The following is a 72,089-nucleotide window of genomic DNA, read 5'->3' as shown; positions in this document are numbered from 1 at the left end:
CCTCAGAATGTGGCCTCTGGTCACCCAGCCTCATGTAAATGCACTATCGATTTTTCCAGAGAGAGCAATTCAAAGAAAAGGAAAAATACATTTTTACTGTTATGAATAACATAATGCAACTTCATTTAACACAGTAACTGAATACTTACAATTTTTTTAAATTGTATATTCAGTATTGAAATATAGTGAGTCTATGAGGGAAGGGATAGAAAAGGGTAGCAGGAGAGTACTTAATGCCTAGAAAAAGACTTACAATGCAAAATAATAGTCATCACAACTCTAATATTAATAATAGTAACAGTAGCTACCATATATTGAGCTACAGCATCAAAGGGATTGAGCACTTTATAATTTTCACCTCTGCTTACAAAATCGCCATGAGGATGATTACTCCATTTTGAAGGTAATGGGAAACTCAGGTTCATGGAGGCTGTCTCTTGCCTAAGGATTCAGAGTGAAGGATGAGCAAGGTCAGGAATCACAGATTTCTCTGGAGGACAGTACAGCGGTTAAGCGTATGGCCTTTGGAGTCTACAGAAGAGACATCCTGGGAAACATGCCTTCTCTAATCTTTTTGTGTTTCTTTTCTAAATTGTGAAGGTGTTGAATTCCATCATCTCCACAGCCCTTTCTAGCTCAATGCTCCAAATTGTTACAATCCAGCCCAAAGAAGGACCACACGACTGTGTCTTTCCTTCCTGTTCTGATCCTCCTACATCAGCTCCTGGCTCCTCCTCCTAACCCTCTAGGCAGAATAAAGCCCAAAAGTAAATTCGAGGAGACAGCTTATTCCTATATTCTATTACTGACAGGAAAGACTGAGAAAAAATGCACTTACTCGATGGCTCCAGCACTAACAGCAGTGCTTTCTAAGTCACCAAAAGGACTCTTGAAATAAAGAATTAATGGATGCCAGAACCAGCATCAGGCCTATCGGTGCCAATGGGGTTCTGCATGCATAATTTAGTGTTATACTGTCAACTACGAAATATCTTTGGGCAACAGCCTACATTTCCTTTGAACAATATGAATCTTCAGAAGAAATAGGAACAGGAGAAGGGAGAACAGTGTCAAAAGCACTATAGGAAAGAAGATATCAAAAATGCATCTGAAGAATTTGAATGAAATTGTCTCAGAAAACATAAAAGTGGGAAAAAGCAGTATTTCTAAATTAATATATTACCTCTTGAAGTATGTATGTGTAATGAACTAAATAAATACTATTTGTAAATCGGCAACTATAGTATTTCGTCTACAGACTTAGAAGTACATATGTTCAATTGAACCAAAACTTTTTTTAAAAAATCTTATTCTTTTTGGAGAAAGTGCAGGATCACCTAATTCAAGATTGCCTTATATTGGGACATATGAGGTAAAATAGCAGGTGCTAGCCTCAATCTTACTGCTTAGGTTACAAAACAGTTCTTGAATGCCTTCCTTATGTCAGGCATCAAGCTAGTCTCTGGAAATAGAAAAAGGTACAAAACACTCTAGAATAGTGATTTCCAACAAATGTTTGAGTAAAAGCATTGCCTGCCTTAACTTTGACTTTCATATATGTATACAAGGCCTGCTTTTCCTTACATTTCAGTAAGCATACGGTCTCTTTTGGCACCAGCTTAATGGTATGCTATGTATCTTTTATTTGCGCCAAGTCTTACTCAACTCTGTGCAGCATTGCATGACCCACTTAACTATAAATTAGAACAGATGTGACTTTACCCACATGAAGCCTCAGTTACAGCAAAAATCAGTTCACACATTATTATTAATCATTTGACAGCTCACTTCTGCTAGGGATGCTGGTTGAGATCCACTGCCTGGAAGTATTCAAATAGAAGAATGGCCCCTGTCACTGTATGATTCAGTGAAAACCTCTAAACCAAAGGTACTTCCTCCACTGGCCTGTCACAATGCCTGAGATTCACACCATGGACATGATTCCACGATGTTAAAAACAAACAAGCCATTTAAAAAAAAAGCATGTTATGCTTGCAAGTGCCATTTAGAAGAGAAAATACATTAGCCGCCTGAGAATAAGTTATTCTAAACAGCATGTAGTCAACAAGCTAAGAGAAAAGGTTCTGCAAGAATGTGACCCAGAATGCTGCTGGGTGAGTTAGAATTGAGGAGATAATATAAAAAAATAGATTATATTTTCTCAAGAAAAGAGGGCCCTGCCCTGGAGATAATAAACATCTCAGAACAGTGTAAAGAATAAACAGAGCATGGCCAAAGGAGACATGAACAGTGCCTGAATTGGCACTCTGCTTACTGCATAGTTTTGTCAAGAAATGCCTAAGCTAGATGAATATACAGGATTCTGTTTCCAAATCATTTTTCCCCAGCTATAATTTAGTATCTCTGGGTCCAATGCAGACACTTGTCTAGATCAATAGCCCACTGTGAACAGATCTTGACGGCTGCTGTTTTTCACCCTAACATGATGCTGGTGAAATCTCAAGCAGAGACCATGGACCAACCATTCCTAGCTATCAGCCATCCGTTCTTTGGCAACAAGTAATGAAATCATAGAGAAAACCAGAGAGACATGAGATCAAAGGAGCAAAATGATTGACTAAGACTGGATTCGCATATGAGAAAAACTATCTCCCAAATATTATTGTGGAAGCTCATTTTGGCCAAACGCATTGCTTTACTGATCCATTCCATTTCTTGGCTTCTCTCCCACATCCTTAAGTCTCCTGTGCAGTACTTGCTGGATTACAGTGTAGGGAGAAAGAAAAGGGCAATGCTCTTTGGTAAGCAGCTATTTTGTCTTTGTTATAGCTTGAATGCCCCCTTCAAAACTCATGTTGAAACTTCAACCTCAATGTGGCAGTATTGAGAGGTAGGGTGTGAAGAGGCAATTGGATCATGAGGGCTTTGTCCTCATTAATGGATTAATTCACTCATGGATTAATGGGTTAATGGATTAATGGGTTGTCATAGGAGGGGAATTGGTGGCTTTATGAGAAGAGGAAGAGAAATCTGAGCTAGCATGTAAACAGGCTCGGCCCCCTTGTCTGTAATTCTCTGAGTCACCTTGGGACTCTACAGAGAGTCACCACCAGCAAAAAGGCTCTTACCAGATGCGGCCCCTCACCCTTTGACTTCTCAGCCTCCATAACTTAAGAAATAAATTTCCTTTTCTTTATAAATTACCCAGTTTCAGGTATTCTGTGATAAGCAACAGAAAACAGACCAAGACAGTCTTCAAACCAGAAGAACAGATTCTACACCTTTAATCGACAGTGAAAATATAATGGCTTCTCATTCTTTTTTATGTTTTCTAAATTATTATTATTCACAGAAGACTCACTGAATGGCTTCTGATTCTCATGGAATTTCAGAAAAGGTCTTCAAAAGAAATGAGAGAATCAGTGAATCTATAGATAGGTGACATGCTGAGGGAAGTGCAGTGTATGAAGAAGCCATGGATCATTTTCCCAAAGAGTTACCTTCTAGCTAGAGAACCAAGATGCAAGAATGACAAATGTGCAGCACACAGGCCTCTTCTCACTTCACCTGCCCCATGACAGACATTACTATTGATCACGGTGTCCTTTCCTACTAAGCTCATGTGCAACCTCAAATTCCTTTCCAGCACAGCACTTCAATAGCTGCTATCCATCTTTCAAAGTTAGAACATGATTTGAGATATATTTGCCATCTCTGCTCACGACTGAAGAGAAACAATAACTGCATATTACCACCAGATATTCATGTAAAAAGCCCAGTTTTGTGGTACAAACAGTAAGGCAGTAGGAATTCAGAGGGAAGCTTCATGGAGGAAGGGACTTATAATGGCTGTGGACATTCATGTAGAATTTAAAAGTGAAATAGTGAATTTGGTAGTGAAACAACTACTTTTAAAAAGTATTTGTTTATACACCCCCTAAAATAATCTAATGTGTGTCCATTAATAAGTCTTTATTAATATGTGCCACGCCAGCATTAGTGATTAGGAGGATGGGTCTTGAAAGCAAGGTAGATCTGAATCCTAACCCCAACTTCATCACTGAATGTCTGGGAGACCTTGGGCCAGTTAACCAGCATCTCTAAATTTCCTCATCTGTAAAATTGGCAAGTAACAGAACCCAATGCATAGTGTTAGTCTGAGGATTAATTGAAGAGATTCCTATAATGTGCTCAGCAGTGCACTCATTATCATTATTTTTAGAGATTTTTTAGGTCATTCTATTTTATTCTGGCTAGGGACATCTGTTCCTCAAGGCATTTTCTATACCAGAATATATCAAGGTAGAATGAGACAACAATAGTCTAGAAATTAGATAGATGTGTCATTGAATCCAGGCCTCATCATTTGCTAGATGTGTAAGCTGAGTAAGTTCCTTCTGTAAACTCTACTACTTCATTTGTAAAATGAAGGAAATATTGAAGAATGTAAATAAGTCACATAGAGGAAGTGCTGGTAAATTGTTGTTCCTTGGTAGATGGTAATTCTTTTTATATACACTATTGTGTCCAGGTTTTCTTCTCTGAATTTTTGAAAACAGATATTGACAGGCTTTTGAAATTTGAAATCCTCAATTGTTTCTCTGCTTTAGATCTACTTTTATTTGTTGTAAAACCTTGGATTCTAAAAAATAATTGTGCATCCTCCTTTCCATTCGAGCAAGCAAGAACAAGACTATACTAAGAAGCAGAATGAAGAAGGCCATCAGAACCTTAGCACCCAAGAACTAGGTTTCTTTCTTCTTGGCTCCTGCTGCCCTCCAAATGAGGAATATCTCTTCTTGAATTGAAATGCAAATTGTATATGACTCTAAAGATCCTTTATCTGACAGATCTGAGGAATACAGCTCCTCTCTGCTATCTGTGGGGTGGGCCACTTCTCTTAACTCTAAAGTTCCTGCCTTTTTAATCTAACTCTTTGAGCCAGCAAAGGAATGCACCCCCCCACTGCCCAACATTGTCCCTTCTCCAGAGAAAGCTCTCACTGTAGCCTTTAACCCAGTGGGCTTCAAGGTGGCTCTAGCAAAACCACTTTGACAGATGGATAGAGTAGCTCTGTCTCCATTTATACCTTTTCCTTTCAGTTTAGCACTCCCTCTCCAGCAGTAACTCCAGCACGGCTTTGCTGAGGTGGACTCCTGCTACAAGGAATGGTCCTGAGATCCATATCTCATTCACAGCAGCTGCCAAGGAGCTGTCAGAAGGTGGTTCTTATGGCCACAGGTCAGATTTAAAGCTGTGACCTCAAGGAAATGCACATGCTTCCTATCCCATTAAAAGTAGCTTGAGCTAGACACTGGCCCCCATGGAGTCCATCAACTTTGTTTTGGTTGCTGGATTAGGGCTGTTGCTTGCATTGAGAGAAGAAGGAAAGTTGCAGTCTCTCTTAGAGACTGAGATTTCACTCAAAATATTTTTTTTCTGCTCAGCAAACACTCACCTATTTACTTCTACAAGTTAAAAAAAGAAGAGTTTTAACTCTACAATACAACCCAAGAATCTAAAGCAAGAGTCAACGCAAGAGAGTTTCAGTCCCATTATGGCATCCATATCAACTACTTACTGAATGGTCTGGAAGAGCAGGTAGATTTCAATGTGAGTAGCAGAATTGACAAATCATTGGCAATCGCTGTCTGGAACACTGGGCTGAGAATGCTTAATTGGAAATGGGGGTGGTCAATTAGCAGTCTGCCTTAGATCCAGGATTGGGAAAAGACAGCATTTATGCCATATATTTACTGACTTTACTCAATGCCATAGCCTCTAAGTCAACTTTTCTGCTTACACATCTCCATACTTCAACCCATTCCCCATTCTGCCACCATAGTCAGTAATTTAACACTCACATCTAATCACATCATTTCTTCTATGACTCACATTGCTCTTATGTGTATGTTCCCTAGCATGGTACATAATGCCTAGTATGATGTACAATGTATAACTGAGCTCTAGCCCATCTCTCCAGCCATTCCTCTTATCACTCCCCACCATAACACTATGCCCTGGTCACTCCAAATTTCTCATATTCCCTGAAATGTTGATTCTTTCTGCACATGCTGTTCTTCTCTGAAGTGGCTTTGCCTACCTTACTCCACTTGTGAAATTCTATACAACCTTCAAAGCTCAATTCGAAAGGCGCTCCTTAGTCTCTCCATCCTGGATGCCAAGACTTTTTGTTCATATGACTATTATGGCACCTTTTATATCATAGTCATATTAATGAGAAACTTTTTTTTGTAAGTCATAGAAACCAATTCAAACTGCCTTAAGAAAAAAATAGCAAACTTTAAAAAAAAAAAAAAACAAACAAGAAAGTACTATTTATTCTCTTATGTTAACAAAAAGTTTGGAGATAGAGTCTTCAGACATAACTGGATCAAGATGCTCAAATTGTGTCTTCACAGCTGGCTCCTTCCTCTCCAGGTATTTCTCTCCTTTATGTTGACTTAATTCTAAATAGTTGGTTTCTACTTAGAGAACATTCCAGCTGCAGGTCTGCAAAAAGAGACATTTCTTTCCTAATTGTTTCAATAGAAGTTCCAGATTTGAGTCTTATTTGTCTGTCTTGGATTATTTGCCCACCCTTGAAACAATCACTGTGACCAAGAGAAGTGAATTTCCTGATTCTCAAGATATGGGTCAGCTTCCACCTCTGAAGCAGGAAGGTAAATCAACTACTCCACCCAAACCATACAGAGCTACAATGGGAAAGACTAGCTTCACCAAAGGAGGACTGGGAGTGTTCTTTTCAGAAAAGTGAGGCATCTATTCCAGGCAGGTAAAATATAACAACTGTACATACACACAAAATTGTGAGTTTTAAGTTTATATGCGTCTTTTCCACACCAAACTGAGCCCATCTCACTCATTCATAGTACCCTGTGGCACGGCCCTCAAGGACAATATAAGGACAAGCACTTTTCCTTAGCTTTTTGGGAACGTATAGTAGCTCCATTTAGTCCCTTGAGAACATGGTTATTAATTATCTGTGTTTACTGAATATTTCCTCATTCTGCGAAGCAATTTATGAGTCTTGGTGCAGCTTGCAGAGACAAGCATTTCTCGAGTCCTTGCTTGACAAACACAGAAGGAAATTTATGTGTTGTACTGTGATATGTATTATGTTTACTTGCTAATGAAATTTATCCCAGTTTTTGCATTTATTTATAGCACACCAATTCAGAACTGATGCAGTCATTAGAGAATGGCTTATACGTGACCAATTTAAGATATTTAAAACCTCTTATTGTAGTGACAAAAGATGAGAGAGTTAAAATGAATAAGGAAAGAGAAGTTTTTGTTACTGGCAAAACAGGGAATGAGAGGTCTCTAGTGAATACAGATATATTTGCATTTTATCTGAACATTTATTTGAAATCATATTTGATTTTTAAGTCTCAGTATACAGAGAAAAATCCTAGTCACTCATGGCTAATCCGGAAAAGTCTAAGAAGATTGTATGAATATTAGCCTTTGAGTGGGTTATAATACCTTTAGTGGGTTTTTTTTTTTCCTCTGTAACTCCCCAAAGTCTCCCATTCTGTACTTGATATAGTAGGAAACGCACTGGCTTTATAGTTTTAAAGACCTGCATTCAAGTTTCTGCCTGCAATATTCTGGCTCTATTGTCAAAATACACAGTTGTATATTTTGATAACTAAGTAAAGGAAACCAAGACAAATTCAAATGCATTGTTCTATGTGCTTTATATATATTTACTCATTTAATCCTTACAACAAGTTTTTGATGCATGTACTTCCCATTATACAGGTGAAGACACTGAGGCACAAGGCAGTTAAGTAACTTGCCTAGGATTGCACGCTCAGTGAGTGACAGAGTCATCAATTTGACACAGGCACTTGACGCTGCAGTTCAGGCTTTTGATCATGCAGTATGCTGCTATTTACTATGTTGAATGGCTTCTCCAGTATGGCTTAGGAGTAAGACAGGTCTAGGATCAAACTCCATCTCTACTACCTGCTAACCAGTGACTTAGGCAAGTTATTTCAACTCTCTAATCCTAGGTCTGCATCTGTTAAATGAAGATAATAATATAAACCCACTAGCACCAAACCTTGCATTCAAATGTTAGCTTTCTTCCTGCAGACACACATGCTAATTGTAGACCAACTTGGTGTCTAACCTCAGCCACTGGGTGTATGTGGCTTTAGTAGAATATTCAAAAGAAAGCACAATTCTAGAAGTCACCCAGTGAGTTCGGGTAGAGACAAAAAGAAAAAAACAAGTATTTCAGGCTTGATGCGCAAAAGCAAGTTTTGGCTTTGAATCATCCAATTCATTTTGGGAGTGTCAACCTAACTTGTGAAATGTTGTCAGTGGTCCAAAAGTCACATTAGAATTTCAGGAAAGAAGAACTAGGCTATTGATCTGCACATTCAAGAAATATCAAAGATTTAGTGTTCCCCTGTGACAGAATAAGTGCATGTGTACTGCCAAAACAATCCCTACACAGTGGTGTCATATGTGTGAAATCCTTCAACAAAAGACAGGGAGGCCACAGCCAAAGAGAAGATTCTTCTCCAGTAACCACCCAGCTGGGGTTTTCTGACAACCTAATGACCAAATTGAATCATCTGCATAACCAATCTAATTGATTATATTGAAATGGATTACAAAGGTGGTCAAAAAAAAAAAAAAGATATCCAGGCAGTCTAGGGGTACATTTGCATATCCCTATAGATACCCAATATAAATCTAGATTTTTTAAAAAAGGCAGTAGGGCTGTTTATTTGCTTCCAAACAGTTGGCTAGTATATGACCTGTAGACACATAGCCATATGTAATCACAGTCCATCGTCACTGATATAAAATATGAGAAAGAGTTATTATTCATCTACATAGCAACAATTTATTGAACAACTCTTTGTTGGGCACTGGGCTAAGCATATAAGGTATATTATATAATACAATCCTCACAATCCTATTTCAATGCAACAAGAAAAACTATTACCTACATTACAGATAAGGAAAGTGGCTCAAAGACTGTAATCAGCTTTCCCAGGTCCACACAGCTGGTTTATTGGTTTCAATACTATCATCTGCAAATCATAAAAACCTAAGTTCAAACTAAAAGCTTTATTATCCCATGTAACAGGAAGGTTATTAGAGGCAGAGTGAGCCCTGGAGATGATTGATTTACTTGACTAATAGCTTAATTGTCCTGTTAAGGTCAGGTCCAAAGTTCTTTTCTATTTCTCAGCTCCCCCTTTCACAGGCTGCAGTGGTTTCAGATATCATATCTAGAGTCACTTCCTGTGGATTTCTTTTATGAGACAGAAACTTTCCTCAGACACACATCCCCGTGCTCCCCAGCTTCCCTTCATGTCTTCTGGACTCAGAATATGTCACAGCCGTTCCTAAACCAATTACTTAGGAAAAGATATAGAATTATCGTTAAACTAATTGGGCTACATGGAGGCAGGATGATGCTGAAAAAATACTGGTTTCAGATTATTGGATAGGAAACAATATTGGATGGGAAAACAAATAGCAGATTGGCTCTTTGTTTTCCTCTGGTTGTTGGCTATAAATGAACAGTAATCGTCATTGCAACCAAGATATCAATAAAAGGCAAATACAGGTGTGTCCAAAGTAGGTGTTCTTAATTAGTGAATTCTACCATATGGTTGGTTTATATTCCACTGTCCAGATAAACCAGGGGTCTTTATCCCAGTGCTATCAACCCAGAGATACTGCAAAACTCCTGTTAACTGGTCATCTTGGGAGGCAATCAGTGCTTCTAGACATAGATCCGACTGTGTCAGCCTTCAAACTGAACTATTTGCTTCTGTTCTTGCCACCTTCCAGTCTGTTTCTCATCATGGCTCAAGGGATCTGATTCAAATTTAAACCAAGTCATGCCATTTTATGTTTAAAATCCTCAGCAGATATCTACAGTTATTGGGATGATGGCCAACACCTTGAATGTGGCCCACAACCATGCATGTTTGCCTCCTGCCTATCTCTCCAGTAGCCTCTCTCTATGTTCTGGACACATTGGCTTCTTTCACACCATCCTCTCATGATTTTCACATGCTAGTCACTTTCTTGGGAATTCTTCTCCTACTCTCTTTACCAAATCGACTCATTCTTCTGATCTGGGATAAACCATCTCTTCCTCAGAGAAGTCTTTCCTGACCCTTGACAATATCAAATTGCTATCTTAGAGCCTCTCATAGCACCATGTTCACCTGCAGCGAACTTACTACATTCAGCGTGAACTGTTATGCTCACTTACCAGTTTCATTTTCTATTTATTTGAGAGGTTAATTGATTAATCATGTGTTCATTAGTCTATAAGCCCACTGTCTTAGTCCATTTTGTGTCACTATAAAGAAATATCTGAGGGTGGGTAATTTCTAAACAAAAGAGGTTTATTTGGCTTGCACTTCTGCCAGCTGTCCAAGAAACATGGCATTAGCATCTGCTTCTGGTGAGGGCCTTAGGAAACTTCCAATCACAGCAGAAGGCCAAGAGAGAGCAGGTGTGTCACGTGGCAAGAAAGGGAACAAGACAGCGAGGGGAGGAGAGTGCCAGGCTCCTTTTAACAGTCAGATTTCACAAAGAGTGAGAACTCACCCAATCTTTTGAGAATGGCACCAAATCATTCATGAGGGATCCATCCCCATGACACAAACACCTCCCCACTTGGCCCCACCTTTAACATTGGGGATCACATTTCCACATGAGATTTGGAAGGCACAAACATCAAACCATATCATCCATGAAGGCAGGGATGGATTCTGTGTTTGCTCATTTGTATCCCTGGTTTTTAGCACATTGCCTGGCACACAGTGAGTGCTCAAGACATACTGGTTAAACTAAAAACAAACTAGAGAACCTAACAGTCCCACTCTCTATTGCCTTAGCCTCTTCACTACTGTAATTCATCTCCATTCATTCTCCCTCTCCACCTCCACCTAAGCAGATTCACATCTTGACCCCAACCTCCTCACTCCCAATCACTCTCTGTCTTTTTTGGCTCTGCAAACTCTAAGGAGTTGGACTCGCCTCCAGGATCTTTATAACTGATGCATCGTGTAGCCTGATCTCAGTAGCTGGATCTAGAAAACAACTAAAATGTTCTCAAGTTCTTAAAATGTATTATAAATAATGAATAAGCAAACAAGTAAATAAATTAGCAGTACAGTGTATGATTAAAAGCCCAAGCTTTGCAACTTACAACAGTGAGAGATCTTAATATACTAAATGTATACCCAGGTTAGCTACATAACCTCTCTGAGCATCAATTGTTTCAGCATAAAATGGGGATAATGATATTGATTTCACAAGATTTTCATAGGTATTCAATAAGCTAATGTATGCAAACATTTAGCCCAGAAATGGCAGCTATTATTAACAAACCAAATTTCCTATAATGACAAAAATGTTCCTCTCAGAACATTTGTCTTTATAAAGAGCCAAACTCTTTAATAAAACGATGGAATGAATTAAGGAAAAGGGGGTTAAAAACTATCGCTATACAGATTTCAGGCAATGGATATAGTTAATATAAATTATTCACAAGGCAAAGTGTTTGACTTTTTGAACCCAGTTAGTCCATGCTGTGCTCAGAATCCCAACAAAACTTTTAGGTCCAATAGAGTGCTGAAATCCAGGTCAATCATTCTGTTTCCCACAGTCCAGTCCCAGATTAGATTCTCTGAATTAAAAATTTTTCTGTATTAATTAACTCACTCCCTTCTGCTCTGTTAAACTTGGTATTATTCTGCCACTTAGTTTTGACAACAAAGAGCAGTTGTCAACAGCAGTTTTGGATGTTTGCATATTCTAGCTGTCTTCTCTGTCACTTTAGCTGTATGTCAAAAGAAAAGGCAAGAAGAATGTTTCCCAGCAGCTGTGGCAGAGTCTATGGCATATAAACCATTCACCAGCTTTCAACACCCACAGCAGACATCATTAATCAATTAGAATGTTCTTTCCCACTAAAACCCACATGGAGTTTCTTATTCCTTTTTAATGCCAAACTACAGAAGCTGCACCGCTTAATTAGAGTTGATATGTAAGATATAACCTATTCTCCATGCTGGACTTAGGAAAATGTTCTACAAGAAATCAGAAATCTAGTTATCATACCAAGAAACACAAGTGTAACCTTATAAAGGTATCACCCATGAGGACTAGCTTTGGAATGTTATCGCAATCAAAGAACTACAGTGCAGAAATAAAAAAGAACTGCAATCCAGAAACAAAAAAATTCTAATAATGGTAAAATTACCCAAGTGCTATACTTTATTTTCAAATGCCTTGAATGGAATACCAATGAGCTCAGACATACTCTATTTTAAATTTTCACTTTTCTTTCTTCTCTTTCATACACTTCTTCCATGGCTTACTTGTCAAAATCCTCAAAATATTTGTCACCAAGCCCTATAACATCCCCTCTTGCCCTTGTTCTGCTCCCAATTTTCTCTAAATTTGTATCACTGAAGCACAAAAAGCTAGTCTGGAATGATACAGAAGGGGGAAATACTGAAAAGGGTGATATCAGCATCATCTTTCACAGCAGGGTTAAAGAGAGGATTCAGAATTCTCACACATTAGAAATGTCTGGATAGACCTAGGCTGTAATTTGGGGGCCATTACTTCACCCTTCCTCCATCTTGGGAATCAACAGTCCCCATTATCAGTGCTGGCATTCGCAAAAAGGATCTCAACAAGCCAAATCTAAGTGCAGCTTTGACATAAGGAATGGCTTTTTTGAAGCTAATGCTCAGAATTCCCCACGGAGCTTGTGAAAAAAAAAAAAAAAACAGCCACTTCAAATGATGAGAGCCTATTTCCTCCTGTATAGCCACCTTCTGTCTCTCTCATCTCTTCATCATGTAACAGAAAATGTGAAATGAGAGGAGACTGCTAAGAAGGAGACAGCCTTGATTTCATTCATTAAAAGAACCAAAAATTAGAAACAAGTAACAACTTCACTGGCTTCTACCTCATCTCAAAACATAAAGGCCCTGAGCAATAAAAGATCCAATAAAAACACAAAAAAGGACTCACAGAAAATGCGACCCATCACCATCAATTCCCTAACTTTAAAGGAATCTTGATCTTTCCACTGAATGCAGAATTTTTCTTCTAGCTTTGAGTCATATAAATTTTCATTACTGACATCCAATTTTATTTGAATTCTAAAACTTTTTCAGAATATGTACCTTACACAGCTATGAAACCCAGGATAGCACAGCTTTCCCTAGGGCGCTCTGTAGTTCAGGACAACCAAGCACCTATGTTCTGATTCTACGAGGGATGAATAAGACAAAAGTTTGGAGGAAATAGAGTGCCAGAAAAGCTCACAGAAGGTCAGAAGAAAGTCTTTAGAGAGAGAGAACCATCTGAATCAGAGATTCTGAAGTCCACCAGGCCTACTTAGAAAAGACATATATTCAAATCAGCAAAGTGCCCAATATGCCTCTTCCAACCCAGGGTTGAAGGCAGCCAACCAAAAGCCCCTATGGCTACACTCCAGCACCTCAGGAGATGGCTTTTAGGTATTAACTGCAGCAAAATGATATCACATCAGCATCAAATTACATTAGATGCTCTGAGAGAGAGGAGGGAAAGGAAAGAAGGGATTGCTGGCCAACTTCAATAAGTGTATGGAAGTATCAGACACTATCCAAAACAGATAAATGTTTTGTATAAAGGTATAATAAGGGTAACCATTGGACAGAGCATCCAGATCTTCCTAAATGCTGATATATCAAGAAGAAAAAGGAAAGAAAAAAAGAAAGCAATAAAATAAACCCATAGTGAAATATTATTTATGTACACACACCCCACATCACATAAAATAAAACAACATAATACAACTGAGATCAAAGCTCTCAATAATATCAATAAATATAAATGGGCATAACAAAACTATAAAAAAATTTTAGATTTGCTAGCAAACCAAAATTCAACACATCTGAGAGACACATGCAAAACAAACAAATTATGAAAGATTAAAAGTAAAAAATGGATCTATAAATAAGCAAAATCCAATTCAAAGGCATCATTAGAAGGGGAAAAGCCTGTTTACAAGGACAATAACTATTATTATTATTACAGTAATAATAACACCTAAGTAAAATCCACGTGAGAAAAAGTATAAAATATTTCTGAAAAACACAGAAGCAGACTTGAACAAATAAGAAGGCTTTCTTTCCATATTCTAGACAAGGAAGCACCAACATCATAAAGTTGGAAGTGCACACAAATAACTTTCATACTTAGTGAGTGCCTATAAAATGTCATCAGGTTTTTATTTTCCTAAATATAAAGTTGATTATACCATTAATTTGGAAAAATACCAAAAAATATAAGAAATAGGAAGGGGAATCCTAGCCCTGCTTGGTATTAAGATGGTTTTTCAAACCTATAAAACTTTTAAAATGTGGTTTTGACATTTTTTTATTATACTTTAAGTTCTAGGGTACATGTGCACAACATGCAGGTTTGTTACATATGTATACATGTGCCATGTTGGCGTGCTGTACCCATTAACTTGTTATTTACGTCAGGTATATCTCCTAATGCTATCCCTCCCCCCTCCCTCCACCCCATGACAGGCCCCGGTGTGTGATGTTCCCCACCGTGTGTCCAAGTGTAAAATGTGGTATTGGTATTTGAACAGACAGAAGGACAAATGGAACAAATAGAAAATCCAGAAATAGATCTGATCACATATGAAAATTTAGCATTTAATAACTGAAATGTGTAAAATTAATATTGTTTATTAATTCAGATTCAGCATCTGAAATTAGTTGGGAAAAGATGAATGTCTTAATAAGTGGTGTTGAGATACCTGGTAAGTCATATGGAAAATGATAAAAGTGGATCTATTCCTCACTCCATATACCAATATAAATTCCAAATGTGTCAGATTTAAATGTAAGGCTATGGCCAGGCACAGTGGCTCATGCCTGTAATCCCATAACTTTGGGAGGCAGATGCAGGCAGATCGCTTGAGGCTAGGAATTTGAGACCAAAAGCCTGGCCAACATGCTGAAACCCTGTCTCTACTAAAAATACACAAATTAGCCAGGTGTGGTGGTGCACACCGGTAGTCCCAGCTGAAGCAGGAGGATCACTTGAACCCAGGAGGTGGGGGTTTCAGTGAATCATGATTTCACCACTGCACTCCATCCTGGACAATAGAGGGAGATTCAGTATCAAAAAAAAAAAAAAAAAAAGATACAATAAATGTAAGACTACCACTATATCAGTACTATTAAAAAATGTTTGAACTTGGGAGTAGGAAACACTTTCCTATGACTCAAAATCTAGATGCAATAAGAGAAAAGTTAGATAAACTTGACATACAAATTAAAATTATAAAAACTATACAGCAAAAAATTCTTAATTTAAAATTTTTTAAACCCAGAGAAAAACACTTGCCACTTTTTGCAGGAATAATTAGTTAATATTATAAAAATAGAGGAAAAACTAAATCAATTAATTATAGTAAATTGGGCAAGAGCTATAAAGAGATATTTCACCAAAAAGTAATGTAAATGGCTCTTACTCCATATGAAAAGAGACTTCATCTTACTAAAAATAAAATAAATGCAAATTAAGATTATATAAGCTATTCACTGAGAATGACAAAAAGTCTTAAAGTTCAATAATCCACTCTTTTGGCAAGGTAGGAGGAAACATTCTCATACATCGCTGGTACAAAACAGAACAAACTCATTGAGAAGAGATTGACACTATCCAGCAAAACTAATAAGCATTTACCCTTTGATTCAGTAATCTCACTTCTAGGAGTCCATCCCAGTGGCAAAAATAGAAAAAGATGTATGCAGACAATTATCTGTTACAGCACAATTTATTACAGTAAAAGTCTGCAAACACACCAAATAGCGATCAGTAGAGAACTGGTTTAGTGGTCTGCAAACCACAGTGCACAGGCCAAATCTCCAGGCCTGTTTCTGTACAGCCTGGAAGTTGAGAGTGGTTTTACATTTTTAAAGGATTATAGAAAAAAAATGTGACAAATATGTTATTATATGGTTCTTTACAGAAAATGTTTGCTGAACTCGGCTATGAACCAGCAAGGTAACATCCGCACAATGAAGAACTACACAATCGTAAAGAAAAATAAGAACTAAAAATAACAACTGCAATAGATTGAAACACAACAAATATGTGACAGGAGGCTGAGGCAGGAGAATCACTTGAACCCAGGAGGTGGAGGTTGCTGTGAGCCGAGGCCACACCACTGCACTCCAGCCTGGGCGACAGAGGGAGACTCTGTCTCAAAACAACAACAACACAACACAACTCATTGCTCACTTTTGGAGGATGCCAAGAAACAGGCAAATAAAATGAAAGAATTGAGCATTTAACCCACTTTTCCTGAGAAACCAGTTGCTACTATCATGACAGAAAGAGAGACAATAAGGGATATGGCTCCTTGATATAAATAAACACCACCATCCATGAAATAATGTGGAAAACAAATCAAATCTTAGTCTGAGTAAGCTCTTAAATCTGATTATCAATTTATAGAATATACACAGGACAGAAAAAAATACTTTTAATAACCCCAAAGGAATAAAATTAGCAAAATTTAGACTACAAGAAACTCTACTGACAAAGTGACCAGATTTTTCAACAAATAAGTTGCAAAGAAAGAAAGAAAACCTTAGATCGAAGGAGGCTTAAGAGACCTATTAAACAATTAAAATACATGAGTCTTATTTTCATCATAGGTCAAACTAATTTTGAAAACAAATTGTGAGAAAGCATTGCTGTAGCAGCTGAGAAAATTTTAACACGGTGTAATATTTGAAAAAATTAAGAAATTATTAATTATTTTAGTATAATGATTGTATTGAGATTTTTTGGTTTGGGCTTTTTTTTTTTTTTTTTTTTTTTTTTGAGACAGAGTCTCGCTCTGTCATCCAGGCTGGAGTACAGTGGTGCAATCTTGGCTCACTGCAACCTCTGCCTCCTGGGTTCAAGCAATTCTCATGCCTCAGCCTCCTGAGTCGCTGAGACTACTGCCGTGTGCCACCACGCCCAGCTAATTTTTGTATTTTTAGTAGAGACAGGGTTTCACCATGTTGGCCAGGCTGATCTCCAACTATGGACCTCAAGTGATCCACCCACCTCGGCCTCCCAAAGTGTTGGGATTATAGGCCTGAGCCACCGTGCCTGGCTGAGATTATGTTTTTTAGGAATTGTTATTTTTCAGATTGAAATATTAATGGAAGAAATGGTATCAAGTCTTGGATTTTCTTCAAAATAATCTAGAGGTAGGGGGGTTAGCAAGTACGGCACAGGCGGAGTCGGCCAAGAATTGACCATTACTGAAGCTGAGTGACACATTCATCTAAACAGGCACAGGGGTTCATTGTGCTTTCTTCGTATATAATTGAACTTTTTCATAATAAAAGTATTATGTTTAAATAAAACCAGAGAAAAAGGAAATAAAAAACTGAAGCACCACCACTCACCTCAAGCACTGGGGATAAAGTGTGAATTATGAATTTTGGGGTCAGCAACTGTCTGTGGTTTCATTAAAAATTCACCACTGAGGCCGGGCGCAGTGGCTCACGCCTGTAATCCCAGCACTTTGGGAGGCCGAGGTGGGTGGGATGCATTTTACAGAAAAGGAGAAGTTGTGGGACAGGCATTCACATAGGTAACCACATATTTGTAAATCAATGCTGTGACGTGGTTTTATCTTTTGAGAGTCAGTGCAACATGCTAACTATCTATATGAGGGCAATGTCTGTAGAAGTTCATTCTTGCTTCTTGGAACAAGTGGAATTCACTTGTGTTGTGTAAAGAGGACTAATGAAACTATCCATATAATCCAGGCAAAAACTTGATGCTGAGGGTAAAGAGGCTTGGGTTGTTCTGAACTAATTAGGCCAGCTAATATTGTTCAAATACACAAGATTAATCACTTAGGCATCCTCGTGAATGTATGAGTAAGATTTGGGTGGTTCTCACTGGCATTGAGAACCTAAAACTACCTCCCTGTCCCATGCCTTTACTGCACAGATGCCTCTTTGGTATCCCAAGGCAGAAGTGATCTTTCCCTCCTACAAACATCCAAAGAAATGCTTTGTACTTCTCTTCTAGTTTATTGAACTTCCTTATATTTGTTTGCATGCTTTTATCTACTGGTAGATTGTTGCTTGCACAGGACAGTATCTGTCTTATTTTATTGCTCCTAAGACTGATTATAGTGCTTTCCTTATACACAGTAAATTCCTAAATCATAACGCCAAATAAGTAAGTTATTCAGTGACCCATAGTAAACCAGACCAACTTATTATGAGTTCAAAACTCTTTAAGCCAGAGGTTTTTCAACTGGCCAATTAATAAATAAAATAAATATACTAGCACTGTCAATATACCTAGCACAGTGTTTAGTGCCACTAGGTAAATGGTTTTAAAATTCATTTGCTAAGACCTTGGGAAACCTTACACCGAGCCTCAATGTCCTATCTGCAAACTGGGGGGTCGAGGAGGAGTAATAATACTTCCTTTGTAAGATGATTGTAGGAGTTAGAAATTATATGTAGAAAAGAGCGAGTACAGAGTAATCGTTTCTGTTTAATTGTAGTTATTATTCATTGTGGTAGGTATGAATTTTCAGGCATAACTCTCAAGTGTGAGAAAACTCACATTTCTTTATTGCTCATGACATTCATGTTGTCCTCGCTGATCTCTCCACTTTCCTTGGACAGAAATTGAATTTCAGTTGTATTCTAGAGATCTCTAAACAGTCCGAAGATGTGGGAAGTCTCCATGTGTTTTATGCAGTCCTCTGCATTTGGAAAGGCTCTCTGGACTTCAGTCTACCTGCTTATCACTAATACACTCTTCCAAGCCCTTCTTGGCCCCTTGGGATTGAAACTCTCTATCTTTGGTTCCCAGGACCATAATTGCTATGTTCCCTATTCCCCTTGGGCTGAGGAATCTTCCACTCCCTTAGTTTGAACTTTTCTGCCCCCACTCCCTAATTATAGAAGCCTGAGGCCAGGTGGGAGGGTTGTCGTGTAGGAATCTGGAAACTTCTGCTTTAGTCTCTGAAACTCAAAAGTTGAGATGTCATTGAGTCTTAGCTCAAATGTTATCTCTTTGTAGAGATCTTTCTAGAATATCCCTTCTAAAGTAGAGTCCACACTCAATCCCAGCCAATTACATCACCCTATTTTATTATTTTCATAGAGTTCATCACTATCTTGACTTATCGTAATCATTAACTGTCTTTGCATGCTAGGATATAGTCTTCCAAGGGGCGGAAATCTTATTCACCATTGTATCCTTAGCACTATGTCTGGCACATATCAGATGCTCAGTAAATACTTCTTAAATAAAATAATTAATTATCCTGCCAAATTGTGAAGCTAATGGTGATGAAGTTGATGAAAGAAATATAACATAGTACTTATTTTAAGGTTGCTTAAACTATTTTGGGTTCATAACCAAGAAATAATTTGAAGGCTGACCCAAGGCTTGAGTGGAGAGTTTGGAGAGGTGAGGTAGTTAGAATAAATATATATATATTTATATATTTATTTATATGAATTCATAATACATTTATACAAATAATATATAAAATATGTAAAATGTATACAGTACACATTACATATAAATATATATAAAATAGAAGCTTTCTACATAGAAAAATTTCTTAAAGTTCCAATGTTTGTATTAATAATATGAAAGGTAGATATAATATATTTATGTTTAGCAAAAGGTGACACGGATTATAAAAGCTTGAGCAATATTGGTTTACATTTTAGTGCCACAGTGGGTCGTGAGCTAACTCCACCTGAATCACTGGAGCATTTAAAAAATATAGAATCGAGGTCACTACCCATAGAGGTTCTGGTTCTGTAGAACTGGGATGAGGCTCAGAAATCTGTGTTTTGAAAAAAGAATCTCTAGATGATTCTGCTTCTTAACCAAACTTGGGAGCCAGTGATTTATGTGAAAAGTCTATGGAAAGGAAAGAAAAGGAAAGTGAATTTAAAGAGGGATATCTTTGTGGATGATGTAGAACTTCAGCTCAAACACTGTGCTCCCTAGGGGCTGGGGAAAGAATAAGGGCCTTTCTCTACTACCTGATGCCTTCCACAACCACAGCTGATTGGACCCAGCCTAGAATAAATCAGGCTTCTCTCTCCCAGCAGTAGAATTGGGATCCAGTGTGAATTTCTTTTGTTAGCTCAAACTGAGAAGATGGGCATTTGGAGGCTATGGAAAGCCATGTTCTGGCATCAATCTATGAGAAGAGACAATTTGTTAATAGGGAAAAGTAGACAGAGATGCAAAAACAATCAGAAACACAAGTCCACGTAATTAAGAGAGAGAATTGCCAAGAGGGTAATTAATTGCCTTGGCTTCTGATGTTTTTGGTTCCTGGGTGTGGCCCCTGAGATTCTTAAAATAAATTCCCTTTTATTTGCTTAAGATAGTTTTAGTGCTTCTGCTACCTGCAACCAAAATACATTTTCAGGAGGCCAGAAGGGGAAAAAAAAAAAAAAAAAAAAAAAAAAAGCGTATAACAAGACTGGGTATGGGAGAAAGTACTTTGTTCCATCACCGAGGAAGGCTATGGTTCATGAGATGTCATGTTCCGACACTCAGCAGAAGGCCCTGTGCTGTTTTTATGAGGAGTTCTGACAGCCTGTATCCAGCCAGGGCTGGGAAGGTGCTGTGACTTTCACACCCTCACGACCATGGCAATTTGACAGCAGAGGATAATGAGCCCCACAGCTGGGGCTGGGATGCTTCTGTCTGCTTCAGCAATGGCCTCTTCACTCCAGTACTGGAAAAAAGTACTCAGGGGGAAGCTGCTTCCCAGGTCAAAAATGATCCTTGAAAAATGCTATCCAGTGGCCACTTTCAAAATCATAATGTCCACAGTAGGCAGGAAACAGGGAGGCACGAGCAAAAATGGAAACCAGTGCTCCTCTGAGGATAAAATTTTCTCTCTACTGAGATGGAAATTTTTCTCCCTTTCCGTTGCTTCTGCTACCATGGAATGGCCCTCTATTTTTCTTTTTTCTGAATTCTCTTGGCTACATGATATGGTTGTTTGTCTTCTCTCTCTTCTACAGGAAGATAAACACTCTGAGAGTAAAATCCAGGTCAACTTCATTTCTAGACTTACACAGTGCCTCACACAGAAAACGTGCTCCAGGATAAATGTTTATGAAGGCTCTGCCACTTACTACCTGTGTGATCTTGGGAAACTTTCTTAAACTCTTCAAGTCTTATTTTCTTTACTTATAAAATAGTAATAATATTCCTTTGCTTTCTGGATTATGAAGATTAAGACATCCGTAAAGTGTCTTGCATGGGATACGCACACCATAAACGGTAGCTATTATTTGTAAGCTCTGGGCATGAGCAGTGGCAAAACCAAACTGCACCCCCTTCTCTCCTGCCTTGACTATCCTATCTGGCTTCTGTTTCAACCCCAGTGTGCCCAGGAGCAATAGTGCATCCATTCGTCCAGCAGAGGGAGCTAGGCTGGAAAGTAACTACACTAAGTGAACCATAATACACAATAAATAGCTGCATCATACCCAGCTTTGAAATGTGCAAAAAAATTATACCTGCTCATGCCAAATTAGAAATGGCTTTCAAGTGCCTGATGCTACATTCATCACCATGTCCCAGAAAGATGCTGACTGAAGGTTTTCAAAAACTTCAAAAGACTCTTGCAATAATTGCATATTCATTAGACAAATTAGTTCTAGATTATTTTTAAAACCATAACTTGGAGAAAAAAAAAGACCAACAAAGAGTTGAATAAAATTATGCAGGAGTGGTGTTTAGAATATAAAAATGTAGAATACTATTCATTCTGTATGAAATCATTAAATGGAAAAAAGTGGGGAGAGGGAGGAGGAAACCTAAAAATAAAAAGCCACAAAGAGAAAAATAATCTGTCTTTACAAAATTCAGTCCTTGGGAAGTAGATAGAATTTTTCTACTAGTTTTGGTTGGGAGGAAAATGTACAGTTTCCACCTCTGATGGGGGAACCTCATTGGGAAAATAATAACCACCATCATCATAATACTACATTGGCTGAAGTAGGTGATTAGCATGGTGTGACATCTACAATAAGTATCTGCTGGGATCTTGTTCTTTGGGGAGTCACAATATGGTATAATAGACCTGGCTTCATTTTTTGTAGGCTCCATTATATCCAAAATAAGCTGCTGCCACTTCGCCCAGATGTATTAACAGGGTAGAAGGTCAGGAAAAGCAGAGAAAAGCCACCAAGGGTGCACCCAGTGGCTCGCAGCTTCCTGCCTTGAAGTACATTTCTAAATGGAAAAACAAGTCCGAGAACACCAGACCAGGCAGGGCTCTTCATGACAGCAGCCGTGAGGAGGGAAATGCTGGTGTTCGCCATGTGGGGAAGGTTAGGTGACACGCTCCCTTCCTGAGGCCACACGTGTACAATATCAAGGTATAAATTAAAGAGCCCAGCAGCAGTTCCTGTTACCTGCCAATGACCATCAAGGTTGATCATTTCACCATATGCAAAGGGCATAAAAATCAAGAAGCTTTTCAACACCGCTGGTTCCAAAACTAACATCATCTTCATGATTATAAGCACAGTGCTATATCATGGGACTAGCAGGGGAGGAAGGCATTGAGAAAATAATCACATAATTAATTTATGATTGTAAATCGTAGCTCATGCTCCAAAGGGGAAAAAAGACCAGAGAGCCATAGAGAAAAATACAGAGCATTATTTATATTGGGTGAAAGCAGTCAGAGAAGACCAGTATTTCTAGGCAGTACAGAACAGTTAAGAACCTAGGTACTGGTGTCAGAAAGATTTAGATTTGAGCCTGAATTTGTCCTTTACTAGCTCTGTGACTTTGATTTTAGGTAAGTCATTTTCTTCTTCAAGCCTGAGTTCTCCCATTTGCAAAATGAGGATAACACCTAGATAGTAACTAAAGATGTAATGATGTGTTCTATACTACCCCTAGAATAGACTCAGCAATCAACAAAACTGTTATTATTGAACTTGATAGTCCAAAAAATATCACAACCAGTATATTAGTGTGCTAGGACTACTGTACCAAATACCACAAACTGGATGGCTTAAATAATAAAACTTTATCTTCTCATAGTTCTGAAGGCTAGAAGTCCAAAACCGAGATGTCAGGATGTTTGGTTTCTTCTGAGGACTCTCTCCTAGACTTTCAGATGGCCACCTTCTTGCTATGTCCTAGTATCTCTCTGCATATCTACATTTCCTCTTGTTAAAACCACACTAATCACATTGGATTAGGGCCCATCCTAATGCCCTTATTTCACCTTTATCACTCTTAAAAGGCCTTATCTCCAAATGCAGTCACACTCTCAGATACTGGAGTTTTATTAGCACTGCCTCTACTCAGGGATATACCAGGTTTGCAAGCAGAGTGACACAAAGTTTTCTAGAGGGGAGATTCCAGGAAGCAAAACAGTCTCCAACAAATGTTAACTTCTACACCCTGCCGTGCCTGGAACTGGACAAATACAGAGATGCTTTAGAGCTACCTTGTGAAAAGAGACAAAAGGGGAAGAGCAGGAGGGGGACGGATAAGAGAGTTAATGGTGAATGAGATTTGAACAAAGACAATGAGGAAGAACGTGTAAGTAGAGGAGAAAAATGACATGAAAAGAATCAAGAGTCCCAGGGTGAAAGAAGCCTCGATGGGCCAGGCCCTAGCTTTGGTTCTAGTCCAGGCTCGACAAACCAATCTGAACTTTTACGTGATCAAAATAAACTCTTCTTAGCAGACCTCCTTCATGAAATCCTGCTAAAAGAGATTCCTTTTCTTCCTCTCTATCCAAATGGACGCTTTTGTTATCCTGTGTTGTTTCAGACTGTAAGTCATGGGAGGGAAAGGAAAAAAAACCCACTAAAACCTATCACTCTCTTCTGTATTGTTTCCTTGTTCTTCTCTTTGGTTAGCTTTCATTTTGTGCTTGCTCATGTGCAGGCACTGTGCTTCACATTCATGCTTTCATTTAATCCTCATAGTTGTTCTGTTACTATTTCACAGATGAGAAAATGTGAGGTTCAGAAACGTTTAGTGACTTGCCAAAGGTCAAACTAAGTGTAAGTGAAAAGCTGGGACTTGAACTTAAATCCATCCCACTTAAAGTCCCTGCTCTTAACCACCATTATCATCCTGTGGCTGTACATTCAGGAAGCAAACACATGGATGAACCAATCCTGGGGGCAGGTAATGACCAGCACAAGCATTTGGAGTACAGATTGTAGCCATGGGTGCTGTTGGCACCACCAAGGCAATAACAGTCATCATGGGGTCTAAGGTCAATGCCAGGATTTGAGGTCACAGCTTTAGGAAAAACTGAAGATGCAGGGAGGCTTCAAAATCCAAGACCAAGGTTGGAGTATAAGACAGATATGAAGAAAGTTGGGCTATTGGTCTCTGATTTCTCTTCCTCCCTCACTGTCCACATCCAATTAATCATCAAGTCTTGTTGCTTCTACTTCCAAAATATTTCTGCCATTCTTCTGCCTCCACCCATTCTGACTGCCACTATCCTAATACATTGAGAGAACCAGTTGATCTCTCTGTTTTCAGCTTTGCCCCTAAACATTTTATTCCACTGCAGCCAGAATGCTTACTCTGAAATATAAATCTAATCCTACCACTTCCCCACTTACGTGGCTTCAGTAGCTTCCCATGGCCTCAAAGGCTTCCAAAGCTTTCAATTAACAAACCCACTTCTCACTTCCCTGGTTTTCACTCTTCCATTAGCCATACTGAACAACTTTCAGTTTCTCTGATGTAATATGCCATGTTCTCTCTAGTCTCTAGGTCTTTGCAAATGTTATTCTTGCTCTCTAGAGCCCAGTTTCTACCTTAATGTTTTCAAGTCTCAGCTTGGACATTGCTTCTTTGCAGAAGCCTTCTCTGGCATGATAAGAATTTGGAGGACAAACATAAACTTCATCACACTGAAGTTCCTCCATGACTATTTTTTTTCTATCCTCAACACTCATTACAAAAGCAACTATAATCCTTCATTATAATCCCACATCTGTTTCAGGAGTGCTATAAAACATTGTTTATGAGTGTAGAGAGGGAAGTTCTATATATTAATCAGAGAGAGAGAGAGAGAGACCAGAAAACAATTGCCTGTAGTAAATATTAAGTCAGTACCACTGTAAAAAGCAGGAGTCCCAGTGTCTAGAGAAAAGAGGTAGAAAGCCACTGACCCACAGGAGAAAGTAGCCCTCCTCTGCAGAGGGTCACCTAGAAGAGAAGGTAAACAACCTTCAAACTCCTCAGCTTGCCTATCCTGGACAGTTTCTGTCTCTGAGTTCTGTGAGGAATCTCCTCCAAGATTTTCTGAGGAAGGATCCAAAAATGCTGCTTGACTTCTCTGTTCACCCTGGTCCCTGATATCACCATTCTTTGAAAAGCCCTTTGTCATGGGTTTCCCATGTTACATGGGAAGGAACAGCATGGTGATGTATAACTTCTTCACCAAATCAAGCTCTTCTCTTCTGCCTTTGTTCTTCATAATAGGTAAAAGTGTCTGTTACAGAAGAAATTACACATGTAAACCCACTCACTTTACCTCCCTCCCAAGTCTGTTACATGCCTTCCTGTAGCATCCTGTGCTCAGCCAATAGAATTGCCTCACCCAAACCCTACATACACAAGATTATATACTCCCTGTAGGTAGGGACCAAATCTGAGTTATTCATTTTAAATCCACCACCTAGCACAGTGCCTGGCTTATAACGGGGATTTTCAATAACTAAATTCGAATGAATATTTATAATATAAATAAACAGTCTACCCATATGTATGCCTTTTCATTAATAAGATGCATAATAGGTGAAATTTCCCCTCACCACCCAGCCCCACCATGCCCTGTAGCAACAAGATCTAAACGGGGGAAGGGTCTTCCCCCAGCCCCACCTAAAAATGTCTTCTAATCCCAGTTTTGGAAGAGCAGAAGAAACATTCAACCAGAAATAAGAAAGCTATGAAACGGCAGAGTCCATTTAGGGTTAGTTTGAAGACTTTTTGTGTGTGTGTTTTTTTTTAAAACAACATCTGGACAAATTTTAAAATACTTGTGATCCCATTCATGAAACGGGAAGCAGACCATGGGCTCAGAGCACCAATTACTTGCCCTTTTGTTTCCCCTATTTCTTGGAGAAAATTTAGTGAGCTAACTTGCAGCATGTCAATATAATAAAGTACCCAAAATTTGGGTAAATTATAGATTAGCTGCAGTAATTGTTCAGCTTTTAAAAAGAATTTTCCAAATAAAAAAATTTTTTTCTTTAATTTTAATGCATTTTGTTCAATGTCCTACAGTTTTGAAAAATGCGTCATAATAGAACTGAAATGATCTTATGGCATTTTACCCACATTTGATCTAATTTCCCTAATGATTTTTCCAGCTCTTTTATTAAAGCAGGACAAACTGTCATCTAGAGAGATGATGACAACAAAGTAAGAAAATAGTTACAGTTTTTTTTTAATTTGTCAGACCTGGAGATGCTAAATGATGACCAAGAGGATCACCAGGTTAACCTGGAAGAAGGTGTGCTCTCTGGTTATTACCATGTCAATACTGCTGTTATTTAACAACCTGGCAGTGTTAATGGGACTGTTCTTCTGGGGATGAAGCCATGGGGGGTCTTCTGACCTCCAAGACTCTTGGCAGCTTTTAAGAGAAAAATGCACAAGACATGGGGTCAGCAAAGCCGGGTCCCAGTCTTAGCTCTCCCATTTGCTTCCTGCATGGCCTTAAAAAGCACATCGTCGAAAGACAATCAGACAAACCCAGGCTGAGATTCAATCTACAAGATAACTGGCCTGGACTCTTCAAAAATATCAATGTCATGAAAGTCAAGGAAAGGCCTAGGAACTTATTCTTGAATAAAGACAAATAAAGAATATGACTGCTAAAATGCAACATGTGATCCTGGACTGGATCCTGGATCAGGAAATAAAAGTGCTATAAAGAATATGATTAAATCAACCAACAAAATTGTCATTCTTTTGTTTATCGATGCGTTACCTTTCAGATTGTCTCTTTCCAGTAGAAACTCCATGACAGCATGGACATTTTCTAATGTATTTGCTTATGTATCACTAGCATTTAGGGGATGCTCAATGATTTTTTTAATGACTAAATGAATAAATGAGTAGAATCAGATCTGTCAATCCAATCATTGTCCACAAACTACCAGTATTTCCTAACTTTAAATCAATTAAATATTTAGATGCTCTAAATCAATTATCTCATTTAAATAAATAAAGTCAGTGCTATTAGTCCCATTTTGCAGATTAATAAACTAAGAATCTTATGAAGGTTTCTATCTCCCAGTGAAACTAGAGGCAAAGCCAAGATTTAAATCAAGTTCAGACTCCCAAGTCTTTGTTTCTTCATTGCACGGTGCAGCCTCAGAAAAGCAGTCACATTCACAGTCTTCTCCTCTGATCCAATGCCTCTCACTGGCATCCTGAAATCATATATGCAAGGGCTTGACAAGGTTTCATTTTATTCTGCCACTTGTCTTTGACACGATGCCTTCAGCTGCTGTGGGTGATGGGAAGGCTTTTAACCTGGTGAATCAGTAGTTGATCCCTGTCCACCTTCATCAGTGGTGTGACACATGGCAGCCTCAGAGACATCTCAGGTCTTTAAGGCATCTTGTTTGTTGCCCTCTAGTCTGACTTTGGCAATTTTTGTAACATTAACTTGTCCTTTGGATGAAAGATAAAACCCTCAGTAGTCATTTAGGGCATGACTTGCATCAGCAGTAATGGTAGCTGGAGTTTTGTCCTTACTTCATAAAAGTAAAAAGAAAGAATGGAAATTTTCTAAGGAAGTCCTCGTCAAATATTTATTCAGCTACCTATTGAGTTCTAGGCATTGCTCTCAAGCAGCTTTCAGTCCAGTGACAGAAACAGATAATTAAACAATATATGCCATCAGAAAGCAAGTACAGCATACCACAGGAAAGGGGGAGAAGCCAAAAAAGGTTTGGGACATGACGTCTCTGCTGATGCATGAATAATACATAGAGTTACCCAGTTAAAAGGGTAGAAGATGTCAATGTTCTTAGCAAAAGGAACTGCACATTTAACGGCCTGGTCATGACAGAGCATCACACATTGGAAGAACTTAAGACCCATGTAACAAGAACATAAGGTGCAAAGTTGCAAACGATGCAACTATAAAATCAGGCAGGAGGAAAAGGCATGGACCTTCTTCTAAAGGCAATGGGAAGCCAATATTAATTTTCTATCAGAATGATCTTCAGGCTTCATTGGAATAATGGCAAGACAATTCAGGTAGACTGAGACTGTTTCAATCAGTCTAGTCAAGAAATAAAAACCGTACCAGTTATTTTAACAAAAATAATTTAATGTAAAGAATGGTTAGCCAGGTATTGGACAATTGGGAGATCCAAAAGGAGACACTGAGATATCATAAGCATAGTAACTACAGGAAGCAGCTACTACTTCAACAGCTGGGAAAACAAAGAGAAGAGGTTGGTATTATTAAAAAGTACAAATTTGGAAAAGGGCTGCTGGAGAGATTGAGCCCAAACCTCTGAGGAGAGGAAGCTGCCTGGCTGGTGCTCATTTCCCAGGAGTTCAGAGGGTCCAGCAAAGCTGGGATTTAGGCTTCCCAGGAGAGGCCAGTTGGCAGAAGCTGATGTCTCCAAGAGACCTCCGTGAGGCAGGTCCTTAGAGTGTTAAAAAAAAAAAAAACTGCAAATAGGAATCAACTGCTGCTTCTAGAAGCAAGTGACTGCCAAGGAGAAGAAGCATTGCTGAGTTACAGAAACAGAAAGGAACAAGGCCCCTGTTCCTCCTCTAGTTTCACATCTTCCAGCTTCCTCTCTCTCATTGGCAAAGCCTACCGGGGAGCCAACCAGCAAAGGAGAAATGTGGTTTGCAGAGTTCCAGGCCCAGTATCAAAAAGCTAAGTAACAAAGATGACTTTGAGCTGAGAAACAATAGCTTAGTATTCATCACATCAGAGGTCTGCAGGCTTCTGTCTCCATAAATACCTTCCTGACAGCTCTGAGGATAGGATCAAACTGAGAACCATGGATTTAAGCAAGCTCTAGGGAGAGGGGAGCAAAAAAAAGGAGATGAAGCCCACCCTGAGAGTCAGAATAAGAAGGAGGAATCTAAGCATTCAGAAGATCATGGCAGCCCTATTTCTACTGCCCACTGGAAGGGCACAGCCCAATCGGGGCTGAGGCCACGTAGAGCAAAGGACAATTTATCCTCAGGGCCTTGCATCTCCACTTACAACTCCCAGTGTGGGGCCCCTTACCAAATTCCAGCTTTTCTAAACAATGTCTTTTTGGTAATCCTGTAATACTTTAAGTGCCATTCACCTTACTTCCAGTTTCCTTCTGGGGGGTCTTTTTTTTTTTTTTTTGAGACAAAGTCTCACTTCATGGCCCAGGCTGGAGTGCAATGGTGCAATCTCCACTCACTGCAACCTCCACCTCCCAGGCTCAAGCGATTTTCGTGCCTCAGCCTCTTGAGTAGCTGAAATTACAGGTGCACACAACCAGGCCCAGCTATTTTTTGTATTTTTAGTAGAGATGGGATTTCACCATGTTGCCCAGGCTGGTCTTGAACTCCTGAGCTCAAGCGATCCACCCGCCTTGGCTTCCCAAAGTGCTGGGATTACAGGCTAGAGCCACTGCACCCAGCGAGGGGATCCTCTTACCTAACCCTTCGTGCTTAGGGTGAAGTTCCAATTCAGTTTAGCAGTGGAATATATGACAGCCTCAAGCCAATCAGAATGCCACGTGTTTCTGGCCACCGTGATTGGCTCAGGGTGTTTAGGTGATCCAATGAGACCCAATGAGACTAAGAAAGGGACTGTTCTCCATCTGAAACTTAAACTGGCATTAGAGAGTAGGGAAACTCCTGCAGCTACATGACAACTGCAAGAGGCAAGCTTGTTTGAATACAGGGATGCTACATCAACATGGAGAGCACAAAATCCAGAAATGGGTCCTGGTGCCATCATTTGAGCTCTGAGCTGTAACTGAAGCCAAACCTACTGTCAGGCCTTTTCAGTAGGGTGATTACTGCATTTCCTTTTTTATTTAAGCCACGTGAAGTGAGATTTTCTTTCACTAGCTACGAAAAGATGCAGTCCAAAAAGATATTGCACCTGTTTCTTGCACTTGTCTCTCTGCTCTTTCCCTAAATGCAAGATAACCTCTTCTTCCCCTGCTTTTAGATCACAGTGCTAGCAGGAATGTGACTTCATGCAATAGGAAATAACAATATTAAGCAAATGAAAATTGTTCAGCCTCGCTAGCAATCAAAGAAATGCAAATTACAATGATCTCACCCTGATTAGATTGTCTAAAAAAATTTTTTTTAATTATAATAGCCAACTCCAACAAAGTTATGATGAAATAAGTACACTTATGCACTGCATGTGATAGTGTAAATTGTGACACCTATTTTGGAAATTGTTTATAATAATCTTGTCAACACTCTTTTGCCTGTAACTGTTACTTATATCTTGCACTGTGAGTTCTTTACATGTTTTTAGCTCATCTCCCCAAAAAGACAGGAAGTTCCTGGAAGCTCTCATTTTTATAACCATTCAACGTTTCAGTCAACAAATATTTACTACCAACTAGAAACTGGAAACTGTGCATAGTAACTAACATAGGACCAAGCACAGTTGGTGGTGGTCTTCCTGGGAATATATACACTTAAAGGAATGAAAAGTAGAGCAAAGGCTAGCCACAAATGAATCAATCAAGCCTAACTGTAGAATCCCAGACAGCTTCAGTAATTATCTAAGACTCGGCCAGGCGCGGTGGCTTATGCCTGTAATCCCAGCACTTTGGGAGGCCGAGGCAGGGGGATCACGAGGTCAGGAGATCGAGACCATCCTGGGTAACACGGTGAAACCCCATCTCTACTAAAAATACAAAAAAAAAAAAAAAAAAATTCCAGGCGTGGTGGCACGTGCCTGTAGTTCCAGCTACTCGGGAGGCTGAGGCAGGAGAATTGCTTAAACCTGGGAAGCGGAGCTTGCAGTGAGCCGAGATCAGGCCACTGCACTCCAGCCTGGGTGACAGAGTGAGACTCCATCTCAAAAAAAAAAATTATCTAAGACTCCTGAGTTTTCACAAAGTTCAAAAATCTTAATCAAAAGACTGCCAGTGGTTGCTGTGGCCTCAGTTGTCCCTTCATGGAGCCCAAGATTGACCAGAAGAAGGGCTACTTCTCTAGCACTTCAGGATCCTGTCTCCAGCAGCACAGAACACCCTACTGAATACCCTGAATACTCCATGCTGTTTCACGCCTCTGTGCCTTTGACCACTTTCTTCCTTTTGTCTGGAATACTACCCTGGCCACCTGATGAATGCATCCTTCAAGACCTATCACAAGCGAGTCCTCCTCTCTGATGCTTGCTTGAATCCCCTCCCTCCCCGATCGCGGTTGATGCTGTTACCTGCTCTTATCGTTATCTGTGACACTATCCCACGGATTCCAAATACTTATTTACCTGGCTCGTATTTTCACAATGCCACACACTCCTTGAGGTTCTCATTCATCTTTCTATGCCGGCATTTAGAACAGTGCTGAGCACATAGTATGCTCAATAAATGCTTATTGAGTTAATTAGTAAATAGATTTTAAACTGATTGTAGTTGAATGTTTTTGAGAGTTGCAGTCGATGGGACAGGAAAGGTTTATATGAATTTTTGTCCAGCCAATTCTACAAGCTTGTGTGTACATGGAGGTACATACACACACAAACACACACCCACACACACACATACACACCCCTAGGCCTCTGGTGTAACCATGCTGTGTGTTTCTGAATATTAGCAAAGGGAATACTTGACCAGCTGGAGACTTTCTCCAGGAATAGCTCCATGCATCAATCAGAAGAGTCTGGGTTGACACCAAGAGGTTAAAATGCTCAGTGTTTTCACCCAAAGGGTGACATTTTGTCTAATGATGTTAATTTTGCACCATAAACACTTTTTATACTACAAAAAAAAATCAAAGTAAATGCCTGTCAGGTCGACAATTACAAATGGCAAAGGAGAGACAGATTAATTCCTCCAAGAGTGAACTTGAATTATACTAAAAGACAAGTATTTAAAAAACAATTTGACATAGATTAATTAGCTCTGTGTCTTCATAAAGCAAGATCTTTGTTTGGCTTTAAATGCACTCCAGTTTCCTTAATGTTAAGTATACAGATTTGCTTTATTTTACTTGCTCAGTTTTTGCCTGAATTTTTATCCTGAATTTTCCATTATTATTTATAGCTCCTCCCACAGTCAAAATGCCTCAGTTTAGGAACATATTTTCACTCATACATGGTTACCAAGTGAATTTCTAGCAGAAGCAACCATTTGAAAATAAGAAGAGAAGATACAGGTGGATGTCACCTAAAGAAATTCATGAAGGTACTGCCTCAAACTACAGCTGTAGAGAACTAAAAAATTATGCACTTTTAAAAAATGTTTCTCATAAATTCCTTAAATTACCTACTTTTGTTGAACTTTGTTTCCAGGGGAAAAAAAAAAAAAGAATTCTTTTTTTTTTTTTTTTTTGAGACAGAGTCTGGTTCTTTTGCCCAGTCTGGAGTCCAGTGGTGTGATCTCAGCTCACTGCACCCTCTACCTCCTGGGCTCAAGTGGTCCTTCCATCTCAGCCTCTCCAGTAGCTAAGATCACAGATGTGTGCCACCACACCCAGCTAATTTTTTGTATTTTTGGTAGAGATGGGATTTCACCATATTGCCCAGGCTGGTCTCAAAATCCCGAGCTCAAGCAATCCACCTGCCTGGGCCTCCCAAAGTGCTGGGATTGCAGGCATGAGCCGCTGCACCCAACCAGAAATAATTCCTAATTTTTTTTAAAAAAAGAATTAGCCAGGTGCAGTGGCTCATACCTATAATCCCAACACTTTTGTAGGTCAAAGCTAAAGGATCACTTGAGGCCAGGAGTTTGAAACCAGCCTGGACAACATAGCAAGATCCTGTCTCCAAAATAAAAAATTTTAAAAATTAGCCAGGCCATGGTGGTGTGCACCTGTACTCCTAGCTACTCAGAGGCTGAGGTGAGAGAATGGCTTGAGCCTAGGAGTTTGGGGCTGGAGAGAGCTCTGATCACACCACTTCACTCCAGCCCAGGTGAAAGAGTGAGATTCTATCTCCAAAGAACTTAAAATTATAAAAATTGAAAAATTAGAGTATCTATGTATTGAAACACTATATAGACTTTAAAAATGATGTTGGAGAAGAATACATAACAGTTGGGAAGATGGTCTTGATATAGTGATAGGGAGGGAGCAAATCACAAGCAATATTTTGAGGCAGAAAAAATAGTGATTATGAGCATGGATTCTCAAGCCACACTGCCTTGGTTCAAATCGCAGCCCTATCACTCACTAGCTGTATGATGTCAGTCAAGGTAGTTAAACTTCTAGTGCCTCTGTTTCCTCCTCTGTAAAATGAGGGCAAATACTAGGACCTAGAGCATAAATTTGTTGTGAGAATTAAATCAATATAAATAAATACACACAAATAAAGCACTTAGTACCCGAAACATAGTAAGTGTAACATAACTTTGGCTCTTGTTAACATTTACAGTATGTTTCTGTTTTTAAACACAGTGTATGAATATATTGTACATAAGAAAAATATCTTGGAAGTATGTGCCTCAAAATATTAGCCAAGATTGTCTCAATAGGATTAAGGGTAATTTGGGGGAGGGGGCGGTCTTTATGTTTATTTTTTACTTTTCTAAAATAAAGATGCATGATTTTTTAAATATTTTAGTGTTGATAATTTTTAATGAAATTTATTTTTCTTATGTGCTTTTGCTTTTAAAATATTTTATTAATAAAACACCATGTTTAAAAAGATGTGTAATGTATTACAATAAAATATAATGTACAGCTTCAGACTTTGCTTGAAATTAAGTACAAATTTATAGTATTTGAAGAATTTGAAGTCCATGGTATAAAGTAAGGTATGACTGTAGTTTTTGACTGTTGTTTTGTTTTGTTTTTTAATAATTTATTTCATGGATTCAACTTTCCTTTATGACATTCGGAAATGTCATTCATTTGTTCACTTCACAAATATTTTTAGTGACTACTGTGTGAATAGAATGCACAAAAATCATGCTTTCATATTATTTAACATACTAAGAGACAATAATTGGGTCCAAAGGAAAAAAAAAAAAGCAAACAGTGGCAGGAATTGGGCAGACGGACAAAGGGGAACAGAGAAGAGCCAGCTACGATGTTTAAAGGGTAGTCATGCTAACCCTCAGTGAGCACTCACTAATGCCAGAACTGATGAAAAGCCCTTTGAGAAACACAAAGACAAGTATTCCATCACTCCCCACATAGTTATTGGACACTTAGAACGTGTCAGGTCCTCAGCTGGTTACTATGGATTCAGTAGTGTCCCAAAAAGTCATGGGTCATGACTTACTTTGCAAAGTATAAAATATTATGGTCAAACAACGCTAACAAGTAAAGAAAAAGATACAAATAATTACAGATTATCCTAAGTGTGCTGAAGGAAACAAACAGGTACAGGGAGGGAAGCTACCCCTTTAGAGCAGTTGGAGATGCTCTCTCTGTAGAGGTGATATGAATGCCAAGACCTGAAAGATGAGAATAAGTCAGCCCTGTCAAGAGCCAGAAGAATAGCTGCTTAAGTACAGCAAAGAGCATATGCAAAAGCCCTGAGGCAGAAAAGAGCTTGGTGTATTCAAAGCCCCGAAGGAGGCCTGAATGACTAAAGGCTAGTGGACTAGGAAGCAAGTGGTAGGGACGGGGGAATAAGGTAGAGAGGAGACAGCTAATGCACAAAATCAGACTATATCACTTTTTTAGAAGAGAAATGTGGTCTTGGTCAATTTCCAGTGCCACCACCAACCTGCTCTTCTTTCTTGAGTTGTCCCATGACATCACCCTTGCCCAGGAGAATTCAGGTTCTGGCTCAGAGTCTCTTGTGGAATTGCAGTGAAGCTTGCAGGTAGGCTGCAATCATCTGAAGGCTTCACCGGGCCTTGGGCATCTCTTGCAAAATGGCTCGTTTACACAGCTGGGGGCACAAAGTCTCAGTCCTGCTTAGGTGGGCCATTCCACAGGACCCTCACAACATGACAGCTGGCTTCTCCCCAAAATGAATGACCCAGAGTGAGCAAGGAGGAAGCTGCAATGTGTTTTATAACGTAGCCTCAGGAGTAACATATCATCACTTCTACCATAGTCAACTGATCACATAGACTGACTCCGATATAATATGGGAGAGGACCACACAAAAGCATAAATATCAGAGGGGGGGATCACTGGGGTCCATTTTAGACCGTGGCTAGCTAATTAACTATGTTAACATATGTGAAAGTTTAATCTTCAAGCTTATATGTGTGTGTGTGTGTGTATATATATATATCTCTCAATATAACTCTTCCTAAATATGCATATATAAATATAACTCTATATATATCTAAAACTTGAAAATCATGTATATATGGCTTAGTACAGTTTCTGGCACATAGTGAGCAATAAATAATAGCTTTTTTTTTTTTTTACCAGTGTTGCTCATAAAATAGCCATTTGCCAGTTTAGCGGCCACTTCTGTGCCTGTCCCTTCTCAAAGTATTTCACCTCTTTAAGAGGGCTCCTGAGACAGGCACTGCTTGACACAAAAATATCACACATCTAATGGTGAAAATTTCATAATTCCAAGATTCAGGAATTATGGTCCCTTCCAAGCACATATACCTCAGAGACACCTTTCATTCATTCATTCATTCATTCATTCATTCATTTATTCACCAATATGTCTTTGACCTACCTAAACATTCCAGAATTACTTCCTTATCTCTAAAATATCTCTTTGAGATAGGGTCTCACTCTGTCACCCAGGCTGTAGTGCAGTGATCTCTGCTTACTGAACCCTCGATCTCCCAGGCTCAAGTTATCTTTCCACCTCAGCCTCTCAAGTAGCTGGGACCACAGGTGTCTGCCACCACACCCGGCTAATTTTTTTGTATTTTTTGTAGAGACGGAGTTGCACCATTTTGCCCAGGCTGGTCTGGAACTCTTGAGCTCAAGTGATCTGCCCACCTCAGCCTCCCAAAGTGCTGGAATTACAGGTGTGAACCACCACACCCAGCCATCTCTAAAATATTTGAAAAAATCATTACAGTTCTTAACATTCCCAGCAATTTGTTGAGAACTCCAAGACTCACCAATAAAAGAATTCTTTAATTTTAAAAATAGAATGCATACAGTATGTACTAAAAAATAGTATATATTCAGACCACTTTTGGTAATAAAGGCTGGAAGAAGCCAAGACATGAAGAATAAATCAGAGTAAGCAAATGGTGGAGGCAGGGGGTACTGATCAAGCAACAAAGTGGACATAGGAAAGAGAGGAAAATTATATATATATACACACATATACATAGGTACACATACAATATAAATAAATACCTGATATATAAGACATATATTTGTCTGGTATGGTATACATATGTGTGATATATGTAGATAGATAGAGACATAGATATAGGCATCCCTGTGTGCAAGTCTTGCCTGGAGTGCTATTCCTGCTTCTCCTCATTTAATCTCACAGCAACCCTAGGAGTCAGTGCATTCACAGGTGAGCAAACTCAGTGAGGCTAAGAAACTTGCTGAAGGTCTTACAGCTTCTCAATGATACAGCCAGGATTTGAACCCATATATGTCTGGCTCCAAAGCCTATGTGTACAAGCAGGGGTCAGCAAACTAACCACCTATGGGCCAATTCTCTCTGCTGCCCACTTTTATAAATAAAGTTCAGTTGCAACAAGCCAACACCATTTCTCTATGCAGTGTTTATGCTGCTTTTATGCTAGCAGAATAGAGGTCAGTAGTGGCAACAGAGACTATGGCCTGCAAAGCCTAAAACACTTACTTTCTGCTTTATTACAGGAAAAGTTTCCTGACCCTCTACTCTTTATCATTATCTTATCTGAAAAACTAATTTGAAGATTTGGGGGAAATTGTCATAAATGCAGTCCATTTCGATAAGAAAAGTCTCTTGGGTGTGGTTGTGTCTCCTTAGACAGTTTAAATCTACAGTGAGTTGGGAAATGGAGACTGTGCCTTTAAGGTTTAAAGCATTTAATGCTTGAGAATTACAAGAAGACATTTTGTGACATTTGAAGCTGTTTCGATTTCATCTGCCTGTTATCTGACACTCCAAAATAAAATCACTAAAAATTTGCAGCCTACTTACTTCAAAGCTTACATATGAGAACTGTGATTGTCCTAATGTCCCTCAAAAAAAAAAAAAAATATATATATATATATATGAAGTTATGGTTTGCAAGGCAATTCAAAACATAAATGCTAGATCTTTGGTATTATTATTAACTAAAAATATCATTCAGTCCTCTTTGCAAGCTCCAAAATATGAATTTCTATTATAAAGCTATAGAAAGTTTAGATTTCAATTCCAATTCATAAAAACTCATATATTTATTCATTCGGAAAATTTTGACTGAGGACCTACTGTATATCAGGCAATGCTATTGTTTACAGAATGGTTATTTGTCAGGTACCAGTTGCCTTACCTGTAGTATACATTCATCACCAATGATATTTTAACTTTTAAATGAGATTTAAGAACAGCTATGTCCCTATTATCTTGGAGCTTATAGTCTACAGGAGAAGACAGAACTCAAATAAACACAAGTAACTAAATATATCATTATAAAATTGTCTTTGTTTGGGCTGCTATAACAAGTACTAGAGATGACTGGGTGGCTTACAAGCAACGGAATCTTATTTCTCACAGTGCTGGAGGCTGGGAAGTCCAAGATCAAGGTGCCAGCCAATTTGTGTCTGTTAAGGGCCCACTTCCTGGCTCATAGAACAGTGCCTTTTCACTGTGTCCTCACCTGGTAGAAGGGGCAATGCAGCTGTCTGAGCCTTCTTTTACGATGGCATTTATCCCATTCAAAGGAGTTTCATTCTAATGATCTAATCACCTCCCAAAGGCCCTACCTGTTTGTTTGTTTGTTTGTTTGTTTGTTTTTTGAGATGGAGTTTCACACTTGTTGCCCAGGCTGGAGTGCAATGGTGTGATCTCAGCTCACTGTAACCTCTGCCTCCTGAGTTCAAGCAATTCTCCTGCCTCAGCCTTCCAAGTAGCTGGGATTACAGGCATGCGCCACCAAACCCGGCTAATTTTTATATTTTTAGTAGAGACGAGGTTTCGCTATGTTGGCCAGGCTGGTCTCAAACTCCTGACCTCAGGTGATCCGCCCGCCTCAGCCTCCCAAAGTGCTGGGATTACAGGCGTGAGCCACTGCACCTGGCCAGCCCACCTCTTTATACCATCATCACCTTGGGGTTTAGCAATTCAACGTAAGAATCTTGGAAGAAACACAAACATTCAGTCCATACCTGCAGAATGTGTGAAGAATAGAGTTCTAAGAAAGATAGTAGGCCGGGCGCGGTGGCTCACGCCTGTAATCCCAGCACTTTGGGAGGCCGAGGCGGGCGGATCACGAGGTCAGGAGATCGAGACCATCCTGGCTAACATGGTGAAACCCCGTCTCTATTAAAAATACAAAAAATTAGCCAGGTGAGGTGGCGGGTGCCTGTAGTCCCAGCTACGCGGGAGGCTGAGGCAGGAGAATGGCGTGAACCCCAGGGGGCGGAGCCTGCAGTGAGCTGAGATCGCGCCACTGCACTCCAGCCTGGGTGAGAGAGCAAGACTCCTTCTCAAAAAAAAAAAAAAAAAAAAGAAAGAAAGATAGTAACAGCATACCTAGTTCCTTTTGGAAGACTGGGAATGCTTCTTGGGGTAAGAGACATCTGAGGTGGGACCCAGAAATGGAGCAGGGCAAAGCTATGTGAATTATTTGAGGAATAGGAGCCTTGCTGCAATGTTCACATGTCGGAATGCTGAGGATTTGGGAAAACTGGGACCGGTATATAGTACCGAACATTTGCAAGTTGGATATTAGTATTATTATTACACTTCTGTACACATACACATCACACATGCACACACATCCCAATTTACAAATGGGCAAACTAAGGGTAGGAGAACTGCAGAGTCATCCATTTGCCAGGTAAATGACAAATCTGAGGGTCATACCTAGGCTGACTCCAGGGGCCAGAGCTTTCCACTGACCCATGATTTGCATCTCTTCCCTGCTCATTGACATTGATGAAATATGAAAACCCTTGCACCACAGCCTTCTTCCCATTTCAATTTGTGTGACACTGGGGTATTTTTAAAAGAAACTGATTTCAGAGCCATATGATTTTGCTTTAAGATTTCCAAATTCAAAGAGAAGAAATGTCAAAAGCTGTCATTTAAACTAAGCATGGCCCCAGACTCTCCGGCTCTCCAGCAACCCACTCACCCTACCCTTAATAGCACAGCTGCTGCACAAATTTCTTTTCTGGAAAGAAAACATCCCCATCAATTCTTTGTATTCTTGGGGACTCCAAAAACAGACCCTGGTGTTTGGTGTTTGTCCCTTCTTTTGGTTTCCTGGTCCCAAAGGGATCACTAACTTCCTGGGGATGTAACACCAAGTTCAGAAAGCTGAATATAAGTTCTGCAACTTCCTGAAATTTCCCAACTGAAAAACAATTTTCCTTTTAGAGCAACCACAGACATGGATAAGCACAGTCACATATCTCTCTGTGGTCACTTAATTCCCTCTTAATAGGTGAGGAAAAATGGTTGGAGTGCAGTGATGTAACCTCTGCAAGCCTAATAGACATTTAGACTATATTCCCAAAGTGCCATCAGAACCCAGTGGTTTTTCTGGTCATCAACAGCATCCCCAACTTTCTATCTCCTCTAGAGATCAATCTGTAAGGATTTTAGGACCCACAGACCAAGATTCAAATCCCCAATCCTCAACACATGAACTGCATGACCTTGGGCAACTTCAATGACATATGTGAACCTCAGTTTACCAAATCCACATACTCAAAAAAATATTAACTTACTTTCCTAAATCCCTTCCCCCACCCCCGCTCTCAACATGGAAGATTGATATGCTGCTGGTTTTCACCAGCAAGGTAGAAGCATTTATAAAAATATTAAATATTATCTGTAGTTTTCATAAATAGCCACTTCCAATATCACCAGAATCTCTCCATAATCTAGCAACAAAAGGGTTAATAACTGGCACATCTGGGACCTCTAGGATCCGCAGCTGGTATCGTTTTTTACTGGTAGATGCCCAAGACAGTCAAAGTACCCAAAAGTGTCTGTTCTTGCTGCCCACCACAGGTTCTCCCAGGGGTCCCCAAGGACCAGCCACGCTCCCTCTATGTATTCCTCTCAGCCCTGCGGATCCCTGGGTGAACACTACCAGACTATATGGGAGCATCCAATTCACTGTAGCTCACAAACACCAATATCTGTTCTACCCGCCAGAGTGTGTCCTAGTCTGGCAAAAGCAGTGTGGGGAATACCTTTGGCTGCGCATCTAACACCCAGGTGAGCAAGCCCCTCCATGGCCATATGGACCACGAAGACTATGGCTGTCCATCTCAGGCCAGCATGCCATGGAATTATCTTTGTGTGACCACTTGTGCTAATTACAGCCACTGGGAGCTAGGCTCTGAGAGGACTGGAGAAAGATGAGGACAGCAGATGGTCAAGTCAGGAGATATTAGGTGCCACTGCAGGCTTAGGCCAGTGGCTGAAGGCTTCAACTCCATGGATGGCAATTCCAAGAGAGAAGAGTACTTTTTGAGAGTCCTATAATTACTGTGATTCTCCCCATTTCACAGATTAAGAAACTGAGGAACAAAGAGATTATTTAAAATGTAGGCGACAGAGTCTGAATCCAAACCCAGGCACCTTGGCAACAGAGGAAGCATACTTAACCTTCACACTGACTGCACTGCCTCTCATTTAACCTGAAGTATACTTTCAACTTAATTAAAAATGGCATTCCAGTAAATGATTTTCACGACATAGTTGATAAAAGGGAATTTGACCATATAAAAATTTTAGGCAACGTTATAAAATCTAGAAAAAAATTAATGTAATTGCTTAGTTCAGCAGAAGCTGAGAAAGGTCTCAGGATCCTGAACAATAGTATTGATTTTAAAAAGAAATTCTCTATTTTTTGAGAATGCAAGTCTCCTAATGACCATCGACCAACTCAATGAGCAAAGAGGTTGGTGGAGGAGTTTGATGTAATTCCCTGTGTCAAACCACAAGGTGTCACTAAGCATGTAACAGCCATGCCATCAACAAATCACAGCAACAATTTCTAAAAATCAATAAATGACCTGTAAATCATTATCTTTTTAATGAACTATGTGCATTTCAACTTATATCACTCGGTAAGAAGTTTAATAATTTAGATTAGGGAATTATAAAATATATATTGAAGGCCGGGTGCAGTGGCTCACCCCTGTAATCCCAGCACTTTGGGAGGCCAAGGTGGGCAGATCACCTGAGGTCGGGAGTTCAAGACTAGCCTGACCAATGTACTGAAACCCCATCTCTACTAAAAACACAAAATTAGCCGGGTGTGGTGGCACATTCCTGTAATCCCAGGTACTCGGGAGGCTGAAACAGGAGAATCGCTTCAACCCCGGAGGGGGAGGTTTCGGTGAGCTGAGATCATGCCACTGCGCTCCAGCCTGGGCAACAAGAGCAAAACCCAGTCTCAAAAAAAAAAAAAAAAAAAAAATACACACACACACACACACACACACACACGCATTTAGTGTTTTTATTAATAGCTTGATTTATACATTAACATATTACTGTAACGCTTATTAAGTATTTTTAATGCCACCCCTGTAAATACTTATAAAAAGGATATTTTCATAAGTATGTATGAGAGTGAGCTAGCAAATTTATGATCATCTGGGTATGGTGTTCAAGCACCACTACTTTGCATAAAACAGCCCTTCAAATCTACTAATCACACAGACCACTCCTTGTCTCATCTGTGTCTGAAGGTAGAATCATGCACAGAGAAACAGGACATCAAGATAAAAGTAAAGGAACTATAATAGATGGGTTGAGATGTGTTTTTCTTTTCTGTTTCTTTTTTCTTATTTTGGCTCTCGGATGCCTCCTCGGGGGAATCATAGATTCCCTACTTCATGTGGTCCTAGCAAAATGCATCAGGATGCTTTCTTTGACATAAATTAGAAGAAAGAAAAAAACTCTGACAACCAGCTTAAAATCTCACACAAGAAGGCAAGAGGTAAAGCAATTCAGTGACATTCGGGTCTCCTGTTCTCTAACTAGTTATGAAACTTGCCTGAAGCACCCCTATGCCCAGCAGACTTCCAATTCATGCTTCGTATCAATTGGCCAAAATTAGGTCACAAAAATTTGGCCACTTCTAAGCCAAGGAGCACATAGGGAAAGGAATTATCCTAAATGATACAGACTAATCAAGACTCCCTACCTACCAGGGCCCCCCTAATAAAACTTCAGCAGCCAAAAGTCAGAGAAGATACCGCTTCTCTGTGGGCTTGAGTTCCACAACCACTAGAAAAAAATGTTAAATGTAGATCTTAAGGAGGAAAGAAAGTCATTTAGCAGATTGATACATAATTATTTCCCTTTCTATTAAAACACAGCAAATACTGTCAAATAAAGCAATCACTCAACTCTCAACCCTGACAAAAATGTACACTAGACATGCAAACAGAAAGCTGGGTCCAAGTTGGGAGCTAGATTCACCAGTTATTGGTCTGTGCCGCACCCGTTGGCCACCAAGTGTCAAGTATACCAAGTCTTTGGAAGAAGCCAGACAGATTACCAAGCAAACATCATCTATTCAGAGCAGAGAGTTAGTAATATTAGTTGTATCAGATAGGAATTTTTATGCAAATTGTTTAAAACTCAGCTGAAATGCCTTAAGCAATTGATTCAGAGTCAGAGTGGGCTTTAAATGAACTTTGTGGATTCAGCAGTTTAGACATTATTACCAAAGACCCTTGATGTCTGATCTTCCTTCTGTCTCTTAGCTCTCCCTTCCATAGGGATTCTTCCATCATCAGATTCCATGTGGCAGACATGCCCCCAAATACACACAGTAGCTTCAGCTTTACTCTTATGACAACCAAATAGCTGCCTCAGTTTCAAGCCACACATGCTAACCCTACATGCTCCAGGGAAAAGAAAATGTCAGTTCCAATAGCACATAGCCAGGTCTTGGGATCCCTTTCATTGTCCTGAAATGGGACATTTGACTAAACCCAAACTAATAACTGCAGCTGGGGAAAGAAGATATAAATTGGCTTACGTCCATTACAGTCTAATCCTTGAACTTTGTGACAGATCAACTCCACACCAAAATCATACAGAAAGAGAGACGTTCAAGGTATAGTGAGGGAGAAAGGGAGAAGAAAGGAATGAGTACTGGAGCATCGTACAACAAATTTCCCCTGCACCTGTCCTCCACACCTGAGTGTCTGCATAAAGAACTCTTTCCAGCAAGCCTCAAATTTCCAGTTCTCTTTCACAGCTACATTTTACAAAATCACATGGCTCATTTTACTCATGCAACTTAGAGAGAAAATAAATCCATAAAGTCATGGCATATTTTATTCAACAACTGCCCCAGAATTAGAGTCACAGTACCTGAGGTGTCTTCCTCGATTGGCTCAGAAGCAGGTTTTGTGGCTACGGTTCTCCCTGATGAAACATCATGTCAAGGGGGTTTCTGGATTTGTGATCACTGGGCTGTAACCATTGCTAATTGAGCTTGGAGATTTAGTTGCTGGCATTACACACAAGATGTGAGACAAACGCTGGGCTAAGCGATGAGATGCCAGCCCAGATTGGCATGTGGATCATTTTCACTCAATTTCCCTCCACTGATGGATCAAAACTCTAAGCACAGCAGTCAACCAGGAGAAAATTCCAAAATTTGCATCTGTCCATCCAGCTTCCAGCTGCAACCTGGAAACAAAGTAAAAGACACAGAGGGAATTCCCAATTTCCAATGACATATCAAGCAATGAGATGAGAAATGAGCAAAACATGATCTGCAGCCCAAATATGGTGTTACTGGGGTAACATCCCAAGACCACAGCAATCCGTGAGCAACAGTCTGGTGTACTCAAAACACACTTGAAATCTGGAGTCTGCATACTCATATTTGACAAAGTACTACTTGAGAATCACTTGGTGTCACTAAGGTTTAATTTCTTCCTCTGTAAAATAGGAAACAATATAATGAAATAGATAACTTTTGAAATATCTGCCTAACCCACAACTGTTCCTCTTAATGTCCCCCAGTGTATAGAGGAGCCATTTTGTCAATAGTTTTCCACAGGAGCCATTTTTGACCATGGCTGCAGTTGACTGGACTAGGAGTGAAATCTGGCAAAAGCTGGGCCACCTATGTTTCCCTCCTAGATAAAATTTAGAATTGGGCCCGAAAGGGAATATAGTCTCCTTCAGAGTGGTGGGAGCAATAAAACAGAGAGTTGGGCTGTTAGCAGCCAGATGCACTTGTACTGACAGGCAGAGGCAGATGAGCTGTGCAAAGAGATTAAAAAGCACATACAGGAAGGAGCTGAGAGTCATGGCTGCTTTCCAGGCCCTTTCAGAAGCCCAACTGAGCCCTACCCAAGAGTCGCAGGGCAAATCCCCTATTTTTAAAGTCAGTCTTTCTCAATCCCATTTTCTTGTTTAAGACACTCAAGGTGGTTTCCGTTACTTGCAAGCTAAGAGTATTTATGAACATATAATGTCTAACTCACTCAGAGACTCTGAGAATTAAATAAAATAACAATGCTTTACAAATGGAAAGCACTCTAACAACCAATAAAAAACAATAGATCTGAACCCAAAAAGTACCTTTTTTTTTTTTTTTTTTTTTTTGAGATGGAGTCTTGCTCTGTCACCCAGGCTAGAGTGCAGTGGTGCAATCTCAGCTCACTGTAACCTCCACCACCTGTGTTCAAGCAATTCTCCTGCCTCAGCCTCCCAAGTAGCTGGGATTACAGGCACCTGCTACTATGCCCAGCTAATTTTTTTTGTGTGTGTGTTTTTAATAGAGACGGGGTTTGACCATATTGGCCAGGCTGGTCTCGAACTCCTGACCTAGTTATTTGCCCGCCTCGGCCTCCAAAAGTGCTGGGATCACAGGCATGAGCAACCTGCCCAGCGAAAAGTACCATTTTTAATGAAAGACTAAGAAAGATGACTTTGGAGATGATATTTATAGACATAGAAAGATGTTTATCAATAAGCAGATAGTTAGGCTACCAAAATAGAAATTGTTTATACCAGGGGTCAACAAATACTTTTGGTAAAGAATCAGATAGTAAATATTTTAGGTTTTGTGGGCCATATGATACCTGTCACAACTAATCCATTTTACTGTTGTTTTGAGGAAGCAGCTATAGATAATATGCAAAAACAAAATAGACATGCTTGTGTTCCAATAATATTTTATTTATGAACATTGAAATGTGAATTCATATAAATTTTACATGTCACCAAATAATATCCTTCTCGTGATTTTTTTCTCACCATCAAAAAAATATGAAGTATAAAATCCAGTGTTAGCTGTGGACCATACACCACCCATGCACACATGCGCACCTACACACACACACACACACACACACACACACACTCCCCACAACTTTGATTCAAAATGTTAGAAAGAAAAAAAGTTTATCTTAAGGTAGTGGATTTCAGGGATACTTATTTTCTTGTTTTTGTAGCATGGGCATATATTACTTGTGGAATTATTTTTAATTTAATGGGGAAAAAAAGGTTTAGTCATTAAGTGTAGATGAAAGACAAAGAAGGAGGCAGGAAAAGGGCAAAGTTGGAGTGCACACCTCCACCAAGGTCCCCTGGAACTCTAGCATTCTTCCTGCAAGCTCTCCAAGTCGCACTGGAAGCCACAACTACGCCACTGGCACGAAGCAGAAATACTGTCTGTATCATCACAGAACCACCTTACTAAGGACCTCAGCATCTAATTCCAGAAATTATAATAAGAACCCCAGTTATAATAAGAACCATAGTGTTTTCCAGAAGGAAAGAAATAAAAATTGATGAGCATAACTCCTTTTTTTAGGACCCAGTTGATCAACGGATAGTCGGTTTTCCTTTATAGAAGGGAGTTCAAGGGAGCACCCACTCAAACTCTAACCACAGCCTGAATATTTCTATGGAGCAGCTCTGCTCGGTCTTCATCTAGCCTCCACCCATATGAACTTCATAGAGGAGATACAATTCAATGTCCGTGGGTCACCTCCTGTGCACCAGGCACTACACTAGGTGCTGTTTGAAAGATCTGCTCACTCTGCCAATAGCTGCAGGTCACTCTCTCAGTGTCAGCATTGTTCAGTCTAATATGACTGAAATATAAAATAACAATAACAGTGTTATACTTGTGGCACCATTAAAATGTTATCTCATTTTAAGTCTTCATGTTACCTATGAAACATAAATAACCCCAGTTGAGAAATGAGGCTCAGAAAGACGCAGTGTCTTAATGAAGATCATCCACCTGGCAGCTGGCAAAGCAAAGATTCAATCACATGCCTGGACTTCACGGTGACTAAACATCCTTTCCTAGGACCTTGCATGCAAGTTAACACTTGGAAGCCTGTTGGAAATGCAGCATCTCAGGCCTCATCCTCAGGCCTGCTCATTCTGAATCTGCATTTGACACAATCCTTAAGTCACTCAAGTGTCCTTCAGATTCAAAGGAAATGAGGACGTGAAAAAATTTATTAAGCATCTGTGGGTGAGGCACTGTGCCACTGTGATGCGATTATTTTTCTTTTAATCGCCGCAATGACTCTGATTTTATACGCATTTTATTAATATATCAGTGAAGAAGCTGAGGCTCAGGGAAGCTAAATAATTTGCCCAAGATCCATAGCAAGCAAGTTGCAGTGAGCAGCAGAGTCAGGATGTGACCCCGATGATCGTGACTGCACTCTCCCTCTTGATTTTGTGTCAGGACTGAAGGGAGATGAAGGGCCAAGTGGCCAACCTGTAAAAGGCTCAGCTGACCTTTGGAATCTGAGCACGCCAGTAATGTCGGAAAGAAGGTAATTTCTGTATTACGAGCTCCAAGCTTATAATAAACCACGATAGACAATAAGGTATAGGATCCTTAAGTGTGTCCACCAGGAATGAGACTTTTTAAAAAATTTCTGTTAAGTTAGTATGTTTAGTTTCCTTAAGAAGCTTATCCATAAGGTACTGAAGTGCTAGCCTTTAGAAGTGACAATTTTCTCCTCTCTGATACAAGTGGAAATAGAAATTAGTCTCAGGGCAACTACCAAGTCCACTACCAGCTAAGGAGAAATAAAAGGCTCTGAATGAACACTGAGAAATATTGGATCTTTTCAAAATAAAGACAGACAAAAAAATTATTCAGATCAAGTCAAATCCAAATCTTCCTGATTTGGACATTGTATTGTCCCTATTCAAATTATGAAGTACTGTATACCCAAAACCACAAGGAGAGCATGCAAAGGCTGCCACAGACAAGAAGGAGACAGAGCCTGGGAGACACCCAGCATGCTGCGTGACCTCAGCCCCCACCCCACACAATCTTGCCTTGTTCAAAAGATGCCTGGCACATAGCAAACACTCAATAAATAGCTGTTGAATAAATAAATGACTGAATAATATAATGCAATGATTATTCAATGTATCTGATGTTGCTCTAGGAAATTTGAGATGTGCTATTGGGGTGTCTCCAAAGCATTCTTGGGGTGGTTGGGGGTAGAGAGAACAGGCCCACTCTTCCCCTCCACACCTGCTTCCATCCAACTGGAACATCCCTGTTTTATATGTTGGGCTTCAGAGTAAAATTTGACCTACAGAAACAGTCTCATCACTAAAAAGGAAAAAAGAAATTTTGGAAAACCAGTAGTACAGTAAGAAAATGATTAATCAAGGAAAAAAAAAAAGGATAGATTCTAACTCTTCTTATTATTGGCTGTGTGACCTTAAGCAAGTTGCTTAACCTCTCTGGGAACTAGTTTGATCATTTATAAAATAAAATATTTATTGATTCAGATTATTTCTAAGGTCCCGTCCAGCTCTAATGTAATTTTATTACATCATTTTAGTTGTCATCCCATTGTATTGTTTTTTCTTGTATGTATGTTTTCTGATTTATTCTAATTTCTTTAAGCATTATTTTTGTAGGAAAAAAGATTTTCAAAGACATATAAATTAAACAGAAAATTTTTCTCAACTATTCTCTACATTTGCATTGCTTTCAACAAAAGCTAGAAGATGTGTTTTCCCCCGGTTCTTGCCTGGGGAGAACAACATTTGAAGTCATGCTGTAGGGAGAGCTGAGCCTTCAAAAGCAAGTAATGCTTAATCTGTTCTATTTCTGAAGCACAAAATAAAACCAAACAAAAAAGAAAAATAAAATACCGCTATGCCAGTGCCAAGTTTCCTCACGCATAAATAGAGATCCATCCAGAAAAACAGCATTCTCAGTCGGGTGGGACAAATCCTCGTGTGCTTTTGTGGAAAATTCCCCTAGCAAGCTGGCATCAAAGACATTGTCTACAGCTGCCTCTATATATGGCCAGAAAACTACACAAAGGTTGTGAGATGCATGAGCTTTGCTGTGGCAAGCACCTGAGTGAGAAAGCTGCTCCAGCCCTGATCCTATGGAATAAACATGGCTGACAGCCCTAGACCTGATTGCTAGACCACCTTGAGCAAAATTAGCATAGGGCAAGACCTACAGTTGCTATTCTTGCGTCTTTTCCTGGACGGCCTACCAAACCCTACCGAAGCCCACCCACTGAGAATCTCAGTAGTGCTCAGCTTCCCTTCCCCAGGGACCTACAGTTAATCCTCTCTTCTTGCTTCTTCACCAATACCTCTCTCAGGAAGGGACCCATAGCCACAATCATTTCAAAGTGCAAATAATTATGTGGCTTTCTGTGCTATCTCTCCCAGGTGATTACACTTTAATGGAAACCAAGGAATAGTTTTCTACTTGTGGAGTTTCTGACTTTGGTGAGATTGGTGGGAGACAGCAGGAGCACGGGGAGCTTCCAGATCCATCCGCAATTAGACATCAGAACCGCCTCATCATGCAAGTGCAAGACTGGTGGCTAATCGCGTTGTTGGATTCCATCAGGTGGAATGAACATTCTGATGGGAATAAGAAAAAGCAGGTTCTAGTCCTAGATCTGTATTTTTTTAAAAAACAACAAAATGAAGTGTGTCTGCTCTGTTTGGCCTAGACAATTTTTCAATTTTTTAATAATAACGAGATAGGAATTTTAGAACATCAAGAGATAGGAGCCAATCACCAACCTAAAGATTTTCATACTTCTTATTCTCTTTCAAATGTAATGCTCAAATAGTATGTAGATAGTAACAATTGCCAACCCCATTTTTAGCTCCTCATTCAGAAGGCCCCAGATCCCAAAGCTGTGATCACTCCCTTAGAGACTGGAGCAGATGAGATCAGAGGAATTGAATGTGATCTTGCAATAAAACTTCTGGAGGTCAATTCCAGTTTTCTTCTAATAAAGAGGGATTATTCCAACCCATTTAATTTCTGTCCCTGGAGAAGAGAGACCTAATATTTAAATCTATTTATGGGGTTTTTTTAATTTGCTTTTTTGGGGAAAGGGACAAATTTCTTGCCAATCTATTTCAGAATCTATACTTAGTAAAAGGATGATGGAAGAGGATTTCTAATCCAAAGGAACTTCTTCCAAGCAATTACTAGGTACTATTAATTTTTCCTCCATGAAGGTCTGGATGTGTGCCAAGACACTGTCTACTTTGCTTAAGGCACAATATTTTACTTATCTCTGATATACATAAATATGTTATATATATGATAAATATAAAAATATTTACTACCTTTAGTACTACTTATGTTTCTATAAGAAGAAAATTGTGTTACATAGCTGTACTAATAAATCCTAGGCCTATGTGGGATATTTTCCCAAGTGCTATCTAAAGCAAACTGTCATTAACCTTGAGAAAACAATTAACCTTTCTGGGCCTCCATTTTTCCCTTTTTTAAAAAAGTAGGAAATAGACTTAAGTGCTATTAAAAGATTCTTCTAGCTCTAAGATTCTGATTGCATGATTCTAGTTTACCTACCAAATCAGTCAGACATAGGTTTAGCTTCATGTCAGAGGAATTCTTCTCCCCTGAACTATGGCTAAAACAGAGAATGAACTATTCTCTCCCATGAAAGAAGTCAGGAGGCAGGCAATCCAGACATAGCATAAGTGTCCATGATGCCAGGGCTCAGACACTTTTGTTCTTACTGTTCTACAAGAGTGACACTCACTCTTAATGTCACTGCCTGGTCCAAAATGTCACTGAGGCTCACGCCATTTCATCTGCGTGCCAAGTAGCAGAAATGAATAAGGGATAAAAAAGAAGGTTCTTTACAGAGGTTTCCCAGAAGCTGCCATAAGACATCTCTGTTTACAACTCACAGACCAGAACTCAAACACATTGCTGCACCTCTCTGCAAGGGAGGTTGAGGAATACAGAATTTATTCAGGTGGCCATGCGTTCAGCTAAGCACACAGGGTTCTGTTTCTAAGAGGATAATATTAGAATAGACAATAAGTAATCTCTGCCACACATACCATGAAGCTATACGCTGCAATTTCACTTATCTTTGTTCACACCCCTTGACCCGCAGCTCAAACCCTTTTAATTTCCTGAACCCAAGTATTCAAGAGGATCGATGTCTACCATCTGCCCGCTTTTAGAAGTAATTTTCCAACTACCAATACACAATTTTACAGAACAAAAATCATGCTTAGAGTTTGAATCAAGAAAATTTCATTTTCACTTAGAAAGTAGGAGGTCATAGAAGAGTGTTGTTGCCATTCTAACAAAAAGAACAGGACAGTGACCTACAAAATCGCAGTTTTGTGGAGGCCATTAAAAATCTTGGGTTGCAAAGAAATCCAGAAGAACCAAAGTCCAGAAAATAGTGAGCTCCTGCTAGGACAGAAGATACCCATGGCTGCTTTCATCCTTGGTGAAGTGGTGAAATGAGGAGGAAGCTGCCATTGATTTGGATAAGAAGAACCATCTGAACCATTTTAAGTTGTTAAAGGCTAAGTGAGTGCTATCAGGAGAGCTTAGTATCTCCAGGAGCCCCAGCCACAAATCTGCAGCCACCTGCCAAGTCTCTCCCACAGACCTTCACTGGGTGCTTACATGGAAATTTGGGGACAGAGTGGAGAGCTGCGAGAGACTCTCCCTGAGTTGCAGGTGTGTAGTGTTTGCTGAAGGCTGAGGGCAGAGTAGGAGAACTGAAAGAATCCCTCCTATGCACTCCAGTCCCTAACTGAGTACTTATGGCTGTAGGTGGCGTGGGGCGTGGGGGCAAGAGGACTGAGAGAAATTGCTCACAGGCACTCTGGGCTTCACTGAGTGCACTACCACAGGCAGAGGCAGGGTAGCACAGTGGGGTACAGAGAGCCAGGGGCAGGACTGAAGAGCAAGGAGAATGCCCCAGTGACCCAGTAAGTTGGCAGCCAGACTGCAAAGCAAAGTGAGCTCTCTCGTGGTTCAGAACGCTGGTAGCTGCACTACAAAACACAAAGCTATCTCCAGAAATTCCCTCTACTCAAATCCCAAACCCTACTGAAGGGAGAATCCTGATGCTGCCCACAGATCATTTGAATCCAGTGGCGAACTAAATTTAACTAAAACAACAGCAAAGCCCTGTTATGATCAGCTAACGCTGGTGTGCTGGAGCCATCATGTACTGGCTTGAAAGAGCTGATTGTCAAATGTTCAGTAATTTTGTGAGTCAATGTTAAATACCTGCACTATTAAATTATATACACTTAAATAAATGAATTACATTTTAAAAGGTAATAAATACTTAAAACTCATCACTCCCTAATGATTTTACTGTATTTTATAATTTTATATATATTCTTGAAGTTACATCTATTGTATTTGTATATTAGAAATACTACATAATAATATATTACTGTGCTTCTCCCAACTCTCTGTTCCGTGACATCATGTTGATAGTTTGAATTTGGCAAGGGTAGAAATCAGCAAATGCTGTAAGCCAAGACTTCTTTTCTTTCCAAAGATCCAGGTGTTAAACATCAACTAGCACGCCACTGATAAATTAGACTGACTCAGCCCTCTACACTAGCAGCCTATCACACAAAGAAGCAATACCCTTTTTTAAGGATAAATAGCATTTATTTCAGCTGCTACTGTTCTTTTATATATAATATCCAGCATACAATTTTAAAAAATATAAGGCATGTGAAAAAGCAACAAAATGTAGCCCATCAAGGGAGAATATAGTATATGGAAGCAGACCCAGATATGGCTCACATGTTGAAAATATAAGACAGTAAATTTGAAAGAGCCAATATAAATATGTCAAAGGATCTAGTGGAAAAGGTAGACAACAGCAGGGTATTTCAGCAGAGATGAAAGTTATTATTTATATATATAAATTCAACACATACATGAAAAAATGGAAACATGAAAAGTGAAAAATGAAATATCAGAGATGAAGAATATATTTGATAGGCTTATCAGAAGACTGATCAAAGCAGAGGAAAGGGTCAGTCAAGCTAAAGATAGGTCAATAGAAACTGTCTAAATTGAAATACATACAGAAAATAGAATGAGGGGAAATAAAGAAGAGAAGAACAACACAGAACTGCGGGACAATATTAGATAGTTAACAAACATATAACTGGAGTTCCAGACAGAGAGAATGAAGCAAAAGAAATTAATATAATGATCACAATCTTCCAAAATTAATGACAAAATCAAGTACAGATCCAAAAAACTTAGCTAACCCTAAACAAGCTGAACACAAATAAAAAACATACCTAGACACATTATAGTTAAACTACTAAAAGCCAAAGATATAGAGAAAAATCTTAAAAGCAGCCAAGGTGGTAAGTGAGAAGGGGAACATTACATATAAGAGAACTCTAAGAATGATGTCTGACTTTATATATATATATATATATATGTATACATTATATATATACACACACTATGTATTTATATATATATATATATATAAAGTCAGATGTCATTCTTAGGGTTCTCTTGTATATATATATATGCCAGAAGACAATGGAATTACATTTTTAAAGTGCTTTACATATATATATACTTTATATATATACACTGAAGTCTATATATACTTTATATACATACACTGAAGTCTATATATACTTTATATACATACACTGAAGTCTATATATACTTTATATACATACACTGAAGTCTATATATACTTTATATACATACACTGAAGTCTATATATACTTTATATACATACACTGAAGTCTATATATACTTTATATACATACACTGAAGTCTATATATACTTTATATACATACACTGAAGTCTATATATACTTTATATACATACACTGAAGTCTATATATACTTTATATACATACACTGAAGTCTATATATACTTTATATACATACACTGAAGTCTATATATACTTTATATACATACACTGAAGTATATATATACTTTATATACATACACTGAAGTATATATACTTTATATACATAAAGTATATATAGTATACAAATATATAATATATATTTATATATAATATATATACTATATATAAAGTATACAGTGTGTGTCTGTGTATATATATATACACTATATATATAAAGTCACATATCATTCTTAGAGTTTGCCTGTATGAGAGTTCTTCTGGCACATATATATATACCAGAAGACAATGGAATTACATTTTAAACTGCTGAAAGAGGGGGAGAAAACCTGTCACCTAGAGTTCTATATTCAGTGAAACTGTTCTTCAAATATGCATGTGGAACAAGCACATTTTCACATAAACAAAAACTAAAAAAAAAAAAAGTCTATAGCAGACTAAGAACTGGCTAACTCTAGAGCCAACATTTTGGGACAAGAACTGAACTGAGTGCCTGATGACTGCACCTGTAAACAATAAACCTTTATTTTTACCCTCTCGTCCCCTCCCCAACTCCCAGCAAGATGTTCTCAGGAAGATAGCATGAATATGGTAATGAAATAGGCTCCTCTGTGGTGTTTGGTCAATGTTTTAGGCACAACACCAATCACTTTTAGCCTCAATCCACTCTGTTTATGTTAGAATTAAATAAGTGTGACAGATTGGCATGAAACTTCATGACCGAGATTTAACAAGCACAAATGCCCAAGGAACCAAACAAGAGCTAGGAAGAACTCCCCAAGGGACTCCAAGGGAATAAACTTGTATTAATATCCTTCTTGGACAGAAGTAACTTCCCTGAAGTATCTTCCCTCCAGGTCAATAAACCCTATTCCCTGCTTTGAAAATAAGAATCAAATCGTTTTTGAAGCCGGAGCTTCAAAAACAAAACACCAGGAAGCTGGGACCTCTTCCCTAGAATATTTCAAGAATCCTCCCTTTCCAGGAAATAATATGGGTTAAGTTCCTATTAAGTGCTAAGTAATTTCATATATTTCACCTCATTTAACCTTTACAACCGATCTTTGAAGTTCAAATTCAAATCCAATTTTGTCTGATTCTAATATCTGTGTCGTAAGTTCACAAGTCTCCTTCTTGATGCCAAATCCAAACTCCCTTTCTCTCCTTTCATTTTACCAGGCCTTTCAATAAGCACTTAACAGTTAACTCACCTGCATTCTTGAAGCACTTTCTTCTTGTTGCTTCTGTGCCATCTCTCTCTCCTGCTCTTCTTTCTACTTCATTAGCTTCTCTCAGTCTTTTTTCTGGGCTCCGCTTATTCCTAACCACTCAGCAGCTAATCCTGGGCCTCTTTCTCTATCTTATCTACATACTCCATCTAGGAGTATGTAGATAACTTAATCCTGGACCTCTTTCTCCATTTTATCTACATACTCCATCTAGGCGAGCCTTCCCAATGCCATGGATTTAAATACCACATCTGTATTGAAGACTTCAATATCTCTCCTGGAAATCCACACTCATACAATCAACCCTTTATTTGTCATTTCTGTTTGTATTTCTGATAGAAATGTTTGCTTTTTTATTATCAAAACAGAACTTTTCTATTCCCCAGGAATTCTTCAGTTATCTTCAGAATAAATAGCATCTCCACTCACCGAGTTACTGAAGCCCAAAATCTAGAGTTTATCTTCAGTCCCTTTATTTCTTTATCCCCCACAATCAATGCAATAGCAAATCTAGTTAACTTGTCTTCAAATGAATCCCAACAGCCATTTCTCCTCTTTACTTCTACTACCCTAATCTGAGCTGCCATCACCTCTTGCCTAGACTATTGCTATACTTTCTAACTGATCTCCCTGATTCCAATCTTACTAAAATCCATTTTCTGCAGAATAGCCAGTGAACTTTTTGGAACTTAAATCCAATCAAGTTACTCTCATACTTAAAAATCATCCAATGCTTCCATCCCACTTAGAATGAAATCCAAACTTCCCACCCTAGCTTACAACCACCCACATGATTGGATGCCTGTCTTCTTCTCTGACCTCATTCTGCTCCCACTTCACTCACCGCTGCCCAACCACACTGGTTTCTGTACTTCACACCCACCACACTGCTTCCACCTTAAAGCCTTTGCGTGTGCTAGTCACTCTCCAGAAATGTTTCTCCCTATGAGTGTCCCATGGATGGCTTCTTCTTGTCATTTAGGCTCAGTAGATAAACTGTTACTTCTGCAGAGAAGGCTTTCTTGACCATCGATCTAGAGTAGTCACCAAGTACAATATCATCACATCATTGTATTTTAATTATCTGCATGGCAAGTAGCATTGTCTATTTTCTTATTTATTTGTTTAGGTCTAATCAAGCTTGTCCAACCCATGGCCCTCTGGCTGCGCGTGGCCCAGGATGGCTTTGAATGTGGCCCAACCCAAATTTGTAAACTTTCTTAAAACATTATGAGATTTTTTTTGGCGATTTTTTTTTTTTTAGCTCATCAGCTATTGGTAGTATTAATGTATTTTATATGTAGCCCAAGACAATTCTTCTTCTTCCAATGTGGCCCAGAGAAGCCAAAAGATTGGACACCCCTGGTCTAAGTCTTCTATTGGAATGTAAAATCCAAAATCTTTCCTGTCTTGTTCATCATTGTATATGTAGTGACTAGAACAGTGCCCAGCACATGGTGGGCTCTCCACAAATGTCTACTGAAAGGATGGGTCGATGAAGACCAAGGAGACAAAGCAAAGATGTTTATCATAAAGGAAGAGAAAACCACCAGGAATCCTTCACTGAGAAGAAATCATGGTGAGCTACCATGTCTTGACACTTCCATATCAGAGCCACCTTGTTTTGGGGTGGGGCCCCAGTCTGAGGGTGCTCAGAAACCTCTTTCTCATCTTCAAAGGCAAGTCAAGATTTCTTCTTCTATCTATATATTTCTTTTTAATTTTATACTGTTATAACATTAAAGACATTTTGAAAACATAAAAAGGCAATCTATGATACCATCATAACAAAGCAGTTTTCACGTATTCATCTTTCCTCTGAGTTTTTATTCATAAGCAGACATAGTTTTCCCACAATTGCAACCAAAGTATATATGCTATTTTACTGGCTTGATTTTTACACTTACTATTATATTATAACCATTTTCTACGCTACTGAAGATCTGAATATTTTTGTAATATTAATAACAGCTAGCATTTATTGAGAGTTTTCTATGTGCCTGGCTTTGCTCTCAGCACTGGTATTGTCTTGTTTTATCTGCACAATAACTTTTTAGAGTGTGTCCTATTATTATTTCCATTTTGCTCTATTTTCTCTTCTGGACAAGGCACTTGCACCTGCACACTATATGTATGAACACAAAGTTGATTGTTGATATTGACTGACACAACTCATATACCCATCAATAATGGAATGTGTGAATAAAGTATGATACATCTAGTCTGTGTGCACTATACTGCTATTAAAAATAAGTACGTGAAACTATATAAGAAGATATGGAAAAAATATTAAGGGAAAAGAGAATCCGAAAAATATGCTTATTATGATCCCATTAATGCTTATTTTAATAAATCATACATAGCTACATTAAAGAAAGCCACATATTATTTTATTCTATTTCTCTGAAATGTCTGGCCCACACAAATCCCTAGTGACAGAAAGTAGATTAATGGTTGACTGAGGCTGGGGAGAGGGGGAAATGGAGAGTGACTACTAACAGGCATGAGGTTTCTTTGAGGGTGATAAAGATGTCTGAAAATTAGACAGTAGTTACAGCTGGTTGCTCAACTTTGTGAATATACTAAAACCCACTCAGCTGTACACTTTAAAATGGTGAATTTTATGGTATGTGAGTTATGTTTCAATAAATAATGTTTTTAAAATAACTGAAGAAAAAAGTCTTATTATATATACGCATGTATTTGAGTAAAGAAAGGGGATAAAACGATGCACAGAAAATTGGTAGTGGTAGAAGAAAGATGAGGTGGAAGTATGTAAGACAATAAAGGGAGTTTCTTTCTGCCTAGTTCTATTTCATTTGAATCATATGATTTGAATACAATTACAATTTTATTTCTTGTATTATTTAATATAATAAATTAGATTAAAAATAATTATAATAAAAATTTAAAACTTCAAGTAAAATTATAATAAAATATTATAAATTAAAATAAAGTAAGTAAAATGGGCCCTGATATTTCATTTTTGTTAGCTAACCGAAGTGCTAAGATCAATACTATCAACAGATGTAATATAAATGAGAGGATTGCAGGGTAGTGTTTCTCCTCCTTAGTTCATTTGTCCTTCAGAGGCTGAGTATTTTCTTCTCAATGGTGAGAATAACTTTTCTGGATTCATAATGGGTTTTGACATTATACTACATTAAAATTATATATAGCTACTGTCGACTTTTAAATAATCACCCTGGAGAGTGACAGTAAGGATAACTGAAGTTCATGGAAAGCAAAGAGCAAATCTGACACTGCTGAATTTTCTTATTTTTGTTTCATCCAAGAATGCAAAATAAAATGCTCAAATGCAACAGTGAAAAAGTAGAGGCATTATCTGTAGATTACATACGGTCATCTACTTAGGAAAAACAACAGAACCTAGAGACAAGCTATTAGAAAAAATAAGAGCTTAGCAATGATGCTGATATATGATTGACCTACAAAAATCAATAGTATTCCTCAATACCAGCAACAACCAATTTGAAAATAAAAAATAAAGCAACAAACTATGAAATATCTAGGAATTAACCTAAGTGACAAAACTGAATATCTCTCCAGAAAACAATCCTAAAATCTAATAAAGAACGTAAAAGATGATTAGAATAAATGGAAAGATCTTCCATAACTTGAATAAAATAATAATTTTAAAGACATAAATTTTCCCATAACTAATGTATAAATTCCCAGTTAAATTTCAACTTGAATGCATTTGAGAAATTTATCATATTTGCTCTAAAATTTACATAGAAGAATAAAGACCCATGCTTAGCTAAGTAAACCATAAAACAAAAAACTAAAAGGCAAGCTTCTAGATATTAAGATATGTTTATTAAGCCATAAAAATTAACAAATAGACCAATGGAACAGAATAAATAGCAGAGAAACACACTAGTGTGTTTGAATACTTGACATATGACAAAATGCAAATAATTAAGAAAAGATTTGATTGTTTAAGAGAAGGTATCGGAAAAAATGTTTATTACGTGGTGAAAAATAGAACTGGTTTTCTCCATAATATTACATGAAAAGGGCCACTCTTGATAAGTGTTAGATGTGAGGGTAACAGGTAGAACTATAAAGTTAACTGAGGAAAATGTCTTGGACTTTATAAATAAATGAAATAAAATAAAAGCATACACTATACGGGAAAAAGAAGGTGACTGATTTGATTGCATCAAATTTAAAGAGTTCTGCTTTCTGGGTGTCCTGAGGATAATGATGGCCATCTAAATCTGAATCACTTGACAACATTTCCAAACTATAAAGATTAACAACAGAACAAATAAAACCACAGGAGACACATACCTTCAGGATAACTGGAAGATAGAGAACACTAGCTCCCCCTGAAAGCATTTGTAGAGAATGTGGAAGTCCAGGATAACTGTGGGAAGAGAAAAAGGGGAGTAGCATGCCTAAGATTAAATTAAAATCACCCTGAGAAAGAGAAGGCCTACACTAATCATGAAAAAATTTAACAAGAAGAGTGACTACAGGCTTTAAGATGTGTAGGACTCAAGGTGGCAGCCTCAGAAGGGCACAATAATTTGAGAAAAAGACAGTATAAAGAAAAACATTTCGGAGTTTTGATGGTGAAGAGAAGCATGTAAAAGAAACGGAATCCTACAAGACAAAAGGGAGTAAAAGTATTGGGAGATAAATGGTAACTTTCCCATTACGAGAGAGAGAAAGAGAGAGAGAGAATACATACGTATGTGCATGCATACATATATTCATACATAATGACAGATCGATATCCACTGAAGAAGCTCCACTTCATTACACAGATAGAAGAAGGACCTCTTGAATTAAATGCTTATAATCTCCCCGGATTGCCAACCTGATTCACAAAATAAAGACTGAAAAAGAATCCACGTTTGTACAAACCTACTGGAAGGATAAAATGGAAACTTAAAATTGAAACATTCAAAATGATAAAATTCCTCCCCCTCCAACCTCCAAAACAACTACAAAGCCAAAGAAACTACAGTGCAATACCCCAAACTAAATCCAGTGTCTTCAAACATGCATGTAGGAATATGAAAAACACCTTAAATCAGATCATCAAAATCTAAGGAACAGAAATGGACATAAAACAGAAAGAAATTAAGTAAGAGTTGATTGAAAAAAAAAAAAGAAATCTTCTCAGAAAAATGAAAAATTAAATTACAAATTACCCAAGGAATATTATATGCAAATGAACATCTGATAAGAGGAAATGAAGAAAAGCAGAAAAACGAGACAATAAAAATAAAACATGAAGAGTCTGAAAGTGATTTAAATAAAGGACAAGCAAAGAAGATCCAATTACACGTAACCGAACTCTCTGAAAAAGAAAAAAGAATGTAATAGAACTAATATTTTAAAATATAATTTCAGAAAATGTTCAGGAAATTATAGAAAATCTAAATCCACATACTAAATGGGCCCAACAGATACTTGAGAAAATTCACCCACAGTAGTCAACCCTCAGATATATTCCAGTAAAATTATGAGACATTGAAGATAATTAAAAAAAAAAAAAAAACCCTCAGGTCTCCCAGAAGGGAAAAAAAAAATCTTACAATGGCAACAGAATTGTTAGCATCAGACTTCTCAAGAGCAACGTACAGATCAAGGCAAGAAGCAAGCAGTATTTGCAAGAAATTCAAGAGAAAAAAAATGTGAACCAAAGATTTTATATTCAGCTAAGCTGTTCTTCAAGATCAAGGTCTAAAAAGATAAATAAATAAAAACTAGTTTCACATATGTAAAAACTTGGAGAGTCCTGTATTCATGACTCCTTCTTGAAGAAAATACTAAAGGATTAGTTTCATCCATCCATGTTATCACTGTGAAAATTTAGGTAAAAGGGTTAATAGTGAGGACTTAATACATTTAATTTTAGATTTAAGACTAAAACAAAAATAGAGACAAAGGTAGAAGAATAACATAAAATGTCATATGCTCCCGTAAAATAAAAGTAATCTGGAAAAAAAAAAAAAGTGAAAGAAAAGAGGGGAATTGGAAAGGAGAATAAATGTATTGATTGTTGTACAGAACCAGTTCTCAAATGTTTTGGCCTCTGAAATCTTTTACACTTCTAAGCTTTTTGAGGACCTCAGAAAGTTTTTGTTTACATGAGTTATATCTATTATAAAGTAGATATATCTGCCATATTAGAAATTAAATTTGAAAGGTTTTAAATAAAAATATAACAAATTTACAATTTATAATAAATTTATTAAATAAAAATATAATAAATTTAAAATAAAAAATAAACTCATTACATTATATAATTTTTTTTCAAAAAATATAGCAGCAAGAATTATTTCACATTTTTGCAAATCCCTTTAAGGTCTGCCTTAATAGAAGACAGCTAGATTTTCATATGTGTTTCACACTTTCATTAGCCATCAGAGCAATGATAACATCACTTACCATATAGCCTCTGGAAAACTTTCACATGCATTCATGAGAAAAGAAGAGTAGAAAAGTGAAATGATGTCTTAGTATTATTATGAAAATAGTTTTGATCTCACAGATTCCATGAAAGGCTTTCAAGAATCCCCTACTGAACATTTTGAGAACAGCTATTGTATAGATCAAGGGGAAGAGTCAAGGGTATGTCAGAAACTGACAAACCAGAGAATAAAGGCTAACCAGCAGAGAAGGGAATTTTTAAAAGGTGTAAGTACAAATGTTATCACTAAATTCCTAATCCTAATACCAAAAGAAATTTTTAAAAATTAAAGAGCAAAGCAAACACATCATATAGAGAAACAGAAAATGTAATAAAATCACATAGCAGTTTTATAAAAACTACAACTGAAATAAAGTGACAGAGTATAGATCAAACATAACAAGGATATTAGTTAATTGTGGATTGGCTTAACTCATCTTTTAAAATAAAAATATTTCTGAATTAACTCACCAACAGGTATCAAAGCCAGTATGTATATAAGAGCCACACCTAAAAACAGTGATTCAGAAGAGCTAAATCTAAAGGGATGGACACAGACATAACAGGAAATAGAATTAATAAGAAGGCAGGGTTTGCAATCCAGACATAAGACAAGGTAGAATGCCAACCAGAATAACCTTTTAATGTAACAAAAAAGCACTTTAATGTTAAAATCTGTAATTCAAGATAGAGATAAAACATTTAGGAATATTTATGCACCAAATAACAGAGCAACCACCTGCATAAAGCAGAAACTATAGGAGAAGCAAGTAGAAATATATAGAAGCACGCTAAAAATAGACTTTAGTATCCTACACCAGGTCAAGTAGACAAAACATTGATAGACTTAAACAACATTCTCAATAAGACAGATCTTACAGATCTTATAGAAATGTATCAAACATTAAACCCTGATAATAGAAAATACATTTTCCTCTTTAGCACACATGGAACATTTACAAAATTGATCAAGTATTAGGTAAAAAAAAAAACGGTAAGTCACAAGGAGAAGAAATATCACCGACAACACTCTCAGATTATAATACAATAAAATAAGGAATATGATAATTCAAAATTTAAAAACTCAACTGAAAATAATTTGGGATTTTTTCTGAGTCTCGCTCTGTCTCCCAGGCTGGAGTGCAGTAGCACAATCTCAGCTCACTGCAACCTCCACCTCACATAAGATCCGCCTCACAGGTTATAGCGATTCTCCTGTCTCAGCCTCCAGAGTAGCTGGGATTACAGGCGTGTGCCATCACACTTAGATAATTTTTGTAGTTTTAGTAGAAACCAGTATCAAATTAATAATTTTTTTTTTGAGACAGAGTCTCACTCTGTGTCACCCAGGCTGGAGTGCAGTGGCACAATCTCAGCTCACTTCAGCCTCCACCTCCTGGGTTCAAGCAATTCTCCTGCCTCAGCCTCCTGAGTAGCTGGGACTACAGGCACAGCACTACAATGCCCAGTTAATTTTTGTATTTTTAGTAGAGACGGGGTTTCACCATGTTGGCCAAGCTGATCTTGATCTCCTGTTCTAAGCTGATCTGCCCACCTCGGCCTCCCAAAGTGCTGGGATTACGGGTGTGAGCCACCACACCTGGCCCCAAATTAATAATTTATTTTAAAAAATACAGTTTACCAACATTGACTCAAGTAGAGTTTAGAAAGCTTAAATCAACTTTTATAGAAAAAAAATGTATCAGGGCTATACCCCCCAAAAAAGCACCAGGAGCAGAAGTTTTCACAAGGAAATTTGACCAAACTATCAATAACCAGAGAGACCCGATGTTACAAAAATTGTTTCAAAACATAAAACATGAAGGAAAATTGTCAAAAATCATTTTATGAAGCAAGTATAATATTGATACCTAAATTTGATTGTCAAAAATTTAAATAAAATTACAGACCAATATAGCTTATAAATACTAATGCAAAAATTGTAAATATTTACCAGCAAATAGAATTCATCACCATACTGTGAAAATAATACATAATGACCAAGCAGAGTTTATTCCAGGAATGCGACGTATCATAAATATAAAGAAATTCATGAATATAAAATAAGCACACAAACACACCATGATTCTGTAGCCACAGTTTTATTTTATACAAAAACACTACAGATACGTGCAAGACTTGTACCAAATATCCTATTGGGTGCACAGACCAGGACTATTCAATGTAGAGAGGTCTATACAAAGGAGTAAATACATGGAGATGGGATTATTGAGCCATTTTGGAACGTTTGCAAAACGTATCACAGATAAAAAGCTATTATCTTTAATATATTTAACAACTTAAAAGGGGGAAATAACTAAAGCCTTCATAAAACAATGAGCTAAAGGCACAAGCCAAAAATTCATTAAAAAGGCATACAATGGTCCTTAATCATATGAAACTATTTTAATTTTACTCATAATAAGAGAAATGCAAATAAAATTACACTGAGATACCATTTCTCTTCTATCACATTGGCAAAAGGTTTAAAAGCTTGGCAACACATTCTGTTGGCAAGGCTTGTAAGGCACTCTCATTCATTGCTGGTGGGAATGTAAATGATACAACTCTTACGTTGGGGGAATTTGGCTATCTCTAACAAATTGTATGTGCATTTTTCTTACAACTCCGCAATCTCAAATCTAGAAACTTACCCTGAATATATACCTCCAACAATAAAAAAAGCAAGAAAGTAGGGTTCATAAAAATATCCTCTCTCTCCTCTCAAATGTCACCAGTTGTGGTGAGCAGAATAGTGGTCCCCGAAAGATGTCCATGCCCTAATCCTTGGAACCTGTGAGCCTGTTACCTCACATGGCAGAAGGGACTTCACAGTTATAATGAAATTGGGAATCTTAACATGAAGATACTATGCTAGATTATCCAGCAGGCCCAATCACAGGGGCCCTTATAAAAGAGAGGTGGAGAGCCAGAGTGCAACTTACAGATGCTATGGGGAAGGACTGAAGATGGAGGTAGGGGCCAGCGACAAGCCAAGGAATGCAGGTGGCCTCTTGAAGTTGAAAACAGAAAGGGGACAGATCTATCTCTCTTAGAGCTTCTGGAAGAATGCATCCCTGCCGACGTCTTGATTTTTTTTAATTTTTTTAAAGATGGAGTCACTCTGTCACCCAGGCTGGAGTGCAGTGGCATGATCATAACTCACTGCAGCCTTGAACTCCTAGGCTGAAGCAATCCTCGCACCTCAGCCTCCTAAGTAGCTGGGACCACAGGTATGAGCCATTGCACCCAGCTCAACAACTTGATTTTAGTCCAGTGAAGCCCATTTCAGACTCCAGGATTTTAGTAAGATATTATATTTGTGTTGTTTTAAGCCGCTAAGTTTGTGGTGCTTTGTCAAAGCAGCAACAGGAAACTAGTGCACCAGTTTACATAATAGGTGATTAAATCAAATGATTATAAATGCAACGAGTGTAAACTGGTTTGGGAACTAATGCAAATTATCCTTGGGAAACATATAACTCAACTTTTGAGACCAAAAGTCTACCAATGAATAAGTGAGGTGTACTAGCAGTGATTATTCAGGATGCTGTGGGCATTAATTAGCATGTTTTATGAAAAAATTGAGATTACTCACTAATCCAGTCAGCCAATCTCTTAATCCAGAAAGAGACAATTTATTTTCATGGCTAACTTTTATTGAGTCGCTACCTGCCAGGGACTATGCTAATTATTTTTACAATGACTCTATAAATAGATACCATTATCAATTACATTTTACCAATGAAGAAACTTAAATTCAGAGTGATTAAATAACTTGTCTCATCACATAGTAAATGGCTGACTGACTAAGGAACACGTGAACTATGATTCACTAATGTGAAAGCTTAGGCTTTTAAGGCTCCTGCTGAACTTGAGTTTCTCTATTTCCCAGATGCTAACGGAAATGTTTCATTTCACAGATTAAAAGCTACAGCCGGGCACAGTGGCTCATGCCTGTAATCCCAGCACTTTGGGAGGCTGAGGCGGGCGGATCATGAAGTCAGGAGTTTGAGGCCAGCCTGGCCAAAATGGTGAAACCCCATCTCTACTAAAAATACAAAAAATTAGCCAGGCATGGTGGCAGGCACCTGTAATCCCAGCTATTCGGGAGGCTGAAGCGGGAGAATCACTTGAACCCAGGAGGCAGAGGTTGCAGTGAGTTGAGATTGAGCCATTGCACTCCAGTCCAGCCTGGGCGACAGTGTGAGACTCTATCTCAAAAAAAAAAAAAAAAAAAAGCTGCAATTAGTCTAACTCATCTTAACTCCAACACTGTATTAGTCAAGATCACAGCAAGAAATAGAATAGCCATACTGGATAATTGGGGGGGAGTTTAATAAAGGGCTTTTACAAAGATGTGTTTTTATATACAGTCAGAAACACATCAAGTGAGTCATAACATAGTTTACTCCACCTCAGAGAAAGAGGGAAAATAAGATTTGTGACAATGACATGACATAGTGTAAAGAAAATAGTTTGTGCTAAAGAGGCATAAATCAAGAGGTATACAGATATTTCATGACTGGAGAAAAAAAAGAAAGAAGTATAAAGACATTTATCTTTGGTGTATTTAGCATTACATGACATTACTATGCAATTACATTTAAGGCGTGATAAATATGTGGCCATGTAGTGATTCCTCTTTAGCCACTTAGTACCTGCGTGCTCCTGGACAAGTCACTTGCCCACTGTGAGCCTTTGATCCTTCATCTTAAATTACCTGCTACCATCTTCACAAGGTTGCTTCAGGGATTAAATGAGATAAGGCATGTGGAAGTGCTTAATCAACTAAAGCACCCTCTACAGATGTAAGGGATTGCAATTACGTGTGAAATAAGTGAAATGGATGATCAGCATGATCGACCACATTGTGAGACTAAAACAATCTTACTTGGCGCTCTCTCTGAAGTGAGTAGAATTTTAGCTTATCAGAGAAATGCCAGGTTTTGTTTAAAACCTTGCTGATATTAAAGGTTTGTCACCCAGGACCTCTCATCACTGCCTCTGACATCTGGGAAATGCAAATTGAGCATCATTTTAAAATAAAACAAGATGACAAATTAAAGTCTGGGCAGGTTCCTTTGCAATTACAACCTAACACTGCAACTGGTTCTTGTTAAAATGGTTTCATTAAATCCAGCCCTTCAATTCTCTCTTGCAATGTATAGTATTTAACTGTTGCTATACAGTGGGATCACACATTTGTTATAAAGTGCCAAAAATCACAAGCCTTTGGCCTTTGTTCTCTTTAATGTTTTAATCGAGTTCTTTGCATTTGTCATCCTTTCTTATTTATTCCTCCTCGTCAGAATGATGACGAATCAAAGACTCACAGAGAGTAACTTGCCCAAGAACACACAGCTCTATCTAAGACAGTGACTTCTAGCCTCAAGTGACTATTAGCCTCACGTGACTATTTGAATTCAAATCTGAATTAGTTAAGATTATATAAAATTAGTGACAATGAGTAGACTATTCAGACTTGTTCTTTGATGAAGAGGTTTTTGTTTGACTCTATGATCTATCTGGTGAGCCAGAATACATGCTAACTGAATAGGGGAGAGGATTTTTAAGTGTTTCATCTTCCATACTTCTGAGCAAAATATTTGTTAAACCCTGTAAAGGGACAGAGGGCAGCAGATAGATGCGCAACTGATGTGGAGGGTAATTCCCAAAAAAATATGTAAATGATCAATAAATAGATGAAAAACACTTCATCAGCTTCATGGGAAAACAAACTTTGTTTTGTGAACCCAGAGAGCTTGGCACATAGGAGATGCTCAATTGTTGTGGACAAGATGAATAAACATTCCTAGTATTCAAATAAGTGCAAGATAAAACCATAATTAGATGTCTTTATTCATCTAACAGATGATCAAAATTTCAATTCTTTTCATGATAAAATCTAATGCTGTCAGAGCTCAGGAGAAGACTTCAGGAACAATTTTATTTTGGGAATTATTTAGAGGGTGGTGGAGAAAAAGAGAAGAGAATTGAAAGAGGATACATGGGAGAGAGGAAGAGATAAAAGGAAGAGAGAAGGAAAAGAGGAGAGAAAGAGAGACTGAGACTTTGAACTCATCTATTTCAATTGTCTTACTTTACAAATGAAGGTGTCACTCATTTATTCAAGATGGGGCCAACTTTTGCCCTCAAGGAGTTTACAGGCAAACAGACGAGACAGGCCCTGAACAGTTATTATAAGAAGAAGTATAGGGTGCTAGGGGGGAGCATAACAGGGGACCCAAACTCATGTGCAGGCTCAGAATGAGCATCTTAGAAGAAGTAATGCTTCTGCTGAGAAATAAAGGAAAAGTGGAACTTAAATAGAGGAAGGCACGCAAAGATTTGAGCTTATAAAAAGTCAGTGGTGGTAAAACTAAAATCCCTGGATGATATATATTAAAAAAAAAAAAAAATACATAAAAAGACTGTGAAATGTGGAGTGAAGAAGCTAGGAAACTTGGGACCCAAAGAACAACACTGCTGTAAGTTCCTTGAGTTTTATTTTTGCCTCACATATTCCAGGCCGGGTACTAGAGAAGCTGGCAGCCTGAAAACAGCAACAAGCACAGACAATTTTTTAAAAAGGATGCTCTCTCCAGGCAAAAGACCAGGAAAGGAGCAGTCTTGCGAGGCAGAAATGTTTAGAAGATAACCTCTGTATTCCAGCTAAATACCAGAGAAAAAAACTGACTCACCATAACCCATACTGGCAAGGGCTGAGTGGGGAGCCTAGACTTTCACCCTCACCAGGATGTAATGTCGAGGAGGGCGGGGGGACAATCCTCCTGCCAGGGTGTTGTCAGAGAAGACCTAGTAGGGAGTTGGAAGTGTCATCCCACCAGGAGGTAATGAGCCCCACTGGAGACTGTGTGAGGAGCCTGGACTTCCACCCCACCTGGCAGAAGGAAGTATCTCTTTCCCACCCCACTGAGGTAGTTCCAGGAAAAGCCTAGTGAAGAGTTAAGACTTTCCCCAAACCCATACTGACAGTGGAGGCTAGATGGGGAGCAATAATAAGACACTCCTACCCTTCCCAGTGTGATATCAGTGGAGTCTAATGGGAAACCAGAACTCCCACTCCCATCAAGTGGTAAAAGGAGAACCCACTGCCTCAGATGTCAACAGAGATTGAGTGGGAACCTTTATCTCCACATCTCAGTAACAAGGTATTGCCCACCCTTCCCCAGCTGGAGTAATGTCACAATAACCCAGCTAAAACAAATCATTTAAATAAGATTCATAACATAATACCCAAAATATCCAAGTTTCAATAAAAATATCACTCATTTCAAGAACCAGAAAGATCTCAACCTGAAAGGAAAAAGGCAAGCAATGGATGCCAACATTAAGATGATAGACACATTAGAATTATGTGGCAAACATTTTTAAGTAGCCATCACAAAAATGCTTTGGTAAGCAATTACAAACACACTTGAAACAAATGAAAGTAGAAAATCTGAGCAAAAAAAATAGAAGATCTAAAGAGCCAAGTGGAAAATTAGAACTGAAAAAAAACAGCCCAAAATTTTTAAAAATGCAAGAGATGGGCTCAACATCAGAATGGGGAAAGGAAACAATTGGTAAACTGGAAGATACAACAATAGAAATTACTCAATCTGAACAACAGAGAGAAAATAAACTGAAAGATAAAAGTAAACAGAGCTTCAAGATATGTGGGACTAAAACAAAAGACCTAACTCCTGTCATCATAATTCCAGGAGAGAAGAAAAAGGGTGAGGCTCTTTGAGTGAGTATTCAAAGAAACAATAGTTGAAAACTTCCCAAATTTGGCAAAACACATACTTTTACAGATTCAAGAAGATGAGTGATTCTAAACAGGCCAAACCCAAAGAAATGCATATCAAAACACATCATAGTCAAACTTCAACAAAAGTACAGACAAAGAAAAAAATCTTAAAAAACTGTGAGAGGGAAACATCACTTTTCCTATAAGGGAAAAACAGTGGATTTATCATCAGAAACCATGGACGCTACAGGAAGTGGCAAATTTTCAAGTGCCGAAAGAAAAGAATTATCAACCCAGAATCCTAAATATGCAGTAAAAATATCCTTCAGGAGTTAAGGGGAAATCAAGACATTTTCAGATGATCAAAAACTGAAAAAATTAGTCACCAGCAGACTACCCTAAAAGAATGGCTGAAGTAGATTCTCTAAACATAAAAACAATTTAAATAAGAAATTTTGAGGGGGGCTGGGTGCAGTGGCTCACGCCTGTAATCCCAGCACTTTGGGAGGCCAAGGCAGGCGAATCATGAGCTCAGGAATTTGAGACCACCCTGGCCAATATGGTGAAACCTCATCTCTACTAAAAATACAAAAAAATAGCTGGGCGTGGTGGTGGGCACCTGTAATCCCAGCTACTCCGGAGGGTAAGGCAGGAGAATCGCTTGAACCTGGGAGGCAGAGGTGGCAGTGAGCCGAGATTGCACCACTGCACTCTAGCCTAGGCAACAGTGTGAGACTCCATTTCAAAAAACAAAAAGAAATTTTGGAACATCAACAAGAAAGAAAGAATAAGGTAAGCAAAATATAAATAAATATAATAAATGTCTCTCCTCTGAGTCTTCTAAATTATGTTTAATAATTGTAGAAAAAAGTTATAACATTCTCTGATGTGGTCCCAGATGAATGTACAAGAAATATTTAAATAATTGATTATAAACAGGAGAGGGTAGTAATGCAAATGGAGGTAAGTTTTCTACATTTCACTGGGAGTGATAAAACGACCATATCAATAGGCTTTTTAAAGTTATGTATATATAATGTAATATATAGAGCAACCACCTAATTTTTTTAAAAAACTGTATAAAACAATTTACTCAAAAACATTATATAAATTAATCAAATTATAAAATGTATCCAAATACCTAAAGAAAGTTTTTAAAAAAGAAAACAAAGAAAAAAATAGAAAAATAAATAAAAAACATAAACCCTACGTCAATAATTACATTAAATGTAAATGGCCAAGACACACAAATTAAAAGTCAAAAACTGGAAGAGTGGTTTAAAAACCATGACTCAACCATATGCTATTAAGAAGAAACTCACAACAAATATAATCACACATATTTGATTGAGTGGGAAAGGGTGGGAAGGGTGAAAGTAAAAAGATTTTAAGTATATATATCATGCAAACACTAATAAAGGAAGTAGGAGTGGCTATATTAATACAGTTAAAGTAGATTTAGTGCAAAGAAAAGTACTAGGGAGTCATTATATAATAATAAGAGGATTTATCAAATATATATATGTATATATAGCAATCCTAAATGTGTATGCACCAAACAACAGAGCTGCAAAATATGTGCCGCAAAAATTCATAGAACTCAAAGAAGAAATAGAGAAATCATTATAGGTGGTGACTACAATGACATTCTCTCAACAATTGGTATAATAACTAGATAGAACATCAGCTAGGATATAGAAGAATGCAGTAACACTATTGAAAAAATCTAACTAGCATTTATAAAACATTTTACCCAACAACATCAGAATAAACATTCAAGTGCCCATGAAATATATATATATTTTATATAAATATATAATATATAAATAACATATATTTATATATTTTAAATATAAATACATAATATATAACATATATTTATATATTTCATTTCAATATAAATATATTATATATTGTATTTAAATATAATATATAATATATTATATATTGTATTTAAATACAATATATAATATATATATTGTATTTAAATACAATATATAATATATATATTGTATTTAAATACAATATATAATATATATATTGTATTTAAATACAATATATAATATATATATTGTATTTAAATACAATATATAATATATATTGTATTTAAATACAATATATAATATATAATATATTGTATTTAAATACAATATATAATATATAATATATAATATATTGTATTTAAATATATATAATATATATTATATATTTTATTTAAATATATGTAATATATAAATTATGTATTTATATATTTTATTTATATATAAATACAAAATTTATATATAATTATTTATAAATATATAAATATTTATATAATATATAAAAATTATTTATAAATAATTATTTATATATAAATAAGTATAAATAAAATAAATAAATAAATAAAAATATATAAATAAATAAAAATATTATATAATATTATATTATATATTATATTATTATATATTATATATAATATATAATATTAAATATATATTATATATGATATTAAATATTATATATTAAATATTATATAAATAAATATATAATATATAAATATTTATAATATAAATAAATATTTATATATTATATATTTATTTATATATTTTTATATATTATATATATAATATATATATAATATATATATAATATATATATAATATATATATATTATATTATTATATATTATATATATTATATATTATATATTATATATATATTATATTATATATTATATATATTATATATAATATATTATATATATATTATATTATATATTATATATAATTATATATATAATATATAAATATTTATGTTATAAATATATATTTATATATTATATATTTATTTATATAATATATAAAAATATATATTTATATATTATATATTTATTTATATAATATATAAAAATATATATTTATATATTATATATTTATTTATATAATATATAAAAATATATATTTATATATTATATATTTATTTATATAATATATAAAAATATATATTTATATATTATATATTTATTTATATAATATATAAAAATATATATTTATATATTATATATTTATTTATATATAAATATATAAATAAATATATATTTATATATTATATATTTATTTATATATAAATATATAAATAATATATAAATATATTATAGAA

The sequence above is a fragment of the Symphalangus syndactylus genome, chromosome 7 (assembly GCF_028878055.3).
Source record: "Symphalangus syndactylus isolate Jambi chromosome 7, NHGRI_mSymSyn1-v2.1_pri, whole genome shotgun sequence".
Lineage (NCBI taxonomy): Eukaryota > Metazoa > Chordata > Mammalia > Primates > Hylobatidae > Symphalangus > Symphalangus syndactylus.
This window is presented reverse-complemented; position numbering follows the sequence as displayed.